Below are 60533 nucleotides of genomic sequence, written 5' to 3'. Positions count from 1 at the left end.
TCCCAGTATGTAGTTGGTATTATTAGATGCTGATAGTGTTAGCTGGATGGAAATGAGGGACAGAATTGATGTATTTAAGGATGAATGAAGGATTTATATATTCTTATAGGGAGAGCATATGCACCTAGGATTTATAAAAACGAAAGTGGCATACTTTTTCCTCCCAAATGTTATTAACTGAAGTTATAAATTTTGCTAAACCAAAACTTGTTTTCCCCAATTACAGTGGCCTAGTTCTGAGTTCCCCAACCTTTCTGGCTTGGCAGACCAGCGGGAGGGAGAGGGGATGGCACTGCGTGAGTGGTGGGCAAACGGACACGCAGTTCCATTTATACATTCACACAAATGGAGTGTGTGCGCATGTGCTTTCCCATTGCTCACGCAAGTGAGGATGAGCATGCGCTCGCCCACTTCTGCTGCCTGGCTCTGAACGCTCAAGGCCCAATCGTGGGCCACAGCCCAGGAGTTGGGGACCCCCTGGTCTAGTTCACACACACTATGTCAAAACCCAACAAACCACATTGTGGCCAAGTATACTGGGTAAACCAGCTTATTGACTGCTATAACGACAATGCCAAATTAATATATAAAGATGCCATTGTGTCTAGTTTTCTTAGCAATGTTATAGAGGTCCTTTGCCTTGAGGGAGGGGCTGGTGTTCACAGCATAATCCTGAAATTCTTAGGATTCTTAGGATCTTCCATCCAAGAGCTGATCATAGCTACAATACCGTGGGCTGGTATTTTATTGGAAACCCCTTAGAACAGGCATGTCAAACACAAGGCCCGGGGGCCGGATCCGGCCCGCGAAGTGGTTTCATGTGGCCCACGAAGCCATCCTGGAAACAGTGAGGGAACGGCCCCCACTGCCTTGGCCCTGGCCCAGAGACCCTCCTTCTGCCAGAGACCCTCAGATCTGTCCCACTCCTACCCAGGCCCCCATAGGCACCCTTGATGCGAACGTTGTAGAGCTGGCCACGCCCACCCAGTAGGCCATACGCACTCTAGCCATGCCCACCCAGTAGGCCACGCCCACCCTGGCCACACCCACCCGGCCTCTGAGGGCAACCGCAATGCTGATGCGGCCCTCAGTGAAATTGAGTTTGACACCCCTGCCTTAGAACCACATATTTGAGATAGGTGGCTACATATATAAAATAATATAAATAAGTAAACAAATAAACAACTGCGCTGCTACTTGCTGGGGCATTCCTGGTATATTTATATGAACATATCCATGCAGATTTTCTTGCGTGATATAAAAATGGCTTGCTTTTTCTAAGGTATTTTTTCCCAACTGTTATCTAGTTGGATGTTAAGGCCACTGCTTCTTAAAATACTGAAGCAAGTAGGCCACCATTCTTTTGATTACAGGGATGAGAAATTATTACCTTAATTAATATTCCAAAAAGCAGTATCATCTCCCATTTTCTACACTGTCTTGAAGGCCTCCCTTCCTGTCTAGTAGGGGAGAAACCTGTAGGGTTAGAGGCAGTAAAAGATAAAGCTTCTCTAAGCAGCATCTGTAATAAGAAGATAAAACATATTCTTTAGACAGGCTCAAGATAAAAACATGGGATGGTTATTGCTGTTCCGACCAGCAAATGTCCTCTGAAGAGAGGTTTGGTTACTTCCGGTACTGCAAACCCCAAACATAGATACCCATATGGTCAGTGCTGGTGATCTGTTTTATCATTCCGGCAGTAGAAGCCACAGAAGAATTCATCAAGTATGCACTTGTGGGTTTTGGATTTTTTTATTATAAAAACAGTATTTATCCCACTCATTAAAATCACATTCAAAAATCGGCAAAAAATCCATAATAATAACCCAGAGAAACAAACCAGAGATCAATATTTACAGACACTGCAGGGACAGGGGTTTTATTCCACCTCTTCTTGGAAGGAAGAGGGGAAATCAGATGGCAGAACAGGCAAAATTCATCACATGAGGGGGGAGGGGGCATGCAGCAGAGGCAATTGCATGCGCTTGGGGCATGAGACCTGACCCCCAACTGAAAGCCGTCCACCCCAACCCCCATTAATTGCAAATGAAAGGAGGAGGAAGGATACAGGGAAGATTCAACCTGAGATTCCTCACCATCCTGTGGGAGAAATCATAACGCTTGGGCGGGCAGGGGCTTGAAAGGGAACACTGTTTTATACAAGGCATACTGGGAGGGAGGAGACGAGCAGGCTTAGCTTTTCAAACCCAACCTGGCCCCTTGGCACAAACGTATTTACAGAATCCTTCAGACACTTGGGAGTTGGCACGGAGCCTTGATCAGGCTGTTTTCAGCTACTGCAGTCCAGCTCCAGCCTCAAGAGGCCCCGAAATGAGGCTCAGGCAGCTCCAAATCACTTTTGGCGTGAAACCTACTGCCCCTGCCTCTTTCCACAGCAAAGCAGCCTAGCCTTTGACAGTGGAGACAGCAGAAATAGGGGCAATTCTCACCTGACTTCCAAGAAAAGAGCTGGAGGCATTAATATATTCTGGGCAAGAGATCTGTCGTGGGGTCACAGGGAGCACAACTTCATCTTCGCTAGGCTAACAGAAACAGGTACAAGACCACTTGAAATTTGGCACTGTTGATTGAGAATGCCTGTTCAGGCCTGGAATAGCAAAGGATTTCAGTTCCTAAGGCTGCTGCTGAAGAAGCAGCTGCTGTCCTGGGTTGGAAATATCAGATTTGGAATGGCGAATGATAGAAGCAGCTAATAATAAGGGTTAAGGACCCGGACAGAACACTGGGAAAGAACAGGACTAGATTTTATTAGGAATTTCTGTGTAATTGTTTAAAGGCCAGACCTCATTCCCAGCCTGGAGTGGAACCCCAGCCAATCCTGAAAGAGATGCTTATGCTTAGCAATGGCCACCTACCCAACACTTTTCGGAAATGCGTTGAAAATGCATGCTTCAAATCTCTGGCAAGAACTAGAATAGATTTCTTCAGGATCTGCCATAGAACCCTTGTCAGAGCTTGGTATGGGAAGGTAATGGGTCTGAATTTCAGATTGTCTTGCGGAATTTCTCCTCATCTCTGCTAGTGTAAGAGGACTGTTTAAAGGCAATGTACATTCCCCAAATGCCATGTCAACAAGGCCCAAGCTAGCAGGATCTGTGGTATTCCTCATGTATACTTTTGCACACATCTGGCACCACAGTGAAAAAGTAGGAAGGAACTGCTCAAGAAGCCTGGCACACTTCACATTTCCTTCTGTTGGTCCTATTTAGGGGCAAGGCCTTAATTTCAGCCCTGTTCATTAAGGAATGAGTAGACTCTTATCCACCTTATCAGACTCCTACCCCTGGAATGGGTATTGTCCCCCATGTGTAGAGGGGATAGGGGAGGAGGGAACCTGTCCCACGATTTCTGAATACCCCCACCCCCTCATTATATCCCTGGGGGTTGGGTGGACGTCACAATGATCAGCAAGAAGAGACAGGAGAATGGGCAGGAATGGTGGGCAAATCCAGCTGAATAAATTAAGGATGGGAAACGATGTCAAGGAAGGTCAGAGGCCATTGGTACTACTGCTGCTGCGCTGAATCAGCGGGACCTTGCTTAGCTCTACCACTGGAGAGCGTGGCTTATGTTTCATTTTAGGTACCCTCTGCAGCAGCTGTTGAGCTTCTTGATAGGCATCACGCAGCTCCTTCTTCCATTGCACCAACTCAGGATCACTCTGAGAGAAAAAGAAGACGTATTAACAAAGAAGCACAAGAAAGATATTCCAAAATAATAGCAATTATTTCACTAAGGGAGGGAGAGAGAAATTACATTACATCATCAGTCTTATTCTTCACCCTTGCCCCCTATGGTGACACTCTGAATCAGTGTCCTTATTACAAATAGGTTGGTCTCCTTAAAGAATCTTTGCTTGTAAGAAGTCGGCAATATGTTCACTAGATATTTTAGACTGCAACTTCCATCAAACATGAACAGTGCTTAGGAGTTGTACTCCAATACCACTTATAATCCATTTAAGCTGAACTCACAAAAAAAATACATTTTAACATGCATTAAGATTCTTGAGCTGCTGACCCAAATCAGAAAATTCATCTATCCTTTTAAAATTTAGATATAAACGATTAAAGTTTCCAGGGATTCCCTTAGTGCTTAGCACCATGTCAGCTATTAGCACTAGTGTTTTCTCCCAGCAGACGAGAGCAACTGGAGAGAATCTTAATCTGACCCTATCAGCATAGCTCTGGCCCCTGAGGATCCACTTATTATTTGCCCTGAGTGCTTTTTAATGTCCACATACTCTGCAGTGTATGGAATCTGCAAATTGCAAAATCATTTTGGTTACAAACATCTGGGACATTATTTAGCAAGATAAACTCCCTCTAGATATCCACAGAAAGCAACAAGATAGAATTGCTTAGCTTTGTTTCCCTAGAGAGAATGTAAATGTGGCTTTCAATGACTGGGGAATAGCTACGGTACAACTTATTGCCTCCCAAAATTGAAATAGAAGCTGCTTCTGATCCTCTGGATTTATGAACTAGACCAGACATGTCAAACACAAGGCCCGGGAGCCGGATCCGGCCCGCGAAGTGGTTTCATGCGGCCCGCGAAGCCATCCTGGAAACAGTGAGGGAACGGCCTCCATTGCCTTGGCCCTGGCCCAGAGACCCTCCTTCTGCCAGAGACCCTCAGATCTGTCCCACTCCTGCCCGGGCCCCCATAGGCACCCTTGATGCAAACGATGTAGAGCTGGCCACGCCCACCCAGTAGGCCATACGCACTCTAGCCACACCCACCCAGTAGGCCACGCCCACCCTGGCCACACCCACCCGGCCCCCTGAGGGCAACCGCAATGCTGATGCGGCCCTCAATGAAATTGAGTTTGACACCCCTGAACTAGACAACAATTGTGCAAATGCAGTTAAAGCTCTACTTGAAAACTTAATAGGCACAGATTATTCTGAGAAGCATTTGCCAGGCATACATGACCACTAAAACGATTCACTGCTCAAATAACTTTTTCCATAAACTAAGAACAGTTCCTACCCTAAGTCTCTAAGGCAGCAAATAATGGGGAATTAAAAGAACCACAATTTTTAAAAAGGAACAAAGATTAGTCTAGAGTGGAATAGGAAGAGCAGGATGCAAGAGAATTTCAAATTCCTTAGCTTTGCTCTTTTTCTATTTTGCATGGAGTAGAAAATTAACACCTGGCTTAGACAGATACCAAAGTTTAACTTCAGAAAAGATTAAACAGACCACCAAGGAAGGTTCTTAGGAGAGACTGTATGAGAGGGGAAAATCAAAACAAAACAACTTACATCACACTGCAAAACAAATTGCTTGCCTCCCCGGATCTTAAGCAGAATGCATTTTCGATCTTTTATCTGTGTCTCCTCCACTGACTGGATCTCTTCCATAGTGAGCAGGGACTGCTATAATGTCCCCCCCCCAACAAATATTTGATTAATGAATGCAATTTCCAACATATATCTTAAATATTCAGGCTGCATCTTTTACCTACATCTACAGTGCCCTTCTCCTGGTACTGTGCTATGGCCTTAAACACACACAAACATTACCTCTGTGTGCTATATTTCCCTAAACACACACAAATGAATTCTTCCAATCATGTATGGCAAGTCCTCATACAACCTTAAATCTGATCTTTCCCACCCATTGAAGAAGAGCTTGTTCCTTACCGGAGATTCTCCCTCTCCACGCCATTCCAGACGATTTGGGAAGAGGTAGAAGTATCGCCTCTGCCATTGAGTAAGGAAAGGGTTCCCCAGTTTTGACATATAGCCATGCATGATGCAGTCTTTGCCCAAGGCATAATCTGTACAGAATAAGTGAAGATAATGTGAAGGCTAACGGAAAGGGGGGGATTGTTATAGGGAGCAGAATAGGACTAGTACCAATAAATCCAGACGGCCTTTCCACACTAAGAGGAAAGAAACACCAAGTTTCCAAAAGCAAATTCTTGCAGATTAAATCTGAGTTTTGGCAAAGGGGTTTCTTGTATAGAACAGCAATGAGGCTCACCTTCCTCATGGCCCAACTGCTTGTTCTTTGCTCTTTTGCGGGCCTCCAGCTTGTCAGTCTCAGCATTGACTGTATCAAATACAGTCTCCGTCACCTCCTGCTGCCAGCGCTCTGAGATGGTGAGCGGAAAGTTGCGATACAGCTCCTGGTCACTATCCAATAGCTGGGAGGAGAAGCAAGTTATATCACTATGTCCCCAGGATCAGAGGAAAGCATGCCTCTGGGTATCAGCTGCTGAAAGGGCAGCACAAGAGGCTACCTACTTCTGGATTTCCCACAACAGTTTTCAGTCAGTTTCAACAGCATTCTGCTTATGTTCTGTTTGGACTTTTGGAACAAGGCTTATTGATTTCTCCTTGACAGTATTATTTGCTCCAGCTCTGTCCCTTCTATTAGTGTTCACAGCTTGCACAGTTCCTTGTAGATATTTCAGATATCATCCTTTCTACTATATTTTAATTTCCTCAGCTCTTTTCCCAACTAGGAACACATTCCTTCACAAATCTCTGCACAAATTTCAATTAATTACCATATCACCTGTTCAGAGGCTGACTAGCTCTATTTCCTAAGGCATCTGGCTGGCTACAAAGTGCTAAACTGATTGGCCGTTTGCCAGCATGACAATTCTTAATATTACCCTATGTGCGCATTATTCCAAGCCAGAGGATTCAGAAAGTATGTATTAGTTCCTGAACTTCACTGCTTTTATTATCTGATAATTGTTGTCTTAGTAATGGACAAAAAATTAGTCACACATTGCTCTTAATTGGAAGACCCTGAATTGAAGAAAAAAAATCTATGTAGTTTTCTTCTAAGATATGTCTTCCATAAATAAGAAACCGCATTGACTAATAGAGTAAAAGCTTGATTTATTGGGTCTTGACAGTACGGACTTTGTACGCAATGGACAACATTTCTGCAGCAACTTATATCACTCGTGTGATGATTTTGTTATGCAAGTAATATAATTTGTGTCCACTGACAATCTGGAAGAGCAGGTACCTTTTTCCTCCCCTGTCTTAATTCCACTGTATCCTTTCTCAGAGCCTTTTTAATTTTCATAAATGAGATACCGGCTGAATCAACAAGGCATTGATGCAACAAGGTGTTAAACAAATATACAGTTGCAAGCTATGACAAACAGTTCTTCAACTTATCATGGATGCACGACAGTTGCAATTGCAGAAGTACAGTTCCAAGTGGTGGAAGTAAACAAAAGGAGAACTATAAATATTGTGTTCTGCTTCCAGGGAACTCTGGTTAATACTAGAGGTTGAAGCAAAAGGACCTGATTCCACAAGTTAGTCTGTCCCAGCCCTTTCTCAGCACCAGCCTTCAGCCTAATCAGAATTCCTATGTAATCACTAGAAGGAGAAGGCTGGTCTGCACTGTTATTTCCTGGTGGCAAAAGACAGAATTTCTGTCTCTTGTGCAATTTCATCTTCTACTGCCTGGCTCTTTCCACTATATATAAGTTTAACCTGTTTGAGCGGGGGGGGGGGGGGGGGTTTGAAGAAAAAATGGGATATCAATTTTAAAATAGAAATTCCCATAACATAAAAGAAAACTGCAGCTACTCAGCAGAGGACACCATAATTCTGGGAGATTCTCCTTGTGGTACCTTAATTCCTTTGGTGTCTTCTTCATCAAATGAGCCAATGTCAAAAGCATCTGCTGCATTTACCTCACCACGTGGTGGAATCAAGGGTGGAGGATACTACAACGATATGATAAAATAAAGTTAGCAAAGAGCAAAATGCCGTACCTATTTATTCCCCACCCCACCCCCATCATAATGTCCAAATATGTGTTATTTTCTTTCCCATTGGCCTTTCAACTAGGGCTCTCCTCACCTTCTGGAGAAAAACCATCTGCCAGTCCACACCCTGGAAAAATGGATTCTCCTTTATTTCAAGTGACCTAACGAAAATATAGAAGAAATAATAGTGATTTCATCCTTGACTTTGCAATAGCTGGAACTAGAAGGCTGGGGATAAAAAAATGGAGCTATGATGACCTTTATGAACAGCAAATATAACTTATCAGGCTTATGTATTTTTATAATCAGTGTGGAATGCAATTAGTGTGGAATTTCAATTTTTAATTTAAACCTTCAGAGAATTCAGATAAACCTAACTACATCAACATCTGTGGACTATTATCTTCTACTGGAATGCCTGGTTTGCTCAGAAAAGTACATGTGTCTATTGCTGCAGTTATAAAACTAAAAATTCTTCAGATGTGCAGAAACAGCACTAATCACTGTGCAAAACCTATTCCATGAACTTTAAATCTGGTGCCGTTATTTTTCTATTAAAAATATGCTTCTCCAGTTTGAAACTTAAAAATAATATTGCTTAAAATCTCAGAAACTAGAGAAGTATTTGAGTAAGACTTTGAATGGTTTTGGAGGTTAGAGGAAGGGAAGTGAAACTATTATTCTGTGGGCTCTATATATATATCTCGCAACCCCATGGACAACGTTGCTCCAGGCCTTCCTGTCCTCTACCATCTTCTGGAGTCCATTTAAGCTCACGCCTACTGCTTCAGTGACTCCATCCAGCCACCTCATTCTCTGTCGTCCCCTTCTTCTATTGCCCTCAATCTTTCCCAGCATTAGGCTCTTCTCCAGTGAGTCCTTCCTTCTCATTAGGTGGCCAAAGTACTTGAGTTTTAGCTTCAGGATCTGGCCTTCTAAAGAGCAGTCAGGGCTGATCTCCTCTAGGACTGACCGGTTTGATCGCCTTGCAGTCCAAGGGACTCGCAGGAGTCTTCTCCAGCACCATAGCTCAAAGGCCTCAATTTCTCTCTCTCTCTCTCTCTCTCTCTCTCTCTCTCTCTCTCTCTCTCTCTCTCTCTCTGTGTGTGTGTGTGTGTATGGGTTTGTTTACCATTTCATAAAATAATGCATTATTCATTTCCTTTCTTCTCTAACCACCATAAGATACAATGTAATCTCTGGATAAATGCATCTAGCCCTAGATTTGGTACATCTCTTGTAAGGATGAACCAAACGTTTACTTGTGCTCTGCATCTGATGAAGTCATAGTACCATAAAATGCAAAAAAAAAAAGTTGCTGGTTGATTTTTCTTCCTCGGGAAAAATGTTTTTAAAAGCAATAGCACTTAATGTTTTCAAATTAGGTATTTTTCTGAAAATTTTTAGATTTCAACCTGATGTATATTCAATGCTAATTAGAAAATCATGAAAATAAAAGTCTTACTTATACAAAAACAGTATTTCTGGTGTTTACATAACACTGATGCATTTTCCTGGTACACCCGTGCCACAAGGTCATCTACACTGATTTATCAGATTGTGGCTTGAATTTGTAACTGAGGAATGGAGAAAATTGGCAGCCTTGAAAACCAAGGCAGCAGTTAGATACTGAGAAATGTTTTTTATGAAGCTGGTTCTATTTACATTAACTCCCAAAGTTTTGAAGTTCTGTCTCTTCAGTAATAGATTCAGGAAATATGTTTCGATAAGCCAAGGATATGAAAAGAATACATTCTTTGCAAGGTTTTTTTTCCTTAAATAAAAAATGAATGAGTTGTTCTCACTTGAGTTCCAAATCCAACTTTATTCTAAGTAGAACTTTTTCAATAACTGAACATGGATGAGTAACCTTAAAACTCTGGCCCATTCTGACATTCCACATCTCACATAAGTCCTTCAGCACCTTGGCAGGACACTCACCCACGACCCATACAGCCCAGCCGACGGTTGACATCTCTCTGCAACAGTCCCTCCAGCAAAGAACGTAGCTCAGGTGAAAAGGAATCTGGCAGCTCCACAGCCTATCAAAAAAGGAGGACAGATTTAACTAAAATGTGAGAGATTGGAGAGGTCAGAGGAAACCAAGCAAAACCCACCAGGGTTCCATATTTTAACTCCTTTGAAACTATTATTTGTTATTCACTCAGGCTATTAGAAAAGACAATATTCCCCATTCCAGAAGCTATAGGCCAGACATGTCAAACACAAGGCCCGGGGGCCAGATCCGGCCCGCGAAGTGGTTTCATGTGGCCCGCGAAGCCATCCTGGAAACAGTGAGGGAACGGCCCCCATGGCCTTGGCCCTGGCCCAGAGACCCTCCTCATGCCAGAGACCCTCAGATCTGTCCCACTCCTGCCTAGGCCCCCATAGGCACCCTTGATGCGAACAATGTAGAGCTGGCCACGCCCACCCAGTAGGCCATACGCACTCTAGCCACGCCCACCCAGTAGGCCATACGCACTTTAGCCACGCCCACCCAGTAGGCCATGCCCACCCAGGCCACACCCATCCGGCCCCCTGAGGGCAACCGCAATGCTGCTGCGGCCCTCAATGAAATTGAGTTTGACACCCCTGCTATAGGCAATCCCACAGAAATAGTGAATAACTTGAGTCTGACAGCAATGCCATCAGAATTCTAGTAGAAAGGGAGAATGTTAATAGGCAACCCAAAAATCACATGCAATCATTATTTTATTTCACGTAGCCCTTAGCATTATTCTGCTGTTTGAAAAGTACAGACCCATTGGGAATTACTTTCACTTCTATCCTGTGCTTGCATATGTTTCTGCAAGAGATAAATGGTTTCAAATGCAATGGAATAGCAAAGAGGAAGGAGAGCTGAATAATTTTGCAGACTGATACCTGCCTAGGTTTTGCCCTCTATCAACAATGGCCGCAGAGGGTTGTTTCTGTGTCAAGAAATTTTCAGAGGAACAAGGTTCCCCATCTCTGTGTATAAATGCTGGGATGATTATGATGATAATAATAAAGTACATAAATAGTGGACATTGCAAAACCTGGAGACAACAAAATAGAGAAGGAACTGGAGAAAAATCACAAAACACAAAGACTTGCAAATAGCAGTAGAATAACTGTGGCAAAAGAAAGCAAAGATAGTACCAATAGGAGCACCAGAACACCATGGGCATTGACAAAATCAGCATTAGTCAATTTCAAGAGTTTTACTTGGAACAGCTTACACCAGACGTGTCAAACTCACGACGTCACATGATGTCGCGCAATGTATCGGGACGGTTTTGCCATTGCCGGCAATGGGGTGGGTGCGGCTTCTGGATGTCACGTCCAGCCTGCGGGCCAGCAGTTTGACACCCCTGGCTTACACCATGGGACAATACTTTTAATATTATTAAACAATAACCTCGGCCTATCTCAAGTCCTTAGGAAGGACTCAATAACTAGATAAAATGCAAAATCCAATTTAAACATCTGGCTAAATGTCCATACAACCATAATAATAATATCCCAAAGGTGCTTTTTCACAAGGCAACTGGACTTTTTTGTTTTTCTTTGAATACGTTTCGTTTCTCATCCAAGAAGCTTTTTCAGCTCTGTTGGAAGCAAAACACTTTCTACCAAAGCCACAAAAAAAGCACCTTTGGGATAACTATGACCTGGATGACTGAAAATCTCGACAGACATTTAGGTATAATAATAATATATTAAACTTGCATGCTGCCTGACTCTCAATAGCTGTGAGTGGCTATTAATTGTTACTGGATATTATCGGAAGAGGTAAAAAGTTTTTTAAACTACTGCCATTTCATCTAAACATTCAATAGACACCAGTGTTTATTGACTCCCTATTAGAGTTACCTTTCTTTTCAAATCACTTCATACAATTCAACAGATTCCTGCAAATATCTTACAGATCGTTATCCAAGTTTTTCCCAATCTGACGACCTCCAGATAAATAAGGATTATAACAAACAAAATTCTCAAATAGCTTCTCAAATAGTAAATCACTTCTGGATTTTGTGCTCGATATGGAAAAAAAAAAGAAACTTTGACTTTGGGGGTTTGCTAATTAGATAGGTTTGCTGTTACAGAAATGGCTAGTACGTATCAGTATTTAAAGGAAGAAATTGAGGCTGTAATGTCACTATCTTATTCTACTGTGCTAAAGAGTTTGAAATTAATGTTTTTCTTTTCTTTTTCCCCCTTCCCCCTACACTTCTTTCTCTTCCCTTTTTCCTCCCTCACTTTCCCACTCTTTCCCCTTTCTTTTGTATTTTATATCTTGATAAACCTAATACGATTATTATTAAAATTGTCAAATGGCTATGTGATTTTATAAAGATGTTATAAGTTACCAATGGCTCCATTAAGTTATTTATGGTTTGCATAACTATAATAAGGCTGGAGGACAACAGCTATGATCCTGGTGTCATCTGGATAGCATCAAGTTGAGGAAAATTACTCAACAGGTCAAACTCCAAGGTTGCTTACAGATCCCAGACCCCCTTTTTAGTCCTGGAGCTTCCTCAGACCACCATGACAGAATTGCCCATATCAGTTAGTCACCTTGTTTTATTTCATAGATCCTTTTAATTACACAGCTCAATTTAACTGGTGGTGTTATGGAAAGGATATCCAGCGTCAGACGCCTCATGGGTGGCGGAGGGGAACGTCCAAGCACCCCGATTGGTCCGGGCGTTTCATTGCAAACATCCAGAGAAACCAGGTGGGAGTAAAGCAGAACCTATAGCCTGGGTGGACAATTGCTCACTCTCCTACTCTTATCTTCCAGGTGGAGCCCTGGTAGGGGGAGCCGCCTGTCGAGCCCTGTGGGCCCGACACTCCAGAGGGAGAGCTCCCGCGACGGCCCCAACGGCCCTCCTTGCAGGCCCAATGGCACCCCAACATCCACGGCTCTGCTCCGGAGCACGGCTGGCTCCCTGGCCCCCACCTCCGCTTTGAACAGCTCTGGGCCCATGCCTCCTGGGCCACGTGATGGTGCAGGCCCTGCCAAGTCACCGGTGGCCGCGCAACAGCTGGAAGCCGCGCCTGCGCAGTCAGGGCCTCCGGTAGGCCTTCTGGACACCCGGCCGCCTCCCGTTGGGCCAGCGCAGCGGGAGGCCGCAGAACAGGCCATGGACCCGCGGAGCCTTGCGGTGGACTTCGCCGAGCAGCAGGTTGGCGCTGAGGGTGCTGAGGCCCCTGGCCTTGGCCACGGCGACTGGCTGACAGCGGGTGCGGATGGACCACAACACCGAGCGCCTGGAGGACCGGCGGTGACCGGGCCAGTACCGGGGACGTTGGGGGACGGTTCCCTGCTGGTCTGGACTGGGGGTGCGGAGCAGAGGCTAGCCGGACTTAGGGGGTTGGCCCTGGAGCGCGGGGTATATGGCGTGACCAGGGTGTGTGTGACTGGAATGTTGGGGTGTGTGTGGGGGTTACCTGGCGGGCTTATCTTATGGTGGGCGACGCTGCAAGGAGCCTGGGGCAAATACGCACGGGTGGAGGAGGCGGGGTACTTATCAGCATGCGGACAGATGTTGGCTTACGCCGGTGTGGTGGGGCTCCTGGGGGGAGTTGATGTTAAAAGAGCGTTGGAGCGGATTGCTGCCAACACTGACTTTGTTCCTGTTTCTTTGTGTGGAAATAAACGTTGTCACTCGTACCTACGGCTGTTTGTGGTTTTCGTTGGGGACGCTCTGTGACAGGATGAAAAAGACTGCAGATGTAATTGGAAAAGTACTAAAATATGGATGTGGAGTACAGCTTATTTAATGTGTGAGGACTCTATCTGTGCCTGACAGCTGAAAAATGCTTTTATTGTCCTCTACAGAAGGATAGGAAGCAACAGTGAATATAAAAATACAGAAGGATTAATCTACTGGAAAGATGTTTGGCAGAATTTTGATTGAAGGGGTGTGGTAGGTGATAATGTACTCTTTAATGTTCTTTTTTCTTTCTTTTTCTCTCTTGTACTGTTTCTTACTCATTTTCTGTGTTTTGCATAACATGACTCGATGCCAAAAGAATAATGATATATGCAAACGTACAGTCTTTCCAATATCAGCAATTAAAGATTACCCAATTAAAGTGACTAGCAGTAATTTCAGAAATGCTGAAAGTCGATTCTATTTCATCTATCTAGAAACAGACCCTTGACAAGGGTTAGATCACTTTCAAAGGGACACATTTAAGAACAAGTCTATTCAATCAAGAGAAATAAAAAGAATCTTTAAATTTAAAAAGGGTATATAAGTTTGAATGCAGATTCCTGAGGAACAGGGCAACAACATGGGAGATTTTCTTCCCTAGTATTTCAGCTTTCTTCTCAGAAACTGAATGCTAGACTAGGTGTGCCTTTGGATTGTTTCAGAAAGGCCTGCTTTACACACTGAAGACTCTTTGATAATTTTATATTGGTGTTTTTATCAGCATGTTAATATCAGTTAGTATTCCATCACCGCATGACATAGATCAGGGGTCTTCAAACTTGGCCCTTTTATGACTTGTGGACTTCAACTGCCAGAATTCCTCAGCCAGCACGCTGGCAGAGGAATTCTGGGAGTTGAAGTCCACAAGTCACAAAAGGGCCAAGTTTGAAGACCCCTGAAATAGATGGTCATGTAGAAAAAAATCACTATAAAAAAAGCCCCACGGCTCTTTAAATTTTTCTAAAATACAGTGGAAGATAAAAGGGAAGTAGCATTCAACTATCAATCTGGCTGAGTCATCTTGTCCTTTGCCTCAGATAGTAAAGTGTTTTGAGGTAGCACTGAGCACCACAACTCTCTCCTTCTAAGTACTTCCTTTCCTCCCTAGTTCATATTTCAGGTCTAACTGCTGTTTCTGTTTGGCCAAATGGCATTTTCTATGTACAAAATGGAGGCATTGCTAGGCTTGGGGGAATACCAAAGTCTACAGAAGCCAAACTGTAAAAAAAAAAAAGGCCAGTGGGGAGAAAATAAGTTCTATAGTCACGAAACACTGAATAAAGCCAGAAAACCAGATTGTCAGGAAACCAAAGAGGAAACTATAGAGCTCAACTTAGCTGGCTGATTAACAATGAACAACTGCACTCCACAACACTGATTTTTATTTGGGGCCCTACTTGCTTAAAACATATTGTTTGATTTTTGCTATTTTGATTACTGTTGAAAATCAAGAATGTTTTGTTTTCTTGATTCTCAATAGTTCTGTGTGATGAGGCCCTCCTATTTCCTGTTTTGTGTCAGTGTAATTGTCCACTGAATTTTGAGAGCTACAGCGAAGGAGAACTTCTGTTGAGGCTTTGTCGGTCTTAATTAACTGTCGGTCTTAATTAACTTTATTAACTGTATTTTTAATCGGGCATGTATTTAATTATCTTTTATTTTTTGTAAATTTCTGTGTTTTATTCTTGCCCTGTACACCGCCCTGAGTCCTTCGGGAGAAGGGCGGTATAGAAATATTAATAAATTAAATTAAATTAAATTAATTACACCTGCCATGTGTAAAACTGAAATTCCCAGAGTTGGAAAATGAACTGTGATAAGGTACTAAAATGCTGAGCGTTAGTGGAATTAGCAAGGAACCATTTTTTTTTTAAAAAAAAATGCCTGGACAGATGTTCAGATGAGCTATCACTAGATAAAGCTATCAAGTAGGCACACAGCATAGCAGTGGGAGAATCCAGTGGTTGGCCTCTGCAAGTATTCAAATATATCCTTTGAGATGGGGACTGGTTTAGTAGAGGATAGAGATCATTTTTATAGAACAAAGGGAGCGAGAAATGTATATTCTTCGAAGATGGGAAGATTGGAATCAAAGCTCACCCCTTATTAAGTTTAACAAACAAAAGTAACTTACCATAGTGAGTGTCATGCGATCAATCTCGTGTTTGTCTTTAGTTTTGTGTTGTCGAAAAGGGCTATGCCTGTGTAAGAACAAGGACTATGTCAGAGGAAAATTCAGGAAATTTCTCTTTCCTACTCTCTTGTAGTGCCAATTGCTCCAGTTAATCCCAGTTTCTCCAGCTAGTTACAGCTCATCCGAGTGATTATGTTTCCACATACTGCACTTTCTCAGCCTATTCGGCACTTACCCCCTCAGAAGCTTGAAGAGCATGCAGCCTAAAGAGAACCAATCAGCACTGCTATCATAGGCCACGCCTTTCTGCAAAACCTCTGGTGCCATGTACCCATGTGTGCCACTGTAGAGAGGATCAAACCAAGAATTAGAAGAAGCAGAGCATGAGGCTAAAGATCCTTAGCAGGATGTATCAAAGAAAAAGAAAATTTATTCTTCTTTTCCATCAGAGATTTGGACTGCACTTTTTTCTATCGGTTTGTAAATGGAAGCAATTACTAATTCTTCCTTGTATCACACTTTTAAATTGTAAATATGATATGTGGGACTGTATTTCAATACATTCTCAATGGAAGTGGTTTCAACTGGATAATCTGCAAAAACTCCTCATATACCAATACCAAAATATACAATTACTTGTGTAGGTGAATAAAGACCTTTCCACATAGGTTTAATCACCAACGCCCTGAGAACATCCTTTTACCTGATCATGTATGAGCAGAAAATGTAAATGGCAGACTCCAAGTATGCAATCAGGAGATTGGAATGATGTGATATGTTGATCCATGTTGTTAATTTATAATATACACAGCCATTATGCACAGTTCATGTATAAAAGGTAGACAAGTTCAGCTAGAAGCATCTTGGAATGATATTATTCCCTGTTACAGATTAAGTAGGATCTATAAATTGATTTTGGGGAAGCGAGACAAAATGTTTCAACTTTTCCAGATAGTTCCAGTATGAAGTAACCCTAACCAACCAGCTAATGGGAGTGAAGGGCACTTAAATCAAAAGCATCTGAAGGGCACAATAACTAAGGAAGTTGAGGAATCAAGGGGGTTGGGGATGGAAGCATGCTCCCATATTCATTTCTGTTATAAAATTAGTTGTATCTAGTGTTTCTGGGCAAAAACGGAGATTTATTTCAGATACTCACACACTGGCATGAGGCTTCTTCTTGGAGAAGTCACAGGCGAGTCCCAAATCTGAGATGCGGACATGGCCAAATTCATCTAGCAAGATGTTGGCTGGCTGTAGGGATAGAGCACCATTTAACAAAATAAGTGTTTTGTTTTTTTAATTTCTTGGACTCCAGAGTGCTCCTCTGGAAATGGTGATGAAAGAGGGCAAGCAAGGCCAGGCTATTGAAACTCTCCTCTCTCATGCTGTGACCTGAGCCTCTGCCCCAGCCATTTGGAATCAGCCAAATAAAGGTAAATCTCTGCAGGAGAACTGAAGAAACATTTTCCAAATGATGAATTCAGCTCCCACAGTGGATAGATTAGGTTTACAGAGGAGCACAATCAAGTTGCAATATACAAAACAAGCAACAAAACATGATCCCACCCTACTTTATAGGAAGCAGTGGCTCTGACTCGAAGAGTGGACGTCAATATTTTAATAATTCCAAAATACTTAGAAAAGGAATGTGAGGTACTAGGGAAGGTCAAGATTTTAGAATCCATTTTCTAAAGGAGACATCAGAGCTTGATTTTAAGTGTTCTCTGATCACAAATCAGCCACATCATGTTGGCTCCTAAATAGGAGATGGAAGAAATCCGAATGCACTGAGAAAACTGCCTTTCGTCTGCAGAGAGGAAGGAGATATGGAAGCCTCACCACTGAATACCAGCAATCTACTCCCTTTGTGAAATAAAGCCAGTAATGGTGAGGGTGGCTCTGCTGGACTGTTATACAGCGCTGTTCAGTAGATCACCGTCCTCTTTCCCCTCATGCATCATTGCAGTAATTTCCATACCGTCCTGGAGTTTTCTGGAGCCAAGTGGTACACCCCAGGTTTGGAACCGGTGATAGTCCACGACATTTTATCCGACAGCATTCCAGATATCAGGGACAATGACAGTATGGAAATTACTGCAATGACGCATGAGGGGAAAGAGGACGGTGATCTACTGAACAGCGCTTCAGATCTAACTCTAGAGGATGACCCAGATCAGAGCAACATGCCGGTTGATCTCCAAGACTACCTGGATGAATGGAAGGGATGTTGTACATTTCCGGGCCGTGACTTCAAAGCCTATGAGACAATAGCGAACCCGATGGATCAGATGATGCAAAACAAACCAAAAGAGATAGAAGAAACTTAACGTTTGTATTGACTTTCTTTTAAACCGCCCTGAGTCCTTCGGGAAAGGGCGGTATATAAATCTAAATAAATAAATAAATAATAAATAAATGGGATTGGTTAGAAGAGGTGGATGTTCTCACCTTGAGGTCACGATAAACCACAAAGCGATTGTGCATATGTTCCAGACCCAGGATGATCTCTGCTGCATAGAAACGCATCTCTGTCTCCGAGAAGACGCCATGCTGGGAAAGATGATAATGTAGATCACCCCCTGCAAGGAGGAAAGAACTATGTGATGGAACAAGACACAGCCGGGGGTGGGGAGGATTTCTTCAGGAAAGCACATGAGGATGGCAGAGAAGAAGGGGCTCTTAGAGGCAGGGTCCTGGCTCTCACCATTCATGAGGTCCAGGATGAAGCTGAGCTTGTCGGGTGTTTGGAAGGCATATGACATGCACACGATGAAGGGGCAATCCTGGCAGGGATCCAAAGAACAAAGTTACAACAGGAAAAAAAAAAAGAAACTGCATGCATGCGCACACCATATATTGATACATTTCAGCTCACACTCTCATGCAGTTTGCCTCTGGCATCTTTGCTGTACATTCTACAATTTAATACATCCTGTGTTCACACTTATTACCCAACTCATTCAACTGCGTAGTACACTTACGCTTGCTTCTTACAATCTTGTGACAACAAATTGTACAATAAATCACTGTTTCTGGCCTCACAAACTAGTGCTAGCTATTGTATTGACCCTATATTCCACAATTTCTGCAGTGTGCCTGCACCAATAGTAACCCTGCTTGTTTTCCCACAACCCCATCCTGTAAACAGTAGTAGGTATTCTCCTCTTGTTTTTCTTACATGCAAAGAATCATTCCTTCCTGCCCTTCTTTCTCTCTTCAGCGTACTCCATACACAACACATACTCTCCTCTAATTTTCAGACATGCTGCACGGCACCTCTTCTGGCATAAACGTTGTGGCATACTTGCATACCATCTTTGCTGCTAGGTTACACTCCCAGCATCAACAAATCAACACTACCTCCTTTTCACATCTTCTTCCCTCTCCACGACAGAGGGGTTCAGCAAAATATCTACCTCACCCATGCCAGCTTTGACTTCAAGTCCCCAAACCGTCACTTGAATGTTTTTAGATTTCTCCCTTCTGCCCGCCAATAACTTCTATGATGTAGATTCAGAGCTTGGGCATTCTTTCCACTTCTCCCAATTCCTCACAAGAGTAGCCAAGCTCACCCCAGTGCTGACAAGAGACAGCATGATGCGTTCATTCAGAGCCAATGTCTCCCCCTGCTTCATCTTAATACGCTTCTTATCTAGACACTTCATGGCGTACCTATCAAGAAACAAAAAGGTCAGACACTGAATGATCAGCGTGTTAAATTTTTGCCAAAAGTATCTGATGATGCTCCTATCCCTGAAATCATCCCCGCAGATGTTCCTCCAAACATAATCCTGTGACGGCACTTCTTCCGATGAAGCTCATGATATCCTTGTCTTGCTCTTTCTGAAGGGAAACTTGTCCTCCCCTTTAGGAACTTCAGATATTTAGAACGAAAACACATTCTCCCTGATCGCAGATGCCCCTACATTATCCTATGTTTTCCAAGCTTTCCTTTTATCTCCATAACAACCCTAAACAATAACTGTCCAGCTTGCCAACAATTGGAAAACTCTCTGGTAATTTTCCTGCTGGCTCATGCTCAGGATGTGGAAGGGAGGGAAAGCAGTCAGTTTCTTTCTGCCTTATATATGGCCTGGCAGGACAATAACTGAATTAACTTGTTTAGAGGAGGGACATTTTCCAAGGCAGCAATAAGGAAGCACATGATCAAGTCCAAAAGGGACACATTGTAGAGGAAATGTAAAGGTTTTAAAGGAAGCTGGAATATTCTTAAATTAGTGATACTTATGCTTCCTTAGACACTGAGCAGTTTGCATATGCCATTGCATAAATAAGATTACAAATATATATATACATATATATTATGTCATCATCAATTTACTCTTTTACCACTGAGAAACAATAGAAAGAAATCAATTTTAGTAAAATCCAACTATAAGGAGTAACAGCAATTGTGATGTATCTGCCCAAAGCCTGCTGCAAAACCCTGGAGGGCTGAGGCCATATGGATTTCACCAAAAATGGGCAGATTGGGATGTGCCTTTAATTAAGTTGCTGCATTCTGGATCAGCTGAAATTTCTGAGGCATCTTCAAAGACAGTACTGCATAGAGTGCATTGCAGCAAACCGAGAGATAAACAAGGCAAAAATTATTGTGAGAAGGCAAAACACCTCCTTGAATCCTGCAAGCCAATATAACAAAAGGCAATTATCGTTCACCTTAAAGCTAGCAATGTGCATATTTATATTTGGGACCAGCACATTTCTCTTATCCTGCAGAATTCTCTTTATGGTCATTCAACTTGAAAGGAACTATTGGGTGGCTAATGGATGAGAAACATAACTTTGGGGTGGGGGAATGCCTGAAAGATCTCCATCTGAATCTGTCTGGATATTTTTGCTATTCTTATTTTGCATCTTGTTCAACTGGTTCTGCTGCTTGTCTTCATTTTAACTATAAGAGATGTGCATAGAACAGCTGGTCTCCCTCTAATGTGAAACATAGATTTTGGAGGTTTGTTTCTACAGATCAAAACGAAGCTGTTTTGTTCTAGATATGGCCCAAAATGCAGTTGTTGGCAGCAGAAGTGGTTTGGCGAATTAAGCCAAGGAGACTGGCAATGACAGTGGGAAGATGTTGGGAGAGGGGCAGCAAATGAGCAGGCTGGTGGAATGAGCTGCACTGGGAGCTGCTGAGGAGAGAGGAGTAAGATGTAGCAGTCTTGCCCTACTCGCTCCAAAAAATCCTGCAGGGATTTCTCTATATGTTGCTTCATTTGAAAACCGGAATAAATGGGTTTTGCTTCTGCTGTTCCAAAATGATTGTCGGATTGCAATGATTTGTTCTAGAACTGAATAAAATATTTTATAATAAAGTCTGAGATACCGATTGTATATATGGATTTTTTGTTTTGTTTCAGCAATTCATCTATATCTTGAAAAACTTGAGTTGGTGCTGAAAATATTCTGTCTATCTCGAAAATAAAACCAAGCTGGAGAAAAGCATTAGGAAGTTTACTTGCCACTGGGGTCAAGCAAAGGCTCATGTCTTTAGTGCAACCTGTGGGGGGTAGCAGGCCAGAGCTATCTGAGGGCCCACCTCATAACTTTCCCCAGTTGTAAGATTCAGGCAAGGATACTATCAACAATTAAATTATCACATCGAAAAGGAATTGGGAACTGACAGTTACTGAAGCTGAACCTCATTCTTGACTAGCTCTCCTACAATTCTCACCACAGCATGACAAGACAATCCCATATATTACATTTTGCCCGTGTCTGCTTTCCGGCAGCCGTAGACCTCTCCAAATCCACCGCGTCCGATGATCCTATGGACACTGAAGTCATTCATGGTCAGCTAGATCCCATGAAACAGCATTTTTTAAAAAAATAAGAGAAGAGAAAGCAAACCAAGAATGTTAACCTGAAGTGTGCATGATTTTGTTTTCATAGCGCCATCCAAGCGCATTCATAACTGTAGGCTAATTGTCACTGGAGTTCAATTACTTTCAACACATACTTCGCCTCATTTTGGTCACCATTGCTTGTGAGTCTTTAGATTTAAAAGAGGGGTCACTGTGTATGCTAAGCTCAGATCTTCAAATAGAAACTGATAACCTGTAACTTCCGAGATGTTGATAGATGCCAGCATTATCAACAACAGTGGAATTTTTAAGTTCAACATCTCCAAAGCAAAAGATTATCTGTTCCTGTTTTAAGATATTGAGCATGACACTGGATCATTTCTCTTAACACTCAGTTATCTAGTTCATTTACCAAATGAATAACAGACATCAATTATTATTTTTTTTTAGCTACCAACATGAGGAGCTTTTTAGGGATGGGCTCTCCTTTCACACTGCATTACGATTGCTTTGCAAATCCTGTAAATTCTGCATGCTATAATAAAGTGACTATTGGCAACTCTATGCTTAGTGTCTCATGATAGTTTTATCACAACCTCAAAAATGCCCTCCAAATACTAGGCACTTACATGGATATTCAGCTCCACATTCTTCCACTGGCAGAAGCGTGTGAATTTGTCACTAAAACAGAATAAAAGACAGAACTCACAAACACACACAAATAATTTCTCTTGCAGTTGACTTCAGTCCCCAATCAGTGCATCCTTATGTCAGAGGATCCTTTAGCTAAAATCACTATTTACAAGATTTCCATTCCATTATACCAACAATGAAAGAATATAGGAAGCATTATAAAGGCAGTACAACCAGAGGACACTGTAGCAATGGGAGCTAAAAAGGCAGTAATTCAGACATCCTAATGCCATTTCCCCACAGCTAAGTGAACTTGGATGCTTACCTTTAGTATATAGGTGCAGTTAACATATGCTAGATTGGTTAACGGGAGATTATCTTCATATCAAATTATGGAACAGCATGCCACTAAAATCTAACTGGACGAAGGGGGAGATATTTACCTCTTCCAAATATGTCTATCTGACTATCTTGTATATAGCAACTTAAGCAGTGGAGATAGTCTTGGTCTATAGTCTATCTCTTTGATCAGTCTAACACTCAGCCAATTTTGACTGCCTGCATTATCCTACTTGCCTCCTTGTCTAGGCTGAAGGAGGTGGTTTTGAGTACAGGGTTCAAGGCTTGAGGGAAAGGTTAACATTCAAACTAAGACAACGTTCCTGTTAAGTGCAGCCCAAGATGACATGACTACCATGTCAAACATGTTCATGTCTCAAATTATAACTCTCCCAAGATCTGTGATGGAAACACCTTGTACCTTGAATTTTTGTAATGATTAGGAAGAAGTGATCTATGGGGAGAAAATTATGACTAAAATTCTCAGACTGTAGAGTGCTTCTGGGTTGAAAGGATTTGCCAGTGACAACGTTGCCCAGAGGACGCCTGATTGCCAAAACAATGCAAACTTCAGGAAGGCTCCTTTCATGTCCCCTCCCCCCCACCACCACATTGGGTAAATGTGGAGAACAACCCACCTCACATATGCTACAATGCATACAATGTTCTTCAACTTATACAGAGAAAAGCCTCATGCTGGTGAGAGAAAATGTTGCCCATGTAGCACAATACTGGGCGAATGTCATTAGTTTTAATCCTATCTATTTTACATACTTTTTATATGTGCTATATCTCTGTGACCTATTTTATGCTTATTTTACCTGCTCAGTATTGAACGTTATATGTCTACATTTGAAGGTGCTTCTGACACGAATAAAGAAAAATGACTAAAATTTAAAATAAATGAAATGTCACGTAATTAGAATGTGACTATCAGGAGACTTGAAAAAATCCAAACAGAAAATACACTGTGTGCACCAGTATTAGGCAAGTTGTATTTTGGAGGGCTAATTCTTGTACTGAGCAACTACAGTGCTCTCAGTCCATCCAAAATATTAAGAAACCTCAAACCTGAATATCTAAGAAAGTAAAAGTGAGGTTTTGGCTTTCTCAGGAGAATATTTATGTGTGCACAATTATTGGGCAACTATTAGTGTGCAGAATTATTATACAACTAAATGAAAAATGCAAATTTGCCCATCTCACTCATTTATTTGCATCTGTTAAAGAGAGAATACTAAACAAACATATCAAAATGTACAAGTAAGCATTTCTGACATTTAAAAAAAATCCGTGACCAATATAGCCACCCTTCTTTTCAATAAAGACATAAGCCTTCCATTCATGGAGTCTTGTCAGTTTCTGGATCTGTTGATGATCCAACATTTTGTGCAAGAGCAACCACAGCCTCCCGGACACTGTTCGGAGAGGTGTACTGTTTTCCTCCACAGTAAATCTCTCGTTTAAGAAGGGCCCACAATTTCTCAATAGGGTTTAGGTCAGGTGAGGAAGGGGGCCATGTCATTATTCTTTCATCTTTAAGGTCTTTACTGGCTAGTCACACAGTGGAGTACTTCAATGCATGCAAGGAGCACTGTCCTGCATAAAAATCATTGTCTTCTTGAAAGATGGAAACTTTTTCCTGTGCCACTGCTTGAAGAAAGCGTCTTCTAAAAACTGGCAGTAGGTTTGGGAATTGAGTTTCAGTCCATCTTCGACCCGAAAAGGTCCAACTAACTCATGTTTAATAATACCAGCCCATAACAGTACCCCACCTCCACCTTGCTGATGTTTGAGTCAAAGTGGAGCTCTGTGCCCGTTATTGATCCAGCCACAGGCCCATCCATCTGGTCCGTCAAAAGTTACTCTGATATCAACAGTCCATAAAACCTTTGAAAAATCTGTCTTGAGATATTTCTTGGCCCAGTCTTGCCGTTTCAACTTATATGTCTTGTCCAGTGGTGGTCGGGTTTCAGCCTTCCTTACATTGGCCATGTCTCTGAGCACCTTGTACTTCTGAGTACTCCAGGTATGTTGAAGTTCAGGAATATGACAGCACTGGAAGATAATGGGTTCCTGGTGGTTTCACGTTTGATTCTTCTCAAATCTTTGGCAGTTAATGTGCATTTTTTTCTCAACACGTTTCTTGTGACCCCGTTGACTATTTGCAACAAAACCTTTGATGGTTCTGTGACGCCCCAATATCTTAGCAATTTCAAGAGTGCTACATCCCTCTGAAAGACTTTTTACCATGTTTGACTTTCCAGAGTCAGTTAAACCTCTCTTTTGGCCCATTTTGCCTGAGGAAAAGAAGCTAATAATTATGCACACTTTCATATAGGGTGTTTATCTCCTTAGGCCACACCCTCCCTCATTACACAAATACACATCACCTGATATGCTTATATCCACTAAGCATTCAAGTTTATACAGCATGGAGGTGGAAAATATGCATGAAAATGATGATATGGTCAAAATATTTACTTGCCTAATAATTGTGCAGACAGTCTAAAAGAAATGGATATTTGGTTTTCATGCTATTACTGAAATCTCACCCATTATTGCATTTATAGAAGGTTGTCCAATAGTCTTTTTAATCATTAAAGGATGTTCTTGTCATAGAGCCAAATTTAAAAGGATTGGGATCTTCAAAGGTCCTCTGAGACCTACTTGATGGCAATTTGTTTTATGGACAAACACTTTGAGTGTTGAAGGCCCAAAATTGTTTGTCCACAAAACTGCTGGGTCACATTCTCTATTAAAAACAAAAACAAAAAACATATACTGAGGAGCGGTTCTTAGATTACATGCTAACTGGAAAATTTAGACAGCCAGGTAGGTGGCCAACAATTCTTTTTACCAGTGCACTATAAATGTGATTTTTCTACTGTTAAGTAACATCTATAACACACCAGTATTATTATACATTTAAAATGTTGATATTGGCTCTAAAGCTCTGAATTAAGAATAGGCTATGAAAAATCTCAGCTTTATCCATGCCAATGAATCTACTCTGACATCACATTAAATGACACAAAGATTTTGGATGATGGCCCACTATGACTAATGTTTTTGAGATTCCATCATAGTAAACCTTCAATTGGCTCTAAAGATATAACTACTACCTTGATCTAAAACCATATTAGGCTTCTATAGTACTATCGTATATGGTAAGATTTGGAGAGAGAGAGGGGGGGGAGAGAGAGAGAGAAAGAGAGAAAGAGAAAGAGAGAGAGAGAGAGAGAGAGAGAGAGAGAGAATATTCACAAATATAGATAATAAATTATCTATATTTATTCTGAAGGCTCTTTCACTTTGTTCAAGGGATCTCTCTCCTATGTAGATCTGCAGGCTTTAAAAGATATGTCCCAGTTACTCAACAATGAATACAAAGAATATTCAGCTCTCCATATTGCTTTTAAAGACTTATCTTAGTGGAATTCCTCAATAACTTCCCTTGGGAAAAGGTCTCTAAGTGTTAATTGGGGGTTCTCTCCCTCAACTTTCTTCAAACAAGGATTACCTCAAAAAAAAAAAAGCAAGCAACAGACGCATGCTACCTGGAGATAATGGGACAGCAATCCAAGACATATCAAGAGCCTCAAGGGAAAGTTGCTATATACCCAAAGTAAATATGTAGTCCAACAACACTACTGTTCCAAGATGTTCAGAATATTACTTTTTAAAAGCTTCATAGAGAGCTTCTAAAGGGGGATTGTCAGAACAAAACTGTTAAAAAGCTCAGTGAGGGCCATGTAAATACATTGAGTTGGATTTGAAAGGTAGCTAACTAAATGCTGGAGGGGAAAAAAAGTCTTCAGGGAAAAAAATCAGAGCTATCTGGCTGAAAATCAAAGAAGGTTAACAGCATCACTTTAATGTAACCTCTAAAAAGATTTTATATTCCTCAGGACTCACCTCTCAATGAACTTCTGGAAGACAGACCCACACAGACGTTGGCAGATCTCTTCAATGTACGGCTGGCAAAAGAGGAGACAAACTTAAATACCAACAACCTATGTATTATCTTTGTCACACACGTGTTCCCTTTTTCTCTTCTGAATAGTTCCAATTGTAGATACTAACGTCCCTGGCCAGGGGAATGCAAGCACACTGGCAGCAAAAGGTGACTTATGGCTGTAATGGAGCCTATAATTTCATTGTAAATCATGATGGTGGTAAACTCAAGACACCCAGACAACAGACCCAATTTTATTACCTTTTTGTGGCAATTGTTAAGCGATCACAATAGTCGTAAAGTAAATAAATGTATTCCTATGGATGTTTTTTGTTGAAAATCGGTCAAAAAGGCTAGTTTTTGGCAAAAGCCCCATTGTAAATCTTGTCACGTGACCTTACTGCAACTGGCTATAAAAGGCAAACCAGTTGTCGAGTATCTGAAATGTGTCTCTCTCTGTGTATATGTGTCTCTCTGTGTGTATATGTGCCCTCACAACTCCAGAATTGGGTGATAAATACCTTTGGGGAAGGGGGGCATCATAACTTTGAATAGTCACTAAACAACCAGTCACTAAGCAAAAACTACCTGTAAAACAGATGGGCCCTGCCAGAGTCACGTTTCTTTACATGTGGCAGTATGAGGAAAAGCATGTCATAAGCTATGGTTCAGACTGAGAAAAATCAGATTATGTTGCACAGATCTGTCTCACTTTTTCACAGGAAAGGCAGCATCCCAATCGAAGGGCAAATGATATTTTCTGTGAGCTCAGAGACTTCATCTGTGGAAAGGGACTTACCTGAAACAGGTCAGGCAGCACTTGCTTTTTGCTCAGACGGGTTTGCACATACTCTGTGGCTGTTTTTGAGAAGGGCTGTAAAGGATATAGAAAAACAAGTGAACCTAATGCATAGGTGATAATTAATTTAGTAAGATAAACAAAAACCTGGTAGGGCAGGTCTCTCTCTCTCTCTCTCTCTCTCTCTGTGTGTGTGTGTGTGTGTGTGTGTGTGTGTGTGTCTTAAGTTCTAATCTTGACTTCTAATCTTGTTGCTTAGTATCCTTTTGCTAAGGGAACTAAGGGCCAAAGCATTTTTCCAAAGAAGCTGGTTACAGAGAAATAGGAAGGACTAATGCAGAACAAGAATCAGCTGAAGTCAGGCAAATATACAGGTTACTGTCCCTTTATCCCACATTCAGTCCTGCAGTTTGGTAGCCACTTTTACCTATTCTATTTTACTCTCTGGATCATAGTGTTCAGTATCTTATCTCCAGACTGTCTAGATCAGGGGTGTTAAACTGCCAGCTGGCAGGCCAGATGTGTCACGCCAAAACCGGGCCCACCCCATTGCTAGCAATGGGAAAAAAGTCGTGACACGTCACATAACGTCGTGAGTTTGACACCCGTGGCCTAGATAAAATTTTCCTGTGTTTAGCTCTCATTTGTTTCCAGTCTTGAAAACCTCTTATTTACGCTCATCCACCCACCTATATGGGAAGGTGCCTTATACCAAATTAGTTTATTCATCCATCTAGCCTAATTTTGCTTACTTTGGATGATGGACAACACTCTTCAAAGTCTCTCTCAAAGTCTTTAAAGTTGATAATGAGTCTTCCTCATTATCAGCTACTTGACTCTCTTAACTGGAGTTGCCAAGAACTGATCTTGAGAATTCCTGAACACAAAGTTGGTGTTCTATGTCTGAGGTAGGGCTTTTTAGGAGGAAGAAAAGCATTTTGCAATGCTTATTTCCTGAATTTTGAAACTGCTCTCACTAGCATCTATCAATTATTTATTCTTGTTTGATTTCAACATTAGGAATCTGATACCAATAACTGAGTTAGATATTTTCTACTGTTCTTTGATGCTTCTATGCCTCTTCCTCCTACATCCAATAAAGACACAATGGGATGTGATACCATTACACAATGCATCCCCCTGCTCCCTCTACAGCAGAGGTCCCCAACACCCGGTCCATGGACCAGCACAGGGCCACGGCATGCCAGCAACTAGGCCTCACAAACAAGCTAAGCCCCATCCATGGGATGTAGGCAGCAACAAAACCACACCCTCTCTGGTCTGCAGAAAAATCTGATGTCAAAAAGGTTGGGGGCCTCTGCTCTACAGTCAATGTGGTGCGATGAGGACAGGAAACAGACAATTCCATATTGTTTGTTATGGTATACCTGATACAAACAGGAAGAGAGAGCAGAATTAGCTGAAAGAATTGTCAGTCTGCTGCTGCAAGAACACTGCTTTTCAAAAGGAACTATTTAGGTGGCTGCCAGCAGTTCATTCATAACAAGATCAGCCCTGAACAGGAAAAGAGCCACTGCTTGTCAGCAGCGGAGGGAAAAAAAGGCCACAGAGAAAGCTTAAAGAGCTGGGATAGGCCATTCCAACAGAACTATGTGTGCCACTTGGTGACCCTTAGAAAATATTTTGCCTGTGAGAGGGTATCATGATGGTGGTCTAGCTCCTCCTACTTAATCTGGGGAGCCTTACATTTTCAAGGATCTCGTTCAAGGTGATTATGAAGCAGCCTTTCTGCCCATTCCCAAGGGCCTTTTCAGACTCTCTCACATGGCAGCAAGTGTCCGAAGCACTCACATGAGAGCAGGACAACAGTTCCTTCATGATGTACATGTCAAAGATCTGGCGGCTCTTAATTGCTCGATCCTCATCAGAATCCAACTTCTCATATTTTTTGATCTGGAGAGAACAGGCAAGGTAATATTGGGTATGTAAGATAATGTGCTTGTTCACACAAAAAATTCAAGGTTCAGTAGATAAGGCCACATTTACAGATACCACGGTCTAAACCTGAACAATTCCAAAGTTCAGCTTAAGAACTAGGCCAGGGGTCGGCAACCGGAAAAAGGAAAAGAGCCACTCAGAACCGGTTCCATCACACAAACAAAAAAGTGGGAGCTGCAAAAAGCGTGCGTGCGTGCATCCACTCACGCGCATGCGCAAAAAACATTTTGCGCATGCGCAAAATGGGAGGCACCTGCGCGGTGACGGGTCTCCCCTTTGGAGAGGTGCATGCCGTCCCGTTCGGAGACCTGCCACGTTCGTCAAACATGGACGAACACGGCAGCTGTGCAAACGGGACGGCGGCGGTTTGGAGAGTGCGCGCGCACCTCTCCCAAGCCGCTGCCGTCCGGAGACCTGCCGCGTTTGTCAAACATGGACAAACAGGGCAGCTGTGCAAACGGGACGGTGGCGATTTGGAGAGTGCGCGCGCACCTCTCCCAAGCCGCCACCGTCCCGAGACCTGCCGCGTTCGTCAAACATGGACAAACGGGGCAGCTGTGCAAACGGGACAGCGGCGGTTTGGAGAGGTGCGCGCGCACTCTCCAAACCGCCGCCGTCCCGTTTGCACAGCTGCCGTGTTCGTCAATGTTTGATGAACGCGGCAGGTCTCTGGACAGCGGCGGCTTGGGAGAGGTGCGCGCGCACTCTCCAAACTGCCGCCGTCCCGTTTGCACAGCTGCCGTGTTCGTCCATGTTTGACAAACGCGGCAGGTCTCCGGATGGGACGGCGGCGGCTTGGAGAGGTGCGCGTGCACTCTCCAAACCGCCGCCATCCCGTTTGCACAGCTGCCGCGTTTGTCCATGTTTGACGAACACGGCAGGTCTCTGGACAAGACGGCGGCGGCTTGGAGAGGTGCGCGCGCACCTCCGCCCTTCGGAAAGGTGCGCGCGCACCTCCGCCCTTCGGAAAGGTGCGCGTGCACCTCTCGGAACGGGCGGTGCCACTCTCCACTGCCCGTTCGAAGAGGTGCGTGCGCACCGGGCGACTGGGAGCCGCAGGTTGCCGACCTGTGAAATAGGCCATCGAGATTCATTTTCTTAGCTTACTTGGTTTGAGTGGAAGGTGCAGGCCACAACAGGGATGACAAAAACAGTGTGGAAGCAATAATTATATAATAATGATAGAAAGACAAAAGGACAAGAACTGTGATTAAGAAATTCAGCAGTGCACTGAAAATTATAATTATTGCTAAGCACATTGATTTGTGCTTCTTAGATTGTAAGCCGCCCTGAGTCTTCGGAGAAGGGCGGGATATAAATGGGATTTTAAAAAAAAGTAATTACCACTTCTTCTCTTCCCTGCTTATGATTTATTTTTAATTAAGACAGGTGAAGCATATCAGCTTTTCCCAAACTGGGGTCTACATGCATTGTACTATAACCACAAACATTCCCACATAACACATCACCAACTCCTTAGACACATGTACATAAATACTTATACTTTTCTGTATCATATTCTCCAACCAACAACATCTTACAGAATGTTATTATTATCAATGATTTATATCTCAGTTTGCTGCTGAGAGGATAACAGTTTTGACAAAGCTACTAGGCTTTGTCAATCTGCTTATTTAAAATTGTAGCTAAACTGCAGTTGGAGGTCTATGATTTAATGTTCTTTTGGGTCCTTCATCTGTTGCATGAACAAAACTCCAGTTATTCAAGAAGGAAGGCCACTTCATCTCCAAATTATCTTCAATATGTAAAGGGGGCTTGGAATCTCTTAGTTGTTTCTAGGAAGCCTAGGTATAAAAGAAATATTCTGTTCTATAAAGACTATCAAAGCAAAGGGCTCTGTTCAGTAATTTGCAAATGGGTTCCTACTACCCACGGCCCCAATCTGGCTTCTTCCAAGCTTCAGGAGCAGACTTGGGGAATATGAATGGAGGGGCGTGCATGAGGATAGGAAAATCTATTCCATTAGCAGTGTTGTTAAGCCTTTTCGGGAACCCTTTTCAGCTTGATTTCATTCTTAATGCTTATACCCTCCTCCTCCCAAGGGAAGTGTAGGCTAACAGTCTCTAACATCTCTATCCATTTCAAAATGTAATGTATTCTTTGTGGGTAGGCTAAAGAAGGTGACAATGTTTGAATACTAGAATACTTTTTTGTCTGTAGTTAGTGCCTCACCTCTTCATAGAATTCCACCAGTGGTTTGGCCTCCTCTACTTGATTCAAGCAGAAATCTCGGAATAGGAGGAACCCTAAAATACACAAAAAGTCAGCAATATGAAACTCATATGCCACTAACTCCTTCTACATAGTCAACAAACTGCTCCTAGTCTCATTTATCATTTGTAGTAGTCAAGGACCTCGACTACTTATACCTTTAATATATGCAGGGACAAACTGAATAACACATAGAATAGGATAATGCTGAAAATGGTTATAAAATGATCTACAATGGCCATATTGATTTTTGACTAAGCTACAATTGATTTGCACAAACTAAAACATAAACGATGGTTTGCATACTAAACCGTATCATCGATGGAATTTGGATTGATATGAGATGTGAACTCCATGTTTCTGGGTGGACAATCCCAGAAGATGAATGATAACGATAACTATCCACATACTGTATTTATCAAAGGACTGATCTACTGCCTCTAAAAATAAAGGTTTCATCTTACCTGCCATTGCTTATCCCTGCCAATATATTTATCTTTTATGAAAATGTGTACAATTTTTCTGTAAATCAGCAGCAATTTTTAACAGTTGCCAGAACAGGACTGGAAAAATCTGTCTAATATTGTATTGCTAGCTTGTCGTTTTACAGTCATCCAGAATTTTGCAACCCAGATCTACTACTAGTCTTTTAACAGTAATATAATAGGAAGAAATTAACGAATTTGGAATCATTTATGTATCATGCATCAGCCTACTTTAAAAAAAAAATCTGATGATTGCTGCCAGTAGCAAGCAGCCTCGGTTTAGACAAAGCCGAAAACCACAGACATCTAGTCCTAAGAAAGAAGGATAGAAGTCTGAGATTTCTAACAAGAAACATTTAAATATTTTTATTTCTATAAAAGCCATATAATTTCAGTTCTATTAAAAACTGTGGAAAATCATAAGATGTCATTAGATTTGCCTGCTTTTTTTTCTTTCTTCAATTATTTGATCTTTATGCCAGGAAAAGGTTCCCGTGGTTAATTTTTGCAGGTCCAATGCTTGTTAAATGTACAGAATATCAGTAAAATCTCAATGACAGTTCTCAGGCTTGTTGGTTCCTCTTCAACTGTTGGTCATGAGTCACAAATGTTCTAAGATTCCAATAATCTTAAAAAAGCAAATACCTAGAGCTACTTGGAAAGCTATTTATCAATCACAATAAGTGATTAACTATAGCTTCCTAACCTATATAACTGTATCATTTTTGAAAATGTTAGAACCTGTGAATAATCCTAATCCATGGATTGTTTAACTAATATTCAGTGAATTAGCCCAACTAGTTGTATTTAAACGTCCCTCTAAACTAGGGGTGTCAAACTCCTGGCTGGTGGGCTGGATGTGTCATGGAGAAACCGCGCCCACCCCACTGCCGGCAATGGAAAAAAAGTTGTGATACGTTGTGACACTCACGTGACGTTGCGGGTTTGACACCCCTGCTCTAAACTGTAAATTACTTATACAGGTTAGGTTCACATAAAATACTGAACAAGAAACTAGTGAACGTTGCCTAGTCTGCTATATAAACCCAATTCACATGATTAGTTGATGGCTCAGTATGTCAGGTGTGACCAGACCATGGAGTGCACTGAGAACTGAACTCATGGCTCTATTAATTAAAGATGAGTTGTGCAAACATAGTCACTGAACCGTACACCACCAGCAAGCTACAGTTTTGCCTCATGTGTTATGTAAATCCAACCTTACTAACCTTAAAACACTAATCCAGGAGTCTCACCTTGCCAGTGTTAGAAAGACAGCAAATGAAACTGGATATTTAAAAACTATTAATCCCTGCACCACTTATTAATTTCTCAAGCATAGTATGCACCACCTTCTGCTTCTTGTTCCCTCCCCAGCTCACTCACTGAAGTGCAGGCTGATCAATTTCAATTTCAGTTTGTGGCTCAACAGTTCCCAGTGTCCCCATTGGCCTATGCTTCCCCCAAGTGCAAGGGGAGATTGCTGAGGTTAAACGATTATTGAGAAAGCAACACAACCAGGAGACAGACAGAGAGACAGAGAGACAGAGAGACAGAGAGAGAGAGAGAGAGAGAGAGAGAGAGAGAGAGAGAGAGAGAGAGAGAGAGAGAATAGGCAAAAATTGGGATATATATCATGCGGAAACCACAAGTGGCCGTGGGTGTGGGAGGAAGCAAGAGCATTTCCTGTTGGGGCGGGGTGTAATAACGGAAAGGGGAAACACTGCTAGAGTACTTGCTGTTGCCTGGCTGAGCATCGGCGAGAGTCCAGCATCACCCAGTCAGACCTTGACCAACAGCCACTACTCACTCCCAAATTTATGCTTTCTGTACCTTTTATGAAACTTTATTTTATGTAAATTTTGCTCTTCTCTCAGTTATTTATAGCTGGAGCAAACAGATCCTTCCTCTTTCCAGAAGGACAGTACTATTGGATGCAATGGTTTCACACACTCCCCCCCCCACCCTCCTTATTCTGGGCAGGATCTTGGGTCTTCAACAAAAGACAAACAAGAATTTTAGTAGGTAAATTCTCCCCATCGATCATTCTATAGAGTCAAATATTTCACCTGCTGAAATGTTTACTCCTTTCACATTGGTTGATGGTGCAGTCATTCTGAAAGAAAAGGCTGACAGTTTTGATTCCTAAAGGTTCTTGCACCTTTAAGAATGGCAGAAAAGACATTTCCTCCAGTGCAGATTTTCCGTTGACTGCAGTGAAGAGAAAAATCTGCAGGGAGAAACATTCTGCTTGCTGTGCAACTCTTAAAAGCATAAGGCACCTATAAAGGTTATGCTGTGCATAATCTACAGACATGGAATTCCAAGAGGAAAGGCATTTTCATGTACTTCCAACCCAGATATGGCAAATGCTTTTCCCTTCCAACAGCAGAATGTGCATGACTTGACATGCTACAAACTAGCCTGGTATGTCAAGTAAATCTGGACTGCTGTGAGAACCCAGAAAACTGGATGACTTAATCAAGTAAATGATAGTTAACATAGATAGGCGTCTCATGCAAACACCATCAATATTTATCAAGTGAAGCAAGCACCTTTCCAAACTAATGGAAGAGGAAACAGACACCACTGTAATGAGGACAAGAGGAAGCAAGTTTCTTTGCTGACTTCAGCTATTTATTCTCTTCTCCTTTCCCCCCCCCCCAACTTTTTAACAGAGGCTTTAAGCTCATCTTGAATGACTCGGCTTACTGTGCATCAATATGGAAGGCAATGTTACCAAGCTGAAAGGATTTCTCTAAGTAAGGCAACACTTTTTTTATCTGGTACAGTATTTATTTTTATTTTTTTATTTTAATTCCATTTATATTCCGCCTTTCTCCGAAGACTCAGGGCGGCTTACAAGCTTAGCAGTAGCCTTCATTCTATGTATATGCCTGCTTATTAGGGCTTTCACACACACACACCCCAAGCAGCATTATTACAAAGTCAGCTTATTGCCCCCAACAATCTGGGTCCTCAGTATTTGTCCCAGTTTGTGGTTTTATGATGCAATACATCCTATGGTCTTCCCAGTTGCAATGTATGGCAGTGAAAGCTGGACCATAAGAAAGGCTGAGCGCCAAAGAATTGATGCCTTTGAACTATGGTGCTGGAGAAGACTCCTGCAAGTCCCTTGGATTCCAAGGCGATCAAACCGGTCAGTCCTAGAGGAGATCAACCCTGACTGCTCTTTAGAAGGCCAGATCCTGAAGCTGAAACTCAAATACTTTGGCCACCTAATGAGAAGGAAGGACTCACTGGAGAAGAGCCTAATGCTGGGAAAGATTGAGGGCAAGAGAAGAAGGGGACGACAGAGAATGAGGTGGCTGGATGGAGTCACTGAAGCAGTAGGCGTGAGCTTAAGTGGACTCCAGAAGATGGTAGAGGACCGGAAGGCCTGGAGGAACGTTGACCATAGGGTCGCGATGGGTCGGACACGACTTCGCAACTAACAACAACAGCAACAACACATCCTATCTTCCAAAATCCCTTTCTCTCATACAACTTTCACGATACAAAACATCAGTTTCCTTTGCAAGTAGGCATCTTGGGACAGCCCTACCACTTCTGTTAAGACAATGGAAGTTGTAATCCTCATCGAAAGGATCATCAGGACAAGGGAGGCAAGAGACTTGTTAAAAGTGGCCTTCATGGAAGGTAAAGGCTGCCCTAAACTGTAGTAGTGACTTAAAAAACTAAGATTCCTGAATCAAAGGATAGAACCTTTTTTTCAATTTGTATGATGAGTTTCCCTTTTCCTTTTTATTTTGGTCGGGTATGTGTTTGTTACCATAAAAATTCTGTTGGAACAAAAACCGAAATGAAAACTGAACAAAAAAAAGTGCATAGCTAGATTAACTGATTTCAGGTCAGAAGCTTGAGCTCTAACAACCAAAATTATATATTGCTTGTGTTTGCCTAACTTGTTTATTCAAGGTAACTGAAGCTGTGATTGCACAATTCAGGCTGTTTGCAAATCATTCTGAACTTGAAATCATGGTTAGCAACCCATACTGGTTGTGTTCACACGATATGTTATGCCATAACAAAATTACTTTATAGCTTGAGGTGATGATTTGCTTCATGCAACATCCTACTATACAATGCCATTTGTTGATTCAGTTTTAGACTTTATATGTAGTTCAACTTGTTACACAAACACAATTACAGTTAACCATAAGGTAATTGCACAGTTCACATAATATGTTAAGCTAAAAAGTGCCTGAGTAATTTACAGTTCATTGTGTCATGCTGCAGCCACTGAGTGAGCAGCTCTGCAGATTTCCAATTCCATTGAACTTTCCTTATTTTAGGTAATGTATCTAGCTGAGCCTATAGCCATGCAAAGGTTCTAATACTTACCAATCTTTTGAGAAAATATCTTGTCAAAGGTGACTTCACCCCGATCCTCCAAGTATTTCTGCATAACGCTGCGGATGCTGCCAAGAGAAGGCACACAAGGGAAGTTAATTAGAAAACATCTTTCTAGCTCTCCAAAGACTTTTCCCAAAGCATCTTAGAGACTAGCAAATTTAGTATTTCTGATACTGAGAAGACTCTACAACAGATTAGACAGTCTACCTTGGTACTAGTTTTCTTAAAGAGACTTCTCCAAAAGTGATTGACAAATTGTCATATAGCCAATATGCTCGAGTCTAAAATATCTAGAGAGCACTAGATTAAGAAAAACTTTTTAATCATCTTCAACAGAAAATATTTGACCACTCATGTACTAGCTATTTTGTTTTAATTTCAAAGAAGAATGCTGTTCCTCTTTTGCACTAATTATAACCATAAAAAGGTACATCTGCAATTGGAATGTACTATATTTCAGTTTTGAGGCTGAAAAAGTGTCCTACACTGGACAGGAATGCATTTATAGATGTCTCCTTAAAGTACCTGTGTTTTTCTTGGGTGTACACAGTAACTGTGCAATCCCAGGAAAATATAGTATAAGTCTCAGGTAAGGAGGCACATGGATGCTTGCTCCAATGTACTCTGTCACACCCTTTTAACATTTAATCAGTAGATACTTACTGTAAAGAAAATGTGGAATTTCTAGAATGGGATCTAGATCAGAGAGATTATTTTTCAACAAAATAAAATATTTAGGGTTACCTCTTTAAAATGTGTAAAAGCAGACTGGGAACATATTCCACTGGAGCTGTGTTCATTTTCCTAAGTGGTTTATCAAAAGAAATGATTCCTTGACTTACAACTGCTTAGCAATAGTTTGAAGTTATGACAGTCTTAAGAAAAATGAATTACAACCTGTTCTTGAAGTTACAGCCATCCCACCACTCCTGCAGTAACATGATTACTATTCAAGTGTTTGGCAATTGGCTTGCTTTTATGATGGTTGCAGTGTCTTGCAGTAACATGATCACAATTTGCAACTTTCCCAATGGGCTTCCAACAAGCAAAGTTAATTGGGAAAGCCAGATTCGCTTAACAACCATGTGATCCGCTTAAACAATCACAGTAAAAATGATCATAAAATTGGGTACAGTCACATGACTTGTTTAATGAGTGCACTGTTGGTGGCCAAAATTCCTCTCCCAACTTAAATCAAAGAGTATCTGTAAGGCACATGTAAATTGCCAAACATGATATTGGGACAGAGTATCTTTGGGCTGAAAATGAGCCAGAAATGTCAAGTTACAAAGGTATCTCAATGATGAGTTGGCAAGATTTTTAGGTGGCAATCTGGAAAACGTACTACTGTATTTATTTATTTATTTATTTATTTATTTATTTATTTATTTATTTATTATTGGATTTCTATACCGCCCTTCTCCCTAGGGACTCAGGGCGGTTCACAGGGCATATATAAATAAGTATACAAAAATTAAAAGAAAATTAAACCATGCCCAAATTAAAATATAATAATAGTGAAATAATAAAACCAATTAAAAACCCAAATACCCCTTCAGGCCAGACCAGCTAACTCGAACAAATGGGTCTTCAACCCGCGACGGAAGGATCGGAGGTCCGATGCCATCCGGAGCTCAACCGTCAGTTGGTTCCATAGTGCCGGGGCACCCACAGAGAAGGCCCTCCCCCTGGGGGCCACCAGTCGACATTCCCTGACTGGAGGCACCCTGAGGAGGCCCTCTCTGTGGGCACGCACAGGGCGAAGGGGAGTTGACGCCGGCAGCAGGTGGTCCTCGAGGTATCCCGGACCCATGCCATGTAAGGACTTAAAGATCATAACCAAGACCTTGAACCTCACCCGGAAGACAACTGGTAACCAATGCAGCTCGCGGAGCAAAGGTGTAACATGGGAGTACCGGGAAACTCCCAAGACAACTCTCGCGGCCGCATTCTGTACCAGTTGGAGCCTCCGAGTGGTCTTCAAGGGAAGCCCCATGTAGAGAGCATTACAGTAGTCTAGGCGAGAGGTCACGAGCGCATGAGTGACCGTACACAGGGCATCCCGGTCCAGATAGGGCCGCAACTGGCGCACCAGGCGAACCTGGGCGAAAGCCCCCCTAGTCACGGCTACTACATGATCTTCCAGGGTAAGTCGTGAATCTAGGAGGACTCCCAAGTTGCGAGCCCTATCCACGGGGGGTAAGAGCTCACCCCCCATAGAAAGGGATGGAACATTTTGAATGTCCCGGGATGCTGGAATGTACAGCCACTCAGTCTTGTCAGGGTTGAGTATAATAGTTTCTTCATTAACTAGACATGATGAGTTACAAAGTATTGAAACTCTAATTTTAAACTTTTGCAATCTTTTTGAGATGATCCAAGGCCTTATTTTTTCTGTAAATATCTGCTTCTGTGGTACGATTTTTCCCCCTCATAGAGAACGGCTGTATTTCTGAACTGAGTGTTCATTTTTTTATTTTTTAAAATGAGAAAATCTGCATTAGCATCCTCCTATTTCAGTCTTGAGTTATTTAAAAATTCCTCAATAGCTTCAACAATCTCACCTACCCATGTTTATGCTAAAAATATGTGATTTCATGACTTTTTGTCTAGTAGAATTATGTATAATCTGAAACTATGTTAGATGGATGCTTTTTTATGAAAAGAACATATCCATTTTAGAAGGTGCAACATATCTTAATCTATCACAAATAGGCCAAGGCAGCATTCCTAACACCTATAATTCATAACTAAATCTAATTTATCATGCCTTAATACAGTAATTATGCCTATGGTTCTCTGGTTAGATTCTGAATGTACAATCATTACTCCATTCATGTACAGAAGTTTTAGCTTCTATACAGCTACTTTGTGCTCAATAAGCTGAGCTGGAACACAGAAACAAGCTTGCCTAACTTCCTGAGGTAAACCAAAGTAAACCAGTGTTTCTCAACCTTAACAACATTAACATATGTGGACTTCAACTCCCAGAATTCCCTAGCCAGCTGGTCTAGACTCTAGACAACCAGAAAAGTTTTAAGGAAGATTGTTGGAGCCACAAACTGTTAACAAAAAAAACATGCTTAGGGGAGAAACTCCTAGTTTCTAGTAAGTTCACATTAGTGGGAAAACCAGTTATAGTTCTTTCAGGGACAACTGCTGAAATGCAAAAGGTGAGCATTTGCTGATAAAGTTTAATGGTAATTACAAAAGTTTTAGGAATCTGATCCTAGTACTGATTCTTGTCTCAATTTTTTCTTAGGAAAATAAGGCTACAGAGCACAGCAAAGGCTACTGAGAATGTCAGTTCCCTTCAATTCTTCTAGTACAGGCACTTAATGAGAGGTCGTTACTACCATACTAAAAATAATCAGCCAGATGTTGAAAATGCTTTTACTCACATATAGGCCATTGGGAAGGAAATATGAAATTACTTGCAAATATTGGAGCTGCTTTTAAAAATATTTTTTGGACTGGAAGACAAAACACTGAATTTAACTTCAGCACTGACTCATTAACTCAGGTGCTCTGAAAGTGTAAGTTGTACCTTATGGAAAAAGCATACAACTTTCCTGAGGTTTGTGTGCAGGCAAACCAGGATTTTTGCCAGATATATACTGCTCAAAAAAAATAAAGGGAACACTTAAACAACACAATGTACTGTATTTAATAGTAGGATGTCTTATCTTGTGTTCCCTTTATTTTTTTGAGCAGTATATTTATATATCACCCAGATCTCTCTGTGAGGAGGATGAGATGTTTCTAAATGTGATAAATAAATAAAATTTTGCTGTTGCTTTGTCAGGACAGGCCAACAACCCTAGTTTTGCAAGTACACTTGTTAGCACATCCAAAATGGATCTTATCAAACATGCTCCCTTTCACTCTAAATAAAGTGGCAGCCAGATTTTCCAAGGAAACTTGGAGCAAGTTCTGATAAGTTGCCAACTCTGTACTTCCTCCAGTTTGCACACTTGAATCTGGATCATTGTTACAATTTGCTCTTGCTCTGCCTGGGTAAGCCAGCAGTTCCCTCGCTGAACAGGTAGTGAGGAAAGTGCAGGCCTACCTTGAAAGAGCTCCAGCTTTGCACATTTCTCAATTCTATGTATTCAAATATGGATCACTCTCAAAATTTGCTCCTGCTCTGCTAGGAGACACTGGCGGGGAGCTTACTCTTTTGCTATATTTATACCTCACCACGCCCTCAAGAGCCCCAAATGGCTTATATGGCCGTTTCATTGTTTCTCTACAATACTGTACCACCCCTCTAAAAAAAAGCGCCTTAAGAGATAATAACTGGCCTAAATTCACCCAATGGGTTTTTAAAGCTAAGAACAGACTTGAACGTGGACCTCCCACATTTTGACCCAAATTATAAAAATCACTACCAAAACCTGGAGATAATTTTGACATGACTCTAATTTTAGGTGTGCAAGGCTCACGGCACACATACATAAAACCAAACTCAGTCTTGTTCTGCCTTCACAGAGTCAGAATTTTCTACAGTTGGTATAATAAAGATCAATTATTGATCAAAAATAAATGCTACTACAAAGGAAGGTGGTTATAATAAAAATAAAAACCTCAGGAATTATGCAAAGATCATCCTTTGTAAATTGTTATTTGCAATGAAATGTTTTTATTTTATAAAGTGCCATCATTTGCTTTATTTGACAGATGAAAAAGCATTTCTTAAAAATGTTGTATTCATTGCCCAGCCACACTAAAAATGATATTTTTATCCAAGGTCATACAAATTCGTTTACCATTTAGGGGGTCAAAGCACAGCAATGGACGAGGGCCCCTGCCATGACTAATCACAGAAAAAGGAAATAAATGCATAGAAAATACCCTGCTTCCCTTAACAGGAAAAAAAACAACACACTCTAACATAGTAACAAATAGATAAGAAAAGTTTTATTGCTTTTTTTATAATCTTCTCTTTCTGCATAAAATGCTAAATTCTGCCCTCTCAAAAATGCTATACCTATGTTATAGTAACAAATTTCTAGCATCTGTGTACAACCTGCAAGACATTGATCAAGTGGTTGCCGCAAATAACAAGATCTAGATTGCTACAACTCTTGGTCTGTGTTGCAATTGCTTCTGTTGTAGAAGATCCAACGGGTTTAAAACCAGAGGAGATGCCATTTCCTGAAATCTGCAACAATTCTTTGATTCTAGGTGGAAGTGATGTGAGAACAACTCTTGAAGGGACAGATTCAATGTTGCTAAGGCAGGAACTGCAGAATATCAGGATCTCCTGAAAGCGGATGAAACTGTTCCATAATTAGAATTATGAAAGGCTGCTGTGCCAATTCTGCGTTCTGATATAGCCGAATCTTGTTCACTCTTTGTACGTGTTGAACTATAGTTCCCATGATTCCTAATAAGAATGCCCTATACCTATATTCACAGCTGCTGTAAAGTATAGGAACTGCAGCCAAGTACATTAGTAGGATGTACAATTGGAGGAAGAGTTGTAGTGAAAAGCCCACCACACAAGATAATTGCTCAAGGGGGGCTATTTGCACAATTTTGATTTTCTTGGCATAAAGTAGAATTCAATGTAATCAGTAAAATTTTGAGTTTGCTCTCTCAAGAGACCAATACTGTATGATTCTGAATAGTTTTGAACATTATCTCTTGCAATTATGACAGCAATTTCCTTGTCTAAATTATTAATATTGTGTGATTTATGAGCCAGAACAGTGAGAATGGATGGCGAGAAATTTGGATTCAATAATCAGTTACAAAATTCACGGTGTGGCTGAGGCCATGTCACTTATCTTGCTCTAAAGTAGCTCAACAAATCCACAGTTCCCAATGATCCAAGATGCTACATGGATAATACTCAATACTCAATATCTGCCAAATGCCATACAAGTTACGAGCCTAGGGGTGATATGAAAAAAACTGAGACATTAAGGGTACCATGAACTGAGAAAGACTTCAGATATTTCAAGAATATCAAGAACAAGCATAACAAAGAATATACAGACAAAAAATTAAAATGTCTACTATACTAATGAGCATCATCTACTCTGCAGCTTTTCTCTCTACTCTGTTCTTTGTCCCCTATTACAGTTAGTCCTCGATTTACAACCATTTATTTAGCAACTATTCAAAGCTAAAATAGCACTGAAAAACTGACTTACAACCAGTTCTCACACTTATGACTGTTGAAGCAACCCCCCGTCACATGATCAAAATTCAGATGCTTGGAAATCAGCAAGCTTGACACATGTATTTATGATAGCTGCAGTAACCCGGGATCATATGATTGCCATATGCAACTGTCCCAGCTGGATTTTGACAAGCAAAGCTGGATTTGCTTAACAACCCTATGATTCACTTAACTGCAGTCATTTGCTTAACCACCGTGACAAAAAAGATTGTAACAGGTGCAACTCGCTTAATAACCAGCTTGCTTAGAAATGGATATTCTGATCCTAATTGTTGTTATAAGTCAAGATGTACCTGTATTCCAATCTTAGACAGAATTTTTACCCCAGATCGGGAGAATAAAAATACTGCCCCAATATCACATATTAAGGACATGTAACAACTCCCTTCACCATAAAAAAGAAAAATATGCACATAACCATTCAGAATATCTCACAAATCAAACTCAAAATTCTTTTTATTATGTATAATTTCAGAACATACCTATGAAAAACACCATTTCATATGTATGTGTATACACACACACACACACACACACACACACACATTAAAGGTAAAGGTTCCCCCGCACATGCGTGCTAGTCGTTTCCAACTCTAGGGGCCGGTGCTCATCTCCGTTTCAAAGCTTGTTCGAGGACGTCTCCATGGTCATGTGGCCGGCATGACTAGACGCCAAAGGTGCACGGAATGCTGTTATCTTCCCACCATAGTGGTCCCTATTTTTCTAGTTGCATTTTTTACATGCTTTCGAACTGCTAGGTTGGCAGAAGCTGGGATGAATAACAGGCATTCACTCTGTTACGCGGCACTCGGGATTCGACCCGCCAAACTGCCGACCTTCTGATCGACAAGCTCAGCGTCCTAACCCACTGAGCCACCGCGTTATATATATATATATATATATATATATATATATATATATATATATATATATATATATATATATATATATATATATATATATATATATGTTTCAAATGTTAACTCTTTAGATTACCTTGCTAGGCCCCAAACATGGGGCAAATCTTTATTTCCTGTTTTCAGCCTATCTTGAAGGCTATCGAACAGGCAGTAGTCACACCGGACAATTCCTATATTTGTGTAAATTCCCTTTAATTCTTTGTTAGTAATTTACACACACACATATATATATATATATATATATATATATATATATATATATATATATATGTGTGTGTGTGTGTGTGTGTGTGTGTGTGTGTGTGTGTGTGCATGCACGTGTGTGTATTATATATATATAATATCAGACAGCACGTAAATACAAACATTTAGGAGCATAGTTTCTACATCTATGTTTATAAATACTGTAAATTGTTTAAAGTACAAAGAAGGGGGAATTCACAAAACAAGTAATCTATACTATTTTTAGTGATTTTTCTATTTTTTAGTATGTACAGATAACACTAAAGTGGAGATTTGGCATTAAGCTCAGTGATTTATATTTTTTCATATCAAAAAACTTCAACGTATTTCATTTCGTATGGTTAACCATCATTACTGTTATCCTGGGCATTAATTGTATAACTTCAGTAATTTTCTTGTCCATTTATTCACATATCTTTGGAAAGTATCCCTTTGTTTAAAATAAAAACAGTGCTGATCCAAAAGCCAGCACTGTTTTTAAAGCAATGGTTTGTTTATTAAAAAAATGTATGTTGCCTAACACTTTCTCGAGTTGAGGCACAATAAAAATTAAATAAATAAATAATAAACTACAATATTCTTAGTGCTGTGGCTTTCCAATTTTAACAATGAAAACAGTAATTCTCATATTTCACAATTCAGATCAAGCAAACAAATAAACAAAAAACTATAGAAAGCTATTGGGTCAACTATCCAAGGAGAAATGTTTATGAAAAGAGTGTGTGCAGTGTCCTCACTGCCAGCAGTTTCCATAAATGACATGTATCTAGGTCAGGGGTAGGCAACCTTGGCTCTTTTATGAGTCGTGAACTTCAACTCCCAGAATTCCTGAGCTGGCTCAGGAATTCTGGGAGTTGAAGTCCACGAGTCATAAAAGAGCCAAGGTTGCCTACCTGTGATGTAGGTGCTTGAGAATTAACATTGTGGCCTTCAGAAATGTGACAGTCAGCTTTGACTGGGATTGCTCTCCCATACCAAGATCACATCAAGCAATCAAAAAAAGCAATACAGGAGACAACTATTTAGCGTATCTTCTGATATACAAAGACAATCTAGATATTTAAGGACTCGTTAAATATCAGAGGTTTCTGACATGTTATGTCCTATCCGTGATTGTCCAAAGCAAAATAAAATATGCATAAAACAATTCTACAAATAAGCCTTCTTCTGCAATGTGATTTAGGCTGAATTATGTCCAAGGCCTACCTCTTTGAAGCATTTCCAATATCTGGTTTCAGAAGACATTTAAATTACATCCCTGAATCTGCAAACCCTAGCCTTCATTATTCCATCTGATGGGAATTCTCCAGTAGAGCTCCTATTCTGACTGTGACAAAACTACTCTGCAGGCTTCTTCAACTCCTAAACATCTTTTGGGGTCTTGCTTCACTAATTAGAAGTTTGGCCTTTTATTTTTTTATTTTTTAGGACAAGCTAAAATGTAAACCTTTTTGGTGCCTCCTTCTGAATTTAGATCTACACTTAAGATCATCTGTCTCCCGTGCTTCTACATCAAGGAGATTGCAAGACGGACAAAACTGAAGACTTTTCTAATGAGTTTAGAAGAGAGAGGTAAATGGGAACATGCCACCAGTAATACCCTTAGTGCAAAGTTCGAGTAGAATTGATACTTAAATGAGGATAAATATAATTTAATTCTGCAATTCCTGTTAAATTATTGTACACCGCCCAGAGTCACTTCCAGTAACATGGGTAGCTATATAAATTGGGTTAATAAAGAAATATTCTGTATGGCTGTGACTTAGCCAAGAGAGTTGACAGAGAAGTGTTACTATCCAAGTTGGGGATAAAGGGTAAAGGCTGCTTGTTGATTCTCCCTGCTTTAAGATTCCTTCCTTCCAAGACTGTGGAACAACACCTAAAGTTCCCATGTGGGCAACTACTTCCATACTGAAACCAGCAGCATGTGAAGAACACAAAGGCTCCTGGGTCTTTCAAGCATTGCCATGGTTACACATCTGCTTCATCTTCTAAAAGAGCAGCTGCCATTTTTTCCTCCAAGGGTGCTTTTTGCTTTATTTCAGACACTATCCATTCATCCACCCTTCAATGGTAGGAGAGTGGAGGGAAGCTGTGTCTCAGTAGCCATTGGTGTCAGCTGAAAAAACCCAAGGTTATTGGATGAGATGGAGTAGAGCAGAAAGGCCAGATGTCACATGGAGGATGACAAGACGAAGAGGGAGGTAAGAAGACAGCCTGCACTTCCCTATGTGCTGTCGGTGCAGAATGCCTGTCAGGCCCAACCCAGTTGCCCTTGGTAACAGCTGCTGGGAAGCGAGTTATGGGTTGGCCAAACTAAATTGTGGCCCTCGGATTTTATGCACCAAGACCATTTTGGGGTCACCCGACAGTAAAATCCTTACATGAAGCAAATCTTCTACCAAACGCGTTCCTCCTTATTTGTTTTGAGAAAAACTGCACCTTGGTGACCTTGCAAAGGATTTGCACAGGATTGCAATGTTGTTTGTACAGCTCTAATTCCCATTTAAGTTTAGAGTAACAAGGGGCATGAACGCCTAAGTGCAATCCCATTTCCAATCCACAGTGCTAAAGAAATATAGACGTAAGCGTTTGTATTTAAGTTTGTATTAGAAGAGATTCTTGTGAACAAGTGACAAAGGTCCACTCCCTGAACAGAATACAGCAAAAACATATGCAAGTGGGTACAGCCTGAACGTGGGTACTGCCTTAATGCAATGCTCTCTGGAGCACACACAGGAGCAGATGCTGGATGGCTCAGAAAATCATATATTTTATACCGCCTGCCTCTCTGCAGAGATTAATAACAGCTTGTTACACATACATGAGAAACAAAAGGGGGGGACTGTGACAAGCAGATAAGGAAAAACGGCAATACTGGGGAAGAGGCTTATTATTCTGTGAACGTGGACCAGGATGTCTGCTGTTGTAAGAAATAATGCCCCTCAAATTGGGCTGAATGAAGAATGGGGACACGTGATTCCCCCTTCCTATTGCCCACGGTAGTACCCCAAAACACAAAACAGGAAAGATGACATCTAAAGGAGCTATTCCTTCTCCTCTCTTTTCCTCCGAGGAAAAGAAGAGGCGAGCGAAGCTGGCCCGGTTAATTTCAAGAGCGCTCTCAAGACAGATGGACGTCCATACACGCGCCCGCGCACTCACACGCGCAGACAGGCAAGGCAACCGGGGCCAACTCCAACGGCGCCTCACGCCGGGCTCCCACACCTGCCCCCGGCTCACCTCGGCTCAGGTAGGATGATCTTCTTGCTGGCTCGAGCCGCCGGAGTAGATTTACTTTTCTCCATTGCCATTAAGTAGCTCACATCGGCGAGCACAGCCTCCAAGTCGGCCATCTTGCCAGGAAATATTTCTTCTTCTGCTTTCCTTTTTTTTTTTCTTTTCACAATCAATTCTCCCGATTATTCCCCGCGGCCTCCGGGGCTGCCTCGTCTCCTCTCGTCTCGTCGGAGCGGGTGCCGCTACGCGTGCCGAGGGAGGGGAGAGGGCGGAGGAGCGGGGATCGGTTTCCCCCCCCCACCCCTCTTACCAACAGACCCACATGATGCCCGTGCGGGAAGCCGCGCGTCCACCTTATTTCTGCACCGACGCCGCTGGCTCCTTCGCCTGCTGGCTGCTAGCGCCGTGCCTGCTCTGGGGCTAGGCGCGCAGTCCGTGTGTACGTACGTACAAGAGGGGAGGGCTGCGCTTTCGGCCGCCTGTCAAGGGGCGAGGAAGGGAGCGGGACGCCGCTTTGGAACTCGAGCGCTGGCCTGGGTCCGCTCGGGCTTTCTCTCCCGAGGCGGAGCGCAAGCCCGGCCTGGAGGAAAAAGGCGCCGCCAAGGCAGCCCCGCGGAAGGGAGGGAGGGAGGGAAGAATCGGTTCACGCCCGGACGCGGATGGACGCTTTAGGAGCCAAACCTGGAACTCGCGGGCTTCCTCCTCGCCCGCGGGCTTCTCTCTCTCCCCTCCCCCCCCTCCCCTCTCCTCTCCAGCCCCGCGGGAGCAAAGGTCTCTGGGCCCGGCGGCGCAACGCTCCGGATCCTTTCGGGGCAACTTCAACAGCACCCGCGCTGCTGGCGGGCAATAAGAAAGAGGTTTGCTTTGGACGCCGAAGGAAATTCACCGCCCAGCGCTGCCCTCCAGAGACTGCGGGCGGACTTGCAACGGGCTTGCTCTACGCCAGTTTTAGTCTCTCTCTCTCTTTCTCTCTCTCTCTTCCTCCCCCCCCCCCACCGCCCTAAGCAGGGGTAGGCAACCTCGGCTCTTTTATGACTCATGGACTTCAACTCCCAGGATTCCTGAGCCAGCTTGGCTGGCTCAGGAATTCTGGGAGTTGAAGTCCATGAGTCATAAAAGAGCCGAGGTTGCCTACCCCTGGCCCTAAGCAACTTCCATCTCGATGCGAGCACAGCCCGAGGTAGCTCGTTGCAATGGGGTTGTGGGGGGGCGGAACGGACGCTCCAATCGAGAAGCGCTCGGAGGCCTAACGGGCCAATTCGTACTGCCCTCGGTTGCTGCATAAGCATGCGCAACAGGCCCTTTGCCTAGCTAGCATCCTCCTTCAGATGGGAAAGTTATGTGGCAAGAAAATAGCCACGCTCTACTGTGGGTTAATAAAGACATTCACGCAAGTGCGAGAGAGAAAGGAGCCAGCTGTACTGTATTCACGCGTGGAGGCAGGAGAAGTGGGGCTGACTGATCAGTGTAATAAGTACTGTATTAAGGCCAAGAAAACACAAATGGGTCAGTCGTCAAACAAATCGGCCCAGAGTTCTTACTCAAGGAACAAGTGATCAGGCTCAAATAGTCCTACTTTGAACACATTAAGTCAGGGGTCTTCAAACTTGGCCCTTTTATGACTTGTGGACTTCAACTCCCAGAATTCCTCAGGCAGCATGCCTGGTGGAGGAATTCTGGGAGTTGAAGTCCACAAGTCATAAAAGGGCCAAGTTTGAAGACCCCTGCATTACGTGAATATTCAGGTTTTCGGAGAAGACTAATTCTGGGAAGGAATTGCAAGAAGAGGATAACTTAACAGGAAGGTGAATGGACTCAAGTTACAGTGGTGATTGGGTGTGTTGGTGGAAGATCTGAAGGACCAGGTTAGGGACAGATAGTAACTTTTTCTTCTCTCAATAAGCAATTGAAAAGCCTCATAACTTCTTCAGGAGTTTGATATTGTCTGCTCTCTGAAAGTATGCCAAGAACAATTTATTACAATTATCTGCCTACAATTTGGATATTCCTTCAGATCAAGATAGGGAGAATTAGGTTGATTGTAATCAAAGAATAAATTCCCAGCATGTTTCTCTGGTTTCAACACACGTCATAATGACTGCAAAAGCATGTATTGACCTTCCTGTAGAAATGGAGTGTCATCGTAGATGTAATGTTAGAAACAGAGTTTTGTACACCATCCGTTTCCTGATATTCAGTTATTTTTTCTCAGTCCATACAGTAAAGTAGCATCCATCCAGTGTAACAGAATCAACTGATAAAGACACAAATCCAGTGGTGAGATTCAGCCGGTTCGCACCACTTTGGCAGAACCAGTAGCTATTTTTTTGTTGCCCAGGCCCAGATTGGACTTCCAGAAGCGGCATTCACACACAGAACCGGTTGTTCACATATTTGAATCCCACCACTGCACAAATCAACTGTACCAATCATGTTTCTTTTTTCTGTGTGATCATATGGATCCTTTGCATCACTTAAAACCTATAGTTAGTCATGCCCAAAAGTTGTTAATCCGGTTTTTCAGTATGAACTGGTCCTCACAATGACTAATATGAAATTCAAACCGGATATTTTTTTAGGAGTTTATGACATGGGTTGTGAAGTAATTTCCTTAAACAATCCTGCCTCTCTACTTTTTATTTGCATACCAGAGTGACCACCATTATTACTATAGATACAGCACATACAGCCAAGATAAAATATATGCCCTTTTGAAAGCTGGAAAACTTTGGGCTGGAATTCCATGGTGGTCTTCTGTCCAAGAATCTACCTGTTTACCCTCTTAGCTCTGACAAGACTGGTTAGGTGTCCTAAAATTTGAGTATGGGGCAAGGGATATTACTACTGAAAATGGAATTGATATTTTTTTCATCTGAAAAATAAGGTTTATTTTTTTCTTAAACAATTTCCTAGTTAAATATTTCAAAGCTTTTTTTGGAAGAGCAAACCAATTCTGCATGAGCTTCAAATGAATTGATTCTGCATCAGTTGAGTAAATGGTGACATGGAACAGCTCTACAATATGAAACAGGATATGAGAAACATAGCAGTTCACCTTTTCTTCAGATTAAACAACTAAGTATGTGTAAACAACAAATATAAATCATTTGCTGTATGATAGCTTTTATAGTGATCTACAGGAATATTTCCGTAGGCATCTGGTTAGCCACAGTGGGAAAAATTGCTGTAGTCTAGCTAGGGCTTTGATCTAACCCAGCAAGACTCTTTTTTTGCACATTTCTAAATATAACTTGTTAGGCACCTGACTATAACTGGCTGTGAAAGTGGGTCAAGTTAAGCCTTTTTTTGCATTGTAAATCACATTGGGCTGGATGGCATATTAAAAATTATGTGAACAATATAAAATCTGGTCTGGGCACTACTATAACAACGGATAGAGCAACTTGACAAGGAAGTTGCCAGTTTTACATTAATTGTAGCTCAGGTTTGGTTTTACTTCCTTCCATTAATATCAACCAGAAGAATAAAAGATATATAAATAATTCTGCATTCTATAAGGCCTCGAGCAAAATACTCCCAGCCTACAGACAATATCTCCTCTTGGTAATGTACCAATATACCTTTATATGGCATGCATAATAGTTCTAAATAGGTCATAAAATTTCCATAATAGGTTTTTTTAACATAAGAAAGTGTAAATCTTACAAAAATCTATTGTCTATGTCTTAGATCCAGTGAAATAAATGAGATGTAGAGGAGATCAACCCTGACTGCTCTTTAGAAGGCCAGATCCTGAAGTTGAAACTCAAATACTTTGGCCACCTAATGAGAAGGAAGGACTCACTGGAGAAGAGCCTCATGCTGGGAAAGGTTGAGGGCAAGAGAAGAAGGGGACGACAGAGAATGAGGTGGCTGGATGAAGTCACTGAAGCAGTAGGCGTGAGCTTAAATGGACTCCAGAAGATGGTAGAGGACAGGGAGGCCTGGAGGAACATTGTCCATGGGGTCGCGATGGGTCGGACACAACTTTGCAACTAACAACAACAAAATGTATGGATGAGTCCAGATCCAATCTACTAAACAGCTCTTCTTGTCAACACGAATGGAAGGAAATCACAACTCCACTTTTCTTAGAGATTATAATAAAATGACATTCTGCTGCGACTGCACTTCAGTTTCCCTTTATATTCTTATTCCTTGTAAGAATAAACTTTGTATAAAGTTTCAATTTTTTGTTTGAATTTCTGTTGTGAGCTGAAATACAGTGTACTTATACAGGTCTGGAAATAGGGGTGGAGTTTTTTTTGCATTTTGATATGTAGCATAATACTTCTTTATTTATTACATTGTTTTTAAATTTTGGAACACTAGATGTAGTAACAAGAGTTGCCTTTCACTGTACTTTAATAAACATGCCTTTGTTTCCAGTGTTCAGTACTCAAGCACTGGAGAGATAATCATTATAACAGCCACTTTTTTACAAGCTCTCTCCCCATATCGGTGGCTGATTTGATCTGATGGTATAACGGACCCGGAGTAACAGGGATCAGGCTCTTTTACCATAAGAAGAGCATACAAATGGATTAACCCTGGGCTTTTCAACTTTTTCACCCATTGTACCACTTTTAGGATATGGCAACATCCAAGTACCACCAGTTGCAAGGTGTCAAAAACTTGATGATCCAAAAAAAAAGGAAAAAAGTGATGAAGTACAGGTAGTCCTCAACTTACAACAGTTAGCTTAGTGACTGTTCGAAGTTACAATGGCACTGAAAAAAATGCCCCACAAGCCACAGCCGAGCAAGACGCCTGCCTGCCCGGCGGCGCTCTTCCTCTTGTCCGAGGTTTTCATTGTTGTGAGCATTTCTGTTGAGGATTGGCAGCAGGGGTTTGTGTGTGGGGGGGTGTCTGTTTTTTATTCCCCCCCCCCCTCTGCTGGGTGGTTGCAGCAGGTTTTGGTCACTTTACATGACCCTGGGACACTATGACCATCATAAATATGAATCAGTTGCCAAGCATCTGAATGTAAATCATAAGACCCTGGAGATGCTGCAATATTCCAGCTGATCAGTGCTTCTTCTGGGCTCAGCAGAAGCGCCAGGATCAGTGCCGAGCTCCAGCTGGAGCCTGGCACTGATCCTGGCACTTCCCCTGAGCCCTGACAGCCCCGAATCCTGGCACTTTTGCTGAGCCCTGACAGCCCTGCAGCTCCAGCCTCTCTCGCTCAGGCTTGTGCAGTGCCACTAGTTCAGCTCATTCCCCTCCCCCGCTACCACTTTTCTAGGATGGTTGTGTGCCACCTGCTAGGTGCCAATGTACCACAGGTGGTACCTGTACCACTGGTTGAAAAGCCCTGGATTAACCATTACATCGAAAGTGAATATAAATGGATTAATACTAACTTTTTGCTATCGTAGATTATCAGCATCTCCAGCTGATGTCACAGTACTCCAAATCCAAGATTATTACAATATCAAGTTTTGTTTTAATAATGATCAGTTTCAAATTTTATTTATTTTTTGATAAATTGACTTTTTTGAATAGAGAATAGACATTATTGATTAGCGACTGGAAGCCTGTTATTTATTTATATTCTGCCTTTATTTTTTTTTTTATTATTTTTACAAATAAATCAAGGTGGTAAATATATCCAACAGACCTTCCTCCTCCTATTTTCTCACAACAACCCTGAGAGGTAGGTTGAGCTGAGAGAGAGAGTGCCTGACCCAAAGTTACCCAGCTGGCTTTTATGGGTAAGGCAGAACCTGAACTCACAGTCCCCCTCTTTCTAGCCTGGTGTGTTAACCACTACATCATAAGTAAAAAATAAAAAAGCAAATTTGTGATTTACGGTTTTGATAATTAGACAAAACAGATTATACAAATAAAAGTAATATGATGTGACTTTAGAGCAGGGGTGTCAAACTCAATTTCACTGAGGGCCGCATCAGCATTGCGGTTGCCCTCAGGGGGCCGGGTGGGTATGGCCAGGGTGGGCATGGCCTACTAGGTGGGCATGGCTAGAGTGCATATGGCCTACTGGGTGGGCATGGCCAGCTCTACATCGTTCGCATCAAGGGTGCCTATGGGGGCCTGGGCAGGAGTGGGACAGATCTGAGGGTCTCTGGCAGAAGGAGGGTCTCTGGGCCAGGGCCAAGGCAGTGGAGGCCGTTCCCTCACTGTTTCCAAGATGGCTTCGCGGGCCACATGAAACCACTTCGCGGGCCGGATCCGGTCCCCAGGCCTTGTGTTTGACATGTCTGCTTTAGAGAGAGAAATTAAAATATATTTATGCTTATAACTCCTGTGAAGAATATTGGAAACCTCTTCTTTATATCTTTTTTTCTTTTCTGAATTTGTCTTCAACTTTTTTCTTCTTTTGCACTTTTTGATTTCTGTTTTTGTTTTGCTGTTCTTTTTCCTTCCTTAGATTTAGTAGGTAGTTTTACTACAATTACTTTGTGTTAGTTTTTAAATCTTCTTGTTTAAAAGTTTTAACAGAAATTATATACAATATAAATGAATTTTATTTTTGTAGATTCAATTAAACTCAGGTTTTCATTAGGTTTTCTACCATGAATTCACGTTCACTTCTTGTTTATCATCCATAAAGACCTATCATTGTCAATGTGAAATTATCATTTTTCTCTCCAATGTATCTGACATTTATTGAATTTCATTTGTCATACTTTGGCTTTAGCTCTAATTTTTGAGAAATGTTTCGAATTTTTGAACATTGCTTGGCTGTAATTTATAAATCTGACTATGTTGTTTCTCAGCCATTATTCCATTTTAGGTTACAATATTAATTCAGGGTGGGTAGTGCTATTTTTTTATTGCAAGAACAATCTATTAATTTTATCCTATGATTTATATTTTTAAAAATTATGTTACCAATAATGAGTAAATCCTGTCTTTTATGCAAGATTTTATAGACTTGTTCGTGAAATATTTTCTTAAACATGAGTTCAGAAATGAATTATACAATATGTCTTTACCCCTATCTCTTACTGTCATTCATAAAGAGCACTAAAAATTAAAAAGAAAAACCATGCTTTTAGCCCACAATGACTATGGTTGTATTTAATTTAATTTTAATTTAATTTTATTAAATTTATATACCGCCCTTTCCCGAAGGACTCAGGGCGGTTTACAGGGTATTTAAAATCAACAATACAAAATACAAAAGTTAAAAAACAATTTAAAAAGATTAAATTATCCCTTAAAATAAAAACCCCAGTTAAAAATTCTCAGCCTGGGCCGGAGAGCTCAAAGAGCCAGGTCTTCAGGTCCCGGCGGAATGAACGAAGGTCAGGGGCGGTCCTAAGCTCCATGGGCAGCTGGTTCCAGAGCCATTTAATGAATGCCTTCCATTGATTTACGAGAAATAGATTATTAATCTAACAGTAATACAATTTTTGTTCTTATTTGGGTTATTATACTCAACAGAATGTGCATCTGTATTATTCAAACATTTGGCTGAAATAAGTTTCATAGGCAGGCAGATAAATGTGCTACTTCCTTGTAATTAAAAGCAATAAGGATATAGTTAACAATAAGGAAGCTATTTAAACCTTACAGGAATAGATAAATATGTGGATATAATGTCCACAATACTTTGTAAAAGTTAAATGTATATGCAGGAAAAGTTATATAAGACAAGCTTTTTAAAAAACAAACCAAAAAAACCCCCAAACAAAAGTAAAATACAGCAAGGGAGAAAATGGCAATAAAAACTTCAGAAAACTGCTGGTTTCCTTAAAACCTTGATAAGTCTAAAGTTTTACTTGACAATTCTTAAAGCACTTCAAAGGAAAGAGAATCCTGGGCCATCAGAGTAAATCCCACTGGGGTTCATTTCAAAGTAATCAAGCAGAAATTGTGCAGATTGTCAGAGCAGCACGAATTCTGGGAAACTAGCCCTTGAATATTTCATCAGATACGTTGGGGTTTGCTTGGCTTCCAAAAGCTCCTGCAGCAAGAAGCTCCCTTCCAAGTTGCTGTAGGATTCTTTGCTGCAACAGCGCAAAAAGATGCTTGCCTTTTCTTGCTTTATTTGTATCTGCACTCGATGACGAGAGCATTTAAAACGTAAGGATTGATATTTTAAAATCATTCCTCACAATCAGAGCACCAGCAACCTTCTCTGCTAATACATTTGGGAGAATCCCAGTAAAATCATCCATGTCATCTTTTCCCTGGGAGAATTTAGTGATGCATCTACATTCCAGTCTCGGAATTATACACAGCTCCCCTCCTTGCTCCTGCAGTTCTGTTTCTCATCATCTGTCAACATAATATAGTAAGTAGGTGTTACTGCAGCAGTGAAATCTAAAAATAATCTTACGTTTGCAACTAATATGAAATCATTCTATGTGAATGTGAGAAGGCAAATCAATGTGTTAGGGACCCTCTAACCCCACAGTAGGTTCCACACTAAACAGTTTCCTTTACTCATCTAATGGTTTTCTCCACTGTAAGTGCTCTCAACACATCCTTGAATCAGCAGTAAACTGTACCTGCGTGAAATGTGTTTAGTTCACATTTTAGTAAGACAATGCTCAGGATTTTGCAGTCTAGATCCTAACAGCACATGGAATGAGAAATGCCAGGTGTACAAACTGGATTCAGAAGAATCAGGTTCCTGAGATCGCATTGCTAACATCCAGCGGATAATGGGGGGGAAAAGTTTCAGAAAGAAATCTATATTTGCTTTATTCAAGATTCAAGTATGTCCATTAGGTCACGAAGAGTTGGAAGGGACTGAACAATAACAATTTCTTTGTACATTGCCTCTGTTCTCAGCTACTGCAAATCCCCCACATTCATTGAAGATGATAATGGACAAAAAGTAGTATTTTTTATTCACAGGGGAGAATATTAGCAGTGATATAGCTAAGGACAACCTAAGATTGGCTTTCAGGGCTAAGGACAAGGTGAAAGCAACATTGTGGGGCAAGGCAGAAACAAATATGTTGTGGGGCATCCCTTGATTAGATATAAGCATGGAAAGGCCCTCATCCAGAATGCAGCTTGCCCATGTTGGAAAGAGGAGCAAGTGTCACTTACTATGGTCAGCCCAAATTAAGCCAATACTTCCTTACAACTGATATCATCCTATGACGTTAGCAGGTGGGAATGGGTGTCATAGATTGGCCAGGAAATTTAAAATTTTAATTATAAAATTATAATTAATGCTTTAATAGGCTCCAGGGTATTGTTCTTCGACTTTCCTACTTTGAGTTTCAAGGTCAGCTTCCCTGATAAGGAATTCTACTTGTAATGGAAAGCCAGCAGGTGGTAAAGAATAGAAAATCTGGAGGTAAAGGCACCTCTCATTTTAGAATTAAAAGAAGTCATACCTTCTAACTAGTTACCAGCCAGCAAAGCCCATCCTGTTAATGCCTTTTAGGTGAGAACTTCTCCAGCATTGCTACCTAATTGTTTCTTAAAATGGCTTTTTTTAAAAAATAGTTGATGGTGTTCCTCCTAATTTTTCATCATTGCAAATGTTAAATTTTAGTTTCTATTTCACTTGCTTTTCTTCTTTTTCTGACCTTGCCACAGAGAATATTTCTAAAAATCCTATTTGAATATAATTGATCTAAACATCTAATTATCCAAATGGTTGGAAGTAGGGAATGTTTTGCTAAACATAAATTACATTTAAGTTAATGTTAAGCAGAAGTAAAGTTAATAAATGTAATTTGATATTTCAAACAAATTTAATAATTAAATTCCAATGGACATCATTAGAATGTCACAGTCACGTGATCTTAATTTCCAATGTTCCCTGCCACCTTTCCACAAGCAAAGTCATTGGGAAGCCAGCAGGAAGTTGGAAGTTGCTATCACTTGAGTTTCTCTCTTAATGATTTGCTTCTTGATTGCAACTGAGACTCCCATAATTGCTGTTGCTAAGTGATGTGATTACATAATGTCACACTTTATAACTGCATCATTTAGCAATGAAAATTCTGGTCCCAATTGCCATTGTAACCCGAGGACTATTTGTATGTTTAAATATCATTATAGTCCGTCAGAAAAAATAGGTCTCTTTCAAACAAAGAGGCATTTTGGAGTATTTTAAACAACTCTCATGCAACACTCATACAATACAACACACCCTGTATTAACTACCTTCCTATGATATGTAATTTCTATGGATGCTGTAATGCCAATATTAATTATGAGGGCACAGAATCTGTAACTGTGAAGTGTTTAACAAGCCACTGGTGCAACCTCAAGTTTAAAGCAAGGTAGGCTATGTGATATTGTGCTATTTTTAACATGTATATTTGTATTTAATCTTGCTTTCAGAGTCACCCTCTTGACAATTAATTAACTGAGCAACTGTTGAAGCTCTATCCTCTCAGGTTTAGCTGTGACTCTGGAGACAAAGAGTGTGCTGTTAATTCAATTAAATTTGATGGAATAGAATAAGCTTGTCAGGGAGATCTAGAGAGATCTAGAGACTGATGATGCTTAATTGGCAATACATACACCCATTAAAAATAAGAGAACCTTTATAAACTTTAAAATGTGCTCAAGAGAATTTTTTTATTTTACTGTTATTGTAAATAGGACCAACATTTTTGATAAAATGATGTTGGGACATAAGTAATTCTCAGATGTTTAAATCTTTACAGCACAAACTGTAAATACACCCTCACCCTGATGCCCCCAGCTGTCTTTTGACTGGGCCCAGAATTACCAGCCATGCTGGTTTGAAATTGTAAGCTTTGCAATTCCAATATGTATGAAGAGCATTAAGTTCGGAAAGCAATCCATTTTTGGCAAGACATAACAATCCACCTGAAACATCTGGTAAATGGATCCCATGCTGTAAGGCCTAAATAAATGAAATTCTATAACCTACTCCATACAATGTTTTTAATGTAATGACACAACCACTGAAAATTAATTGGTGCTTTTCTCATGGATTTGCAGCAGTGTTCCCCAGAATTTTCGGATGGTCATTGCTTAAAATTCTGGAAGCAGAACTTGACACATCTATAAATGACCATGGTTAGGAAACACTGAATTACAAGGTCATTAGGAAGGTGTATTCAACTGTTACATAATTTTTTAATTTACTGGCTAGCCCCATGAGGTCAGAAATGAAGTAATTTACTTGATTGGACAGAGCAAGAATATCACCTTAGATGTTTCTTTTTAGTTATTATGTAAAAATGATGTTAGAAACTGAAGCAGAAAGTTCTGGTCAACAACATTCATCTTATTCAAGAAGATAGTAATAATCAATTATTGACTATGTGCCCTTTTTTGTAATAAACACATTTTCCTACCTAAATTTTGAGTTTCATTCCCTCCCCCCCAAACCTCCCCCCCAAAAGCATCCACTTACATGGTTGCGCCAGTTCCCCTCGAGTTTGGCACAAGGCTGATTAAGTTCTGTAATTCTGAGTTTAGGCAGGATTACATAAAGCTGGGCTGAAGGATGTTATTATTCATGGAAAAATTCATGTATGATTAGTCCTCGACTTACAACAACAACAACAACAACAACAACAACAACAACAACAATAATAATAATAATAATAATAATAATAATAATAATAATAATTTGGAAGGAGCCTTGGAGGTCATCTAGTCCAACCCCCTGCTCAGGCAGGAAACCTTATACCATTTCAGGCAAATGGCTGTCCAGTCTCTTCTTAAAAACTTCCAGTGTTGGAGCATTCACCACCTCTGGAGGCAGGTTGCTCCACTGGTTAATTGTTCTAACTGTCAGGAAGTTTCTCCTTAGTTCTAGGTTGCTTCTCTCCTTGACTAGTTTCCATCCGTTGCTTCTTGTCCTGCTTTCAGGTGCTTTGGAGAATAGCTTGACTCCCTCTTCTTTGTGGCAGCCCATGAGATATTGGAACACTGCTATCATGTCACCCCTCACTCTTCTCTTCGTTAAACTACACATACCCAATTCCAGCAACCGTTCCCCATATGTTTTAGCCTCCAGCCCCCTAATCATCTTTGTTGCTCTTCTCTGTACCCTTTCTAGAGTCTCGACATCTTTTTTACATCGTGGTGACCAAAACTGGATGCAGTATTCCAGGTGTGGCCTTACCAAAGCATCGTAAAGTGGCATTAGTACTTCACTTGATCTTGATTCTATCCCTCTGTTAATGCAGCCTAGCACTGTGTTGGCTTTTTTTTGGCAGCTGTAGCACACTGCTGGCTCATATTGAAGTGATTGTCTCCGAGGACTCCAGGTTTTCTGTTGTCAAATGAGGCAGTTAAGTGAGATGTGCTGGATGTTATGACTGTTTTTTGCCCTAGTTCTTAAGTGAATCACAGCCGTTTTTAATCACAGTCAAGTGAATTCACCTTCCTCCATTGACTTTGGTTGTTAGAAGTCAGCGAGAAAGGTCATAGATGGCCATCACATGACCCTGGGATGCCGCAACCATCATAAATATATGCCAGTTTCCAAGCACCTGAATTTTGAGCACATGACTGTGGCAATGCTGAGATGGTTGTTAAGTGTGAAGACTGGTTGTAAGTCATTTTTTCCCCAGTGCCATTGTCACTTTGGCTGCTAACCAAATGGTGTAATTTGAGGACTACATGCAGCTTTCTTGCTAGCTGTACAGCCAGTGCTTCCACTGGCCATTTAAACTTCCCAGTCTAATCTACACCCCTAGTATCCCCTAGAGAGATTTACCATCCAAATATTAATGAGCTTCGAAATTGTTTAGGTTCTGAGCAGTTATGCTGTGCAACCGACTTCAAATTATTTAGGATGGTTAAAAAAGAAGAAAGAACTTGAAAATAATCCCTGCGCTTTGGGGAATAAGCATTTTTAGAAAACCCTAAACATCATGATTTTCCCTGATGGGGCCCAAATAGCTGGTGATTCACTAAGAACAGAATCACAGGACTGCTGTGGGTAGGTTTATGAATGTTTTGGCTTTGTGTTTGTATCTTTTTTAAAAAAGCCAAATCTATATTGATATAATTGTCATTGGCTCCAAAATAAATGTATGTTATCATTCTCCTGTTTGCTTTTACACGATTCTGTGTAAAATACTCAAAATACTGATCAAAACTCTCTCCCTCCAAGGATAAATAAGCTTAGTTTGGTGGCTAGTATCAGGGGTAGGCAACCTTGGCTCTTTTATGACTCGTGGACTGAGCCATGCTGGCTCAGGAATTCTGGGAGTTGAAGTCCACGAGTCATAAAAGAGCCAAGGTTGCCTACCCCTGGGCTAGTTTGATGTGGTGGCAAAGGTGCTGGCTTAGAACAGGAGACTGTTCTGGTCTCATTTTAGGCATGAAAACTGGTTTGAGTGACCAGTCACTCTCTCAGCCCAACCCACCTCATAGGGTTGTTGTGGGGAAAACAGAAAGCAGGAGTATTAATTGTTTGTTCCCTTGAGTTTACACTCATTCTTTCTCCCAGGTCCTTGGGAATGACCTGATAGGTGAATAAAAATGTCAAAAATAATCTACAGTCATGGCCAAAATTGTTGGCACCCCAGAAATTTTTCCAGAAAATCAAGTATTTCTCACAGAAAAGTATTGCAGGAATGCATGTTTTGCTATACACAGGTTTATTCCCTTTGTGTGTATTGGAACACAACAAAAAAAGGGAGGAAAAAAAGCAAATTGGACATAATGTCAAACAAAACTCCAAAAACGGGCCGGACAAAATTATTGGCACCCTTTCAAAATTGTGGGTAAACAAGATTGTTTCAAGCATGTGATGCTCCTTTAAACTCACCTGGGGCAAGTA

General features: G+C 41.3%; 1 protein-coding gene and 2 long non-coding RNA genes across 4 annotated transcripts; 2 read left to right on the top strand and 1 right to left on the bottom strand.

Annotated features, from left to right (window-relative positions):
• Nucleotides 1-1638: 1638 nt before the first annotated feature.
• Nucleotides 1639-47063, bottom strand: GRK2 (G protein-coupled receptor kinase 2). Of its 2 annotated transcripts, none has more exons than XM_083350638.1 (21): nt 46823-47063; nt 36215-36291; nt 31326-31399; nt 28881-29087; nt 27174-27248; nt 26335-26396; nt 22074-22125; nt 21346-21437; nt 19192-19291; nt 18324-18402; nt 18068-18198; nt 16776-16870; nt 15852-15959; nt 15617-15683; nt 9716-9816; nt 7869-7935; nt 7637-7732; nt 6016-6178; nt 5673-5809; nt 5292-5405; nt 1639-3685 (listed from the first exon to the last, which is right to left on the bottom strand). In XM_083350638.1, the coding sequence occupies exons 1-21, from the start codon at nt 46933-46935 to the stop codon at nt 3515-3517; spliced, it is 2181 nt and encodes a 726-aa protein (XP_083206764.1). In that variant the 5' UTR covers nt 46936-47063; the 3' UTR covers nt 1639-3514. The 2 variants fall into 2 exon arrangements, with proteins under 2 accessions (XP_083206764.1, XP_083206765.1); XM_083350639.1 differs by having other exon boundaries at nt 1640-3685; nt 28986-29087.
• LOC310633047 lies at nt 34585-46829 on the top strand. Its single transcript, XR_014490970.1, has 3 exons — nt 34585-34611; nt 45625-45783; nt 46662-46829. It is a non-coding gene; the product is annotated as an uncharacterized lncRNA (long non-coding RNA).
• A 2694-nt stretch (nt 47064-49757) lies between the features above and the next one.
• On the top strand, nt 49758-51008 carry LOC310633048. Its single transcript, XR_014490971.1, has 2 exons — nt 49758-49898; nt 50510-51008. It is a non-coding gene; the product is annotated as an uncharacterized lncRNA (long non-coding RNA).
• The last annotated feature ends 9525 nt before the right edge of the window (nt 51009-60533 follow it).

This window comes from Vipera ursinii, assembly GCF_947247035.1.
Source record: "Vipera ursinii genome assembly, chromosome: 1".
Classification (NCBI taxonomy): Eukaryota; Metazoa; Chordata; class Lepidosauria; order Squamata; family Viperidae; genus Vipera; species Vipera ursinii.
Note: the sequence above shows the minus strand (reverse complement) of the source record. Positions and strands in the feature narration are given on the sequence as shown.

What these genes read in the sequence shown, in the direction of transcription:
- GRK2 (XM_083350638.1), bottom strand. Translation starts at nt 46,935, where the DNA reads ATGGCCGACTTGGAGGCTGTGCTCGCCGATGTGAGCTACTTAATGGCA. An exon ending in ATCGCATGACACTCACTATG is followed by an intron (nt 9,817 to 15,616) that starts GTAAGTTACTTT and finishes CTTTTTTGATAG; the next exon opens with GCTGTGGAGCTGCCAGATTC. An exon ending in AAGACACCAAAGGAATTAAG is followed by an intron (nt 6,179 to 7,636) that starts GTACCACAAGGA and finishes TTCTCCTCCCAG; the next exon opens with CTATTGGATAGTGACCAGGA.